We start from the raw sequence: 72089 nt of genomic DNA, 5'->3' as shown, positions 1-72089 counted from the left end.
TACCACACAACTATAAATATGGAAGTGTTGTTGCTCCTAGCCTCTCACAACCTATAAGGTTGAAACCACAACAACTAAAGGAAAAAGGAGAAAAAGGGCTTTGTTGAAATGGTGATAGAAAATTTACTAAAGGTCATAAGTGTGATCAGAATATATTTTTTACATAGATTGTGAAGAGGAGAAAGAAAAGGAAAATAAATAACAAAAGAAGAATATATACACTAGGAACCAATGCTAGGGGTTTACTAAGAAGAAATGAATCTGGCCATATATTGTAATGCATTGGTGGGAATTACCACTCCTCGAACTCTTAAGATAGAAGGATATATCAAGAAGAAAATGGTAATATTCATGATTGATTCAGGTAGTGCTGATAATTTTATTCATTATAACATAGACAAGGATTTGCATTTCTCTCCATATCTAGAAACAATGTGTCAAGTGATGGTCATAAATGGAGGAACTATAAATTTCACAATGAAGTGCCATAATATCAATCTAACCATGGGGAAATATGTGAAATTGAATGTATGGTTGCATAAATTCTAGAGGCGTGTATAATTCAACCTCGACAAAGTTCCTTCTCTTCTCCAATAGTATTTGTGGACAAGAAGGATGGATCATGGCATATGCGCCTAGATTATATAGAGCTTAATAAGCTCAAAATTAAAGATGAATTTCCCATTCATGTAGCTAATGAATTGTTTGATGAACTACACGGAGATTTCTATTTCACCAAGTTAGATCTTCACTCAGGATATAATAAGATTAAAATGAGAACAAGAAATTTACTAAAACAACATTCAAAACTCATGAAGGCCATTATGAATTTTTAGTCATGGCTTTTAGCCTTAATAATGCACCTTCCACATTTCATGGCTTGATGAATTCCATTTTAAAACCCTTCGCTTGAAAACTTATGTTAGTGCCATTTTATGCATGCTCATCTCTTGATGTCTTCACAAGAACAATTTTGAAGATAGGCTAACTGCACTTCATAGTGACAATGTTGCACAACCATTCTCACAATCATTGTGTAATCCTTCCCCAGAGTGACTGCACAATCCTTGCTCACAGTCACTCTGCAATTCTTACTCACAATCATTACAGAATTCTTGCTCAAAATGATTTCATAGTCCTTTCCAATAGTGACTGCATTGTTCATAATGACAGTGGCTTCACAATTCCTAGTGAGAGTGTAAGGGCATCCTTTGCAAATAGTGATTTCACACTCTTTGTTGATAGTGAGAATTTGCTGGTTGAAGTCAATACTATTACACCTCATAATGGTAGCAAATTCACTCTTGAATCTTAGTTTCTAGACATGCACAAAGCACACTCACGATGTGTAACCCTAATTATGTGTCTACTCTCCCTATATAAATATTCCTATCTAGAGATCATTTTAACATTAATTATTTTCTTTAGAGATATGCATATTCTTAGAGCATAAGGAGAATTCTTAGTTGCAAATGTGCCATATTCTATGTGAGTTTCTCAACTATCACTTTTTATTTTGCAAGCACCACTTTTTCTTTTAGTTTCTCTTGCACATGTCATTTTTTCTCACTCTATATTTTGGAAGTGCTCTTTTTTCTTGCATTCATTCTTGCACATGTTGCTTTTGTTTTCTTTTCTTCTCACAAGTCTTACTTTCACTCTTGCATGTGTCACATTTGCTTTCCTTCTCATATCTTGTTAAGAGCACCTTGGAACACCTTCTAAAGGGAAGTCTAATACATTATTTTGCATTAGTTGATTCTATTTAACACAAGAATTTGTGTTGGACAATATCCCATAGCATAGCACACTTTTAGTTTGCAATCGACACTTGTTTTGTAAATATTTTCGCCTTAACTAACACACTTTAAAATTACTCTAGTTATGTTGTGATTTCAATGTATGCTTGTTGGTTTTGGTGACTGCGCACATTATTTTCATGTGTTTTGTTGTTTATTTGTGTGTTGTCATGTTAAGGGCCTTTCGTATACTTTTACTGACTCTCTCTAGTCATATTAATCTAACACATAGTAAATTTTAGATTTTTCTTTGTTCTTTCATCATGTTGAATCATTGTGAACATCTATATTCCAACTAAGGGATTACATATTCCGCACTCCTAAGCCCTAGAGATGAGACTCTTGTCCCTTGAAGATGCACAATGTGCTCATTTAGAGGACAACCTCCTTCAATGCGCATTGTGCATCCTTAGAGCACAGTCACTAATCCCTTGCCACTTACATTTTCCCTTTGCATAATGCCTTGATCAACCTAGCCTTGTTTTTCATATTGTGCATTCCCATTGAGTGGTAGGGTGATATTTTGATTCTTGCAGTTTTGAACTACGCAATCCCCGGAATCTTCTTTGCAAGAATTGCACACTACACATCCACAATGACTTATCCTATCACCCTTTTCACATGGAATTTCCAACTACATAAAGACTTATTCTTCTCCCTCTTCCCATTACGCATTATGTACTCCCAGTTCCCACTCTTCCCCTCCTTTCCTCCTAAACCTACACACTATTGAAAAGAAGGCCTCTTTCTCTCAGTCATTATGAAATGCCCCATCATAGTCAACATATTACATGAGTACAAGGTATATTAAGTGATTTTGGGATTGATATTATCGTTTCATGGGTGGACATCATTTGCAGGTGTTATCATTGTAACCTGACGAGATGATGCTCAAGGAGGTCATCAAGGGGAGATTTTGATAAGATACTTGTGGAGATCAAACACAAAGGTGCTATCATGTTGTAGTAAAGGAATCTTGGACCATGGAAAAGATATGGAAAATTATGTTGGATTAGAAGGTTCCAATGCTTATTTAGACCCTTTCGAGGTTGAGGGTGAAGCACATCACAGATCAAACATGAAGATTTGAAGATATAGAATAAAATATAAGAACTTGACACATCACAATGAAGTCTCATGTCAAAGTCACTAAATTGTAGCTCTGTAAAGTGACAACACAAGGGTTTTGCTTTGTCAAATATTTTTCCACGTTGATGGAATGCAATTGTTGTATTTCCCAAAATAAGAAAATTTAAAAAATGTGTGGAAGCCCAAGGGTCACACAAGGAACATGAAGAGTCATTAGCAATTCTAAGAGTCACGTAATATATCAAAGGTCATGTAGAAGCTCAAAAGTCATGTGGGAGATCAAGAGTCATGAGGGAGTTGAAAAGTCACATGGAAGGTGAATGATCACTTTATTTATTCTAAATCAAACCTCATAACTTAATCAATTGACTTTTCACCTTGGCTTCTATGGCTTGTCATAGGGGAGAAGATCATGCTTTGGAGGATAAAGTGGTGACTTAATGTTCTAATATTGGGGCTAGTGTTGCATCATTGTAATTGTGTAGTTGGAAGTTTTAGTTAATATTTGAAGCTCTTAGAGACGACACACTTTCATGGTATAGGTTTGGTTCAAATGTCTTTGAAAAAATCTGAGTCTAAATCCCCTATTTATGTTACCCTTCTAACTTATGCCGATCATGAGGAACTTCTAGTTTTAGAGGAGGAATATCCTACCACTTTTGTCCCTTCTCATCCTCCTTTCTCATTACCAAATAAGGTGGTCCCCCATATCAGTGTTGACATTGGGAAATATGAAAACAAAATTGTTGATTAAATTATCCCACCTTCATTCCCTTCCCACGATAAATATTTTATCCAGAAGAGCCTTGAATTTTCTGACACATTCTCAGAGCCTAATGTGAAGTTCGATCCATTGATTTCCCAAGGTGATATTAATGAACATAATCTTAATCTTGAATATGAATTGATTGAAATAATTTCCTCTTAAAGGGATACCTTTTAAACTTTATTGGTTACATCTCATAGCTCTCTACACCTTGATTTCTATGATGAAAATGCTCCACCAACAATTGCTTCAAATACCTCAATTTTTAATTTGTTGGTCAAAATAGTAATTAGGTACAAGGTGGTCACATCTCACAAGTGAAGGAGAAAAATAATGAACACACATTCTATATTTATTCTCATTTTCAAATTCCTCCTATCCAGATGATGTTTGCACATTCTTAGTTAATCAATAATCTTGTGATCATGGTGATATTTCAAGGAAAATTTGAGCCCTTGATCAAAATGAAGGCTTAGGAAACCATCACCATGATGACCATGACTACACTAATATACATGGTGATGACTTCCCAAATACATCCATTGACTTCTTTATTTCCCAAATAAACTTCAATATGTCAGGTTTCGATCTGGAATATGATATAATCATAGAAGCGTTTCTCACAAGATTTTATCCTTCAACTCACCAACTCTTATGTCGACATGCATGAGAAATCAAATGATATATTAGGTTCTTCTAATTTACATTCTAATGAAATAGATATCAAGTCCACACAATTTGGTAAGGCATACCATGATGAAGAAGAGGATGTGGTAATCGTTAAACATCTTTCTTACAATTTGGGTAATCTATTTGGTGATGTTGAGACTTCAGATGAAACTATTGATTCCAACAATTTCCATATGATTCATAATGATGTTGTTGAAATAATTGATGGTAGTCATCTTCAAACAAATGCTAGCCTAACCATTCTTTCAAAATTCAATCATCCAACAATTCAAATTTTATGGAATTGTTATAAATTCGAGGAACTTCAGATTCAATTGATGGTTATGTTCCTACAATTCTAATGAGATCTTTGAACTAGGTCAGATTAGAATTTTTTCACGTAATTATTCTCTCAGTATTGTATGATTGCATCTGAACTCACTATTGAAGGATTTTCAGTGTTTTCAAGTTGATTTTCATAGTCCTTAAGAAAAATTTTATGATTAGGTGAAATATTCATATTTGGATAATTATTCCTAATGAAAATCTTGTGTATCAAAACTAGTTTTGCAGTACATATATCTCATGGATGTACTAGCTTTAAAGAATATCCTTCTGATTATGGAGACAAAGATTATCATTGGCTGAGATATTCCTTCCTATCAAACTCTTTGAGGAATGATTGATTTCTTATCTCTCTAATGTATGCTATAAATTTAACCATTTTTATAATACAATCAATCCTCTTGAGTGTAATTCAATGCTTGAATCATTTGACGAAGCAAATCCTGTGTGCTAGAAAACTAAATTATCACATTGATAGGAATGTGGACACGGTTTGACATATGCTTCTAATAGTTTGTCAGCCTGGTATGCTAATTGGTTTCTTAGATTTATGATGCCAAAATATGTTTCTAATACCCCAAGATTTCTTGTTGTTGGTTTACTGCATAACTGTATATGAGGGGAACTAATAGAGAATCGAGAATATATATTCCAATCCACCAATTTGATCATAATACTAGCCTTAAAAACTATCTTTAATCTAATCATATTCCCATCTATGTATCTAATCATAGTTGTTTTACATTTGTTTATCTCATCGAGGGCATAAATTATTATGGTTCAACATTTCATTACTCATATTCTTGTTAAGAAGAAAATGAACTTTAGTTTCCATTGATGGCTATATTAGGTCCTCACGATCTTAACAAACTCTCTAAATGAGGCTACGTCAAATTTCCCTTGCAAGATTCTCTTCATAATTCGATTTTGATGATTGAAAGCTCATTTGCCCAATATTTTCAAGGTTTTCAAAAGGGTTGTTTCAAATATCATGATTGAATTTTTGATTGGCTAGATCAATCTTACTTAGCAAGCTTTTTTGTTAATAATACGTTTCAATCTTACCTAATGTTTGGTAAGAATGAAAATGCAGATGAATGTACATGTATGGGATGCATTCAAGGTTTGTATGTTCATCATATTGTTAGATGAGGTAAGACCATAGATTGGACAAGGCCTTCAAATTTTTCTACAAATTATTTAGGTAGACATCCTTATTTCTACACATTTCTTTATATTGTTCCTAATCACTTATATCTTCTTGATTTCTAGTCGAGAGCAACTCTTGTGGTTTCATTGGAATTTTTTTTTGCATGATGTTAAGCTTCCAATTAAATAGAATAGGGTTTAGGTCTAGTTGCAATCTATTTATTTTTGTATTACATTCAAGCACATTTCCCACATCTACTTTCTCATTTGAGTTATATTCTCTGCTTTCCCTTTACTATCCTTTACTTTTCTTTCTTATTTTGTTCCTTTTATGTTATGTCTCCTTCTTTCATGTCTTTTCTCACGCTTTATTTTTAATTTGAACATGTATGAAAGTCATCATGTTTGGGTCTATGGTAATGTGGTGAAATTGAAAGGGAAACCATGACAACTAGTAATGCTTACCTCACCTTTTCTCTACTTCTTTGTTTGGACCTAAATATATTTTAGGGTAAATGATGCATGTATGGAAAATATGTTTGATCCTAAGAGAAATCTAAAGCGGATCTATGATGCCCGTATCCATTATAGGAACTTCATTCATCAAATCATCCCTTTATAATATTGTTTATAACATGTGGACTTAGTCGAGTAGAGAATGGAATGGAGGAAAAACTTAAGCAAGTATATTTATTTCATAGGTGTATATATAAGGGTCTCTGCAAAATAAGGAACAACATCCCTTTCTCGTAAAATAAGTCGGGATCCCTCTTCCACCTTTGGTGAATTAAATGTTGGTTAAATTCTAATGAAAATAAAGTAATAAAACAAATAAGGGTGAAATAAGAGAAAGGATTTTTGCGCAGAGAGGTGAAGCAAACAACTTCACTGGGCTATGAAACAGGCTCACTGACAATGAAGCCATGCTTGAGATTCCTTGAAGTGACTCCATCAGGATACTAAATAGGCCTGCTGGCAGCAAAAAAACACAAAATATGATACTAAATTTCTAAATATCTTGAGCTCATAGAAATAATATGCTCCTACTCCCTAATAAAAATAGCTAAATTTTGACGAGTCTTATGAATTATGTTAATCTAATAAGAGGAATAAAAGAGACTAAATATTTAAGTAGAATAAGTAAGGAAGTTAGGGTGATCAATAGAATGAGAAAATAATTCTAGAATGTTAGACCTTGTGTTTTATCTTACACCTAAAAATATAAGTTAGGGTTCTTCCAGTGTGTCACCAAGCTTTGTAGCTGCTACAACCCCTCCAAAAATTTTCCTACCAGTAAACTTTGGAGCCTCACTACGATCATGCCATCTTTCAATTCAATCCATTAAGTTAATGCTCAGCCATGGTGTCTAAGTGTTAAAGTATTCTTTTAGGAATCTATTGACAGGCTGAAATGTACTGCAAACAACTAAGCGGGTCTCCCCAGTGCGAAGTCCTAATCAGACCTCACACCATTTGGGATTGGAGCCCCATTGGATATGTAGGCCTGGTTGCCACCATGAACCTTTTTGCTCTTCATTATCAAATGATAATGTGTGAGACTAGTACAAGAATGAAATTCTCAGGGAGTGAAACAAAATTAGCCCAATATTGACAAATTGAAAAAAGAGGTACAAACAAGTCTCAACAACAATAAGAAGAGATATTCCATGAGAGGGATTAGTGAGCTAAAGCCCAATCAGACATACAATAAATGGGAACATGCTAGAATTTAATTGCAAAGTAGTTCATAATAGGTCATGAACATGGAAAGGAACAAGTAAACACAGATTCGAAAGAAAAACATACATGCAACCACTATGTACTTGTCCATAACATATTGTGTATATGAAAGCACACATACAAATATAGTGAAGTATGAGACAGATAATACAACCACCATGAGAAATCATGGGAATTAGAGTCTAATAGAGATAACATCATATTAATTTTGGTGCAATGTCAAGTACATATCTTTCAATTGGTCAAAATCCAATAGTAGAACATGGGTTGTTCATGTCATTACCTAATGCCAAGACCCTAGCACCACTACAAATCCACTCTACTAGCTACCAAGAGTTGAGTGGCTCTAGCTCTCAAGCATAAACCGACTATCTCTAGTCTTAGCTTCAACTCAAGTGCCAAATTCCCCTTCAAATGAGGCACGAGGGCACATTTATAGAGGCCAGGTGACCATTCACCTACTGTGACCTTTGACCTTCCCTCATTCCATTTCAACTACCTTCATGACTCTTGAGCTTCCTCACTACTCTCTCAAGCCTACCACCTAGTAGAGGCTTAAATGATATCAGCCTAAATCCTAACTTCTTATGAGGACATTTAAATTATGATGAAAAAGAAGAGGAAGATGTAAAGGGCTCTTGTAGACCCTAGAAATCTTGTTGCTAAGGAAATTTGCAAAGGACAAGAAAAAATTGTGTGGTTCATTGGCTTTATGGAATGCCCATTTTTTTCCTCTGACATCTTCCATCAGGGTTGACATAGTGCCTCATTCAACTATGTGGAGCCAACTTATTTACTAGTTGGATACCATGATTGCAAGGCTTCCTACAAGTAACCCTAAATCTCTACACAGAGGTTGAAATTCTCCTTCTCTTCTACCCTACAAGAAAATAACAGTAGTTATACATGTTGATAATCGAAGAACCAAACCATAAATGTAAAAATATATAAATAAAAAATAATAATCATGAAGAACTAAAATCAACTTTGGACCCCTAAATAGTTATTTTTCATGCCATGGCATTGTGAGAGTGAGTAGATTTGCAAGGTCTTTCTTGAACTCTATATCATCCTTCATGGGTTTAATCATGGTGAATCCAAACCCTAACTTCTTCATTTCTTTCACAAATCAACTTTGTAAAAAAGGTGCTCTAGGAAAGGGTGTGAGGAGCACGTGGTTAGCCATTGCATTTCATTTCTTCATGTTGCCTCAGCTAGTGCATAGTAGAAAATGCTCCCTTATGCTCACTATAATGCAGATATCTATATTAGGGCTTAGTAGGGAAATCAACAACATCTATGTTCATAATGCATTGACCTCATTCATTCAAGCTCTTAGGCAACGCTTCTTAGATACATATTACCCAACTCCTTGAGGTTCACCCTTGGCTAAGAATTATGCTTCACATATAGGGAAGCATGGCCAATCTGTATTGGAAACCAAAGTGCAAATACATATAATAATATGAGAGGAATCTACTTCTTTTGTTTGTCAACCAACCATCAAATCCAACCATCAAGCCTTCCATTCATTTCCATTTTCGGCTTATGATCAGGCCTGCATTTCTTAACATAGTTTGACAAGAAACATTGGGTCCAATCATCAAAGACAATTTTGTTGGAGCAGTCAGTGCGCAGCTAAAAAACAAGACAGAGACAAACAACATATAAAACACATCACAAAAGAGACACATGAGTTTTACGTGGTTCACCCAACCATTCTGGGCTACGTCCACCAAACATAGGCATCGACAAAATTTTATTATCAAACAGGAGATTACAAGATAATTCAGTTTCTCACAAACTCTCATGCTCACCACCCAATCCGTCTGGACACCTGTTTTATAGCTAAGAGGATCTAAATACCTCATAAATCCTCCTACAGCAAATATAGCATGCATTAACTCACTCCCAACAAAATAGAGCTAATATAGCAACTAAATCAGATTGTTGTCACCTACTGAGATTTTGCCTATTTTAATAAAACCGAAAATCTCAACAATCTCCACCTTGACAACAATTAGCTTGATGCCCTGTTTCTTTATTTTTTATTTTTTTTTCTGCAAGCCAAGAGAAGCCAAACACCAACGCAGCTTCTCCAACAAAACTGGTTTCGTGAACATGTATGTACAGTTTTCCTTTGTATGCACCTTTTCAAGAGAGACTCCCCTTTCAGTGATAACTTGTCTTACAAAATGGTACTTAATTGGAATATGCTTTGATTTACTAGGATAGGCCGGATTCTTAGCCAAATGTATTGCACTTTGACTATCACAAAGTAACTTGATGTTGTCCTGTAACCTACCAAACTCACCAAGCAAACCTTTCAACCAAACCGCTTCTTTGCAAGCATGAGAAGCAGCAATGTATTCTTCTTCAATAGTGGATAAAGCGACAATGTTTTGCAGCTTTGACATCCAGCTAATAGCTCCACCTGCAAGAGTAAAGACATACCCTGAAGTTGATCTTCTCTTATCCAAATCACCTGCAAAATCAGAATCAACAAACCCACAAACAGATTCACCACTCTTATTGTAAGTAATACAATAACTACTTGTGCCTCTCAAATACCGAAGCACCCATTTCACTGTTGACCAGTGTTCTTTACCCAGATTTGACATATACCTGCTGACAACCCCAACTGCATGTGAAATATCTAGTCGAGTACAAACCATCGCATACATCAAACATCCTACTACATTGGCATATGGAATTCGAGACATATAATCCTTTTCTTCATCTGTATTAGGACATAAACTGGAAGAAAGTTTAAAATGGGAAGCTAGAGGGACTGACACAGGCTTCACATTGTTCATACCAAACCTCAAAAGTATTTTCTCAATATACTTTTGTTGTGATAGCCACAGCTTACCCTTGCTCCTATGTCTGAAAATTTCCATGCCCAAATCTGTCTTGCTGCTCCTAGATCTTTCATATCAAATGTCCTTGCCATCTAAGTCTTTAACCTGTGGATTTCTTCAATGCTTTTGCTTGCCAAAAGCATCTCGTCAACATACAACACTAAGATAATGAACATGCCGTTACTTAACTACTTAAAGTAAACACAATGATCATATTCACTTCTTATATATTTTTGACTCAACATGAAAGAATCGAATTTCTTGTACCATTGTCGAGGCGACTGCTTCAGACCATACAATGACTTCTTGAGCCTGCAGACAAATTTCTTATTGCGATGTTGAACAAAACCTTCCGGTTGTTCCATATAAATTTCCTCATCTAAATCTCCATGTGAAAACGCAGTCCTAACATCTAGTTGCTGTAATTATAAATCAAGCAAAGCGACTAATGCTAACACAATTCGAATTGAAACTATTTTAACAACTGGTGAAAATATCTCATGAAAGTCAATGCATGCTTTCTGAGAAAACCCTTTTGCAACCAGCCTTGCTTTGTATCTGTCCTCTGTATCATTCACACCCTGTTTCACCTTGAAAACCCATTTACATCCCACAGTTTTCCTGCCTTTGGGAAGTTCAACCAGATCCCATGTGCCATTCTTACCTAAGGCCACCATTTCTTCCTTCATGGCTGCTTTCCATTTGTCACTCTTTGAACCTTCTACAGCTTCCTGATAACACAAAGGTTCATCATCGTTAGCGGTCAAAGCAACTGAAGTAACATAATCATCATACCTTCTAGGAGGGCGTTTGATTCTTGTAGACCTCCTTAAGGATGTTTCTGGTGCTTCCGCAATTGGCTGACTACCATCTGTAGGAACTTCTTCATGATCACCATCTGAGACCTGTTCATGACCTACATCTAAACCCTGTTCATAATCTGATTCTAAAACCTGTTCATGACTAGAATCTGAACTATGGTCATCATGACTATCATTAGAAGCACTGTCAAACTAAATGTGCTGAAAATCAAATAAATCATCCTGTTTCAATTTATTATCTACATCTAACTGTACAAGAGAGGATTCATCAAACTTTACATCTCTGTTGATGATGATTTTGCGGGTAGTAGGATCCCACAATCTAAATCCCTTTTTTCCATCACCATACCCAACAAAGATATACCTTTTCGATTTCAGATCTAATTTAGTTCGCTGATGTTTAGGCACTAGAGCATATGCATCACAACCAAACACTCTGAGTTTAGAATAATCACAAGGGTGACCTTCCCATACCTCTTGAGGAATCTTGCAACCTATCGCTGTCGATGGCAACCGATTTATCACATAGCAAGCTGTAGCCACCGCTTCTGTCCACAACTCCTTCTGCAAACTAGCGTTACTCAGCATACTCCTTGCTCTCTCCAAAAGAGTCTTGTTCATGCGTTTAGCAACTCCATTTTCCTGACGAGTATAAACAGTAGTCTTATGTCTCTCGATCCCCACATCCTTGCAATAGTTGTCAAACTCCTTGGAAGTAAACTCACCACCATTGTTAGTTCTTAAACATTTTATAGTTCTACTAGTGATGTTTTCTACCAATGCTCTAAACTGCTTGAAAACTGTAAAAACATCAGACTTCCTTTTCAACATGTAGACCCACACTTTCCTAGAAAAGTCATCAATAAACGACACAAAATATGACGAGCCACCATATGAGGTTGTAGGTGCTGAACCCCAAACATCTGAATGGATATAATCAAGTATTCCTTTACTAGTATGTTTGCCTGTTTTAAACTTTTGCGTACTTTGTTTGACAAACAGACAATGTTTACAGAAATCTAACTTTCCAGACCTTAGATTAGGAAGTAACTTGTGATCAGCCAAAATTTTTAACCCCCTTTCGCTCATATGGCCCAACCTTTGATGCCATAGGCGAATGGAACTACTGTCATGTTCAGACACCGTAGACACATGAACTGACCCTGTTCTTCCTTCTAACTGAAACAGATTTCCTACTTTCTTAGCTTTCATTACTAGTAAAATACCTTTGTAAATTTTCATTACTCCACCTTTCCAACCTGTTGAGGGCCCTAAAATCGGGTCAACAACAAGGGGGATACCCACCCGGTCCGGAACCTAGTTGGCGGCTCCTTGCCCGTTTGGTGTAGCGGGTCCGACGGGGGATAATGGGACCAACTTCCCAATCTAAAGGATGTGTGTGTGTGTGTAGATTTTGATGATGCTAAACTAGAGGTAATCTTAAGCTAATTTAATTCTAAACTCTAAACTGACTCTATACTATTGTAATCTAATAAAAACAACACATCTAATCTATACTAACCCGGGGTAGAATTCTTCTATTATGCGATCTAAAAAGATTTCATACAATAACTGGTAATAAAGATCATTCAGCTATCATAAGAATATAAATCAATCAAGATAAACCATTCTGCATAAGAAGTTAGGCAAAACAGTTATGAACAGCATATCGCATAATAAGTTATTCATATGTCAAGCACAAACAAATGACTCCACCGTACAAAAGTGCCAAATGGTAACCCACACATTCATACATTAACATATAAACAACTCAGCTGTATATCACTCTAAGAATATAAGAAGAAATTAATCAAGAGATAAAAGTACCATTTATGACTGATTTCACTTACAAACTTCAAGCAATAATGATTTATGTCTACTTACTTCTAACATCTACTAAGAGTACAGAAGTGCAACATCAGTAGCAGACATTAAAATGCAAACATAAATAAATCTCGATCCATCCATTCATCAAAAACCCCCTCCGAGGGTGCAAAAGTGCATGTTCTGAGGACAAGTTTTTTGACAAATTTCCGGACCCTTCTCCAAATGCCATGAGAAGGGTTAAATACTACTAACTAACTAATCTTAATTACACAAATTTAGGAAACGACTTCAAATGACCGCCCTTTTACTAAAACAAATTTATTTCTAAAAATTGAATCTAATTTCTAACCGTTTCTGTATCTTCTCCTTAGTGCTGTAAGCAATGCAAGGTTCGCCTGGAAAGAGTCGGCTGGTTGTCTTTTTCTTTTGCTCGAGCGATAAAAGTAGAAATAACAAAAGCTGGCACCTCTTTCTGACAAACTAGAAGATATTTTTGAAAATCTTCCTCCGGCTGGGTGTATTTGCTGTGTGTATACTTAGTATAACCCAGATTTCTTTCAAACTAACTGTGTTGTTGCTATTTCGGTTTCCGGCCGTGCGAATGACTCAATGAGTTAGGGATTTTGTTGCCTGAACAATCTTCCGTATTGAAAATTGCTTCCGTTCTTTGTTCCAGGATTTTCTGGAGCGTCCTCCCTCTTTAGCGTTTTTCTTTTTGCTTTACCCAGTCTGAGCTTCAGGATCTTTTGCAAACATGTTGCTTTTGTGCGCCTTTGACTCTGAGTCTTGGATAGTCTATTTTCATCAGTGTCTGTTGAGTGATACTCTGGAATCCGCGGCCCTGCTGCATGCGACATCCATTTGCGAAGGCATCTCCTCTCTGTTCTTCTAGTATTGGCGCTTTCCCCTTTTCCTTAGATGTTTCCTGCATATAGATTTATATTAGTTGTTGCCTTACAGTTTACGCAAAGGAAAAGAGAATTGACGAAAAGATTGACATGAAAGCTTGAAGTTCTAATGAATGCATAATAATGACACTCATAATGACTTGACTCTTTGAGAAACGCAACATGATCATCCTTGGATACTCAGGCGTGTAATCATTAATTTCCCTTAAGGTGCACGCTCAATTTTGGGTTTACAGATCATGCCGAAGAAACTTTGCGATGAGTGGTTTCTGTGATTTGCATCGCAGCAATTAATAGTCTCATTCATCGCAGATCGCAGATCGCAGTTTGTAAGATCGCAGATCGTAAATCGCAAGATCGCATTTTTCATTTGATCACTGTGCACTGTTTATGCAACGTTGCGATGTGCGACGTCGCATATCAGCCGTCGGCGATTCCTTAGGTTTCCTTTTAAGGGCGCTTTCAAAATATGCGATGCAATGAATTTCGCATCGCCTCTTTACAGCTTATTTATGCGCATAGAAAAAAAATGCTTCACTCTCTCTTTGCGATGCGATATAGCTTTTAGGGAGTTAAATACAAGAAAAATGTTTTTGGGATTTTTTGTTAAGGGTCCCCCTTTGCTTGATGTTATTGCTAATAGCAAACAAAGAGCGGGGTTGTTGGTGACCACAACAATGGCGATTCACTGTGAAGAACCAGCTATCTCTGCTTTTCTATTGACATTTCCACTTCCGAAACAGAAAAATTTTCATATGTCTAAATTTTGTTATGGACAGATAGAGTAGATTACCCCTTATCCTGTCAATGATACGTCGTCTCAACCTTTCTTTTATACCAATTGTCTGCTTCCTTAGGCTTAGTTCTTGCATTCACACCAGACATTACTCTGTTCTTTTTTTTTAAAGATAAAATAAGGTCTTCTCTGCGTACTGGCTTTAAATATGCTCATTTGTCGTAGGTAGAGCCTCTGCTGCCCGCAAGCGTCCATAGCCTCGACAGGGTTAACATATTATCCAGCAATGATCCTTTTTCCTGCTTGAGGTTATTTACAGCATTTCAGAGAAAAATCCTTTTTGACACTTTTTCCTTTTTTATTCTCTAAATTACAATGTCTTGGTTTGGTGGCCAAATTATGACACAGTCATTCACTTGATTTACACTTTTGCTGAACAAGCTGGCTCGTGATGAGACCCCTTGTCTTTTGATTGCAACAATCTTGAGTCGTTGCCCTGTTTTGATAGACAATATTGGCAAAGTCAACAAGTTATAATATCTATGATCATGATAAGCCGGCTCGTGATGAGACCTCTTATTCTTTGAGATATAGTGTTCTCTCAGATTGTTTCTCTGAATGCTGCGGTTTCCTTTCGCAGGGCAGAAGTCATTATTTTTCCTTAAGAAAGCTCTGGACGACAATAATAGAGTTTGAAAACAACAGCTTTATAGAGAATATTTATTTTATTATTGATGATACCTTTCATTGTGCTGACATAAAACAATTTTTTACCAAAGGTTGCTTTCATCAAAGTTTTTTGGGAGGTTGAAACTAATATCAAATTCAGGTTAAAGTTAACTCTATTTGTCAATAATAAAAACCAGATTTTTCGAAAAGTTTTGCTATTTGTACAAGTGAAATCAAAATCTGATAGAGAGTTGGTGCGCTCTTTCATGAATCCTTTTCAATGATCATTTACAACCAGTTTTATTTATAAGAAAGAGAAAAACAAAATAATAAATAAAAACTAAAACTATCCTACAAAAATAGAAGAATGATCTTCTATGGAAAATACATTTTAAGAATCTGTCCATTCACAGGCAAAGAATCTCTTCTACCTGCCAAATCCTGCAACACAAACGTCGATGGGCCTATGACTTCTACAATCTGAAAAGGACCAAGCCACAGCTTCTGAAATTTCGTATGCTTGCCCTTTTCTTCATGAGCCTTATCCCATTTCAAAACTAAATCTCCCATCTGAAAGCTTTTTCTAGTCATTATGCTTGAGTCAAAAGAGGATTTTATTAGCGCTTGGTGGTGAGCATGGGTTTTCTTAGCTTGTTCTCATCGTTCTTCTAGTTTGATTATCTCCATTTGTCTCAATTGTAAGGAGGAAGTAGATACTTCATCGATGTGTTGTACTAAAGACAAAGAGGGAATGACTAAGTGAGTTGGAAGAACCACTTCTTTCCCATAAACTAAATTAAAGGGAGAAGAGCCGATTGAAGCTTTCTTCGTAATTCTATCTGCCCATAAAGCATTTACCAGTGCTTTGTGCCAATTCTTTTGGTTTTGGTCGACTGTTCTTTTAATAATCCTCATTAGGTTTTTGTTTGTTGATTCAGCCAAACCATTACCTTGCGGATAGTAGTTGGCAGAATACTTCAGTTTGAACCCTCTTTTAAGTGCAAACTCAGTCATTGCATTTCCAGAAAAGTATGATGCATTATCAAACATTAAGGCCATTGGCAATCCAAACCTAGTGATCATAAATTGATCTATGAATTCAATAATATTTTCAGAATTAACTGTCTTGAGAGGAACTGCTTCTACCCATTTAGTAAAATAATCCGTTGCCGTGAGGATATACCTATGCTTCTTAGAAGAGTGAGGATTGATCTCACCTATTATGTCCAAGCCCCATTGGCTGAATGGTTGCTCGATGTTAACCGGCTGTAGTGGCATGGACGATTTCTTTTGTTTCCCTGCAGCAGTCTGGCAGATTTGGCATTTCCTTACGTAATTGTATGAGTCTTTGAACAGCGTGGGCCAATAATATCCTGCACGTAAGATATTATGCGCAGTAGCTTGTCCAGCATAGTGTCCACCTGCTGGTCCATCGTGGAGTTCCTGCAAAACCTTTTCGGCTTCAGTTTTCTCAAGACACCTAAGAAGTACAGAATCGTAATTCCTTTCAAACAGAACATCATTTATGAGCTGGTATTGTTTAGCTTTCAATCTCAGAGCTCTTTTCTTGGTGTGATCCAGGTGTGATGGAGCATACCCGTTCTTAAGATAATAAATAGTGTCCGCATATAATGATTCTGCGTCGTTTAGGCTTTCCTCATATGTATGTACCTCTTCAGATGAGTTCTCAGTAATTTGCGATGATCCAGCTAAAATCTTGCAGAAGCCTTGACCTCTTACGATGTTTGCTGGTTTGATCTCAAGATCGTATTCTTGTAAAGCGGTAATCCAATTTGCTCTCTTTTCGCCCACATCCTTCTGTACCAATAGGTTTCTTACCGCTGGAAACGATACTACGACTTTGGTATGGGCTTTAAGTAAGAAAGGTCTGAAATATTTGATCGCTTTGAAAAAAGCATACGCCTGTTTCTCCACGTCTGAATAATTGAGCTCAGCACCTTGTAAGTTCGAGCTAAAGAATGCGATTGGAGCTTCCGCTTTCTCCTGATTTGCTTGAGTTAAAATCGCGGCATAAGATTTCTCTGAGGCAAAAGTGTATAAGATAAAAGATTCTGAAAAATTTGGGGTGGCTAAAGATGGAGCGTTGATGATAGCTTGTTTGATCAAGTTGAATGCTTCGTGCTCATCTTGACCCCATTTAAAATTTGAATTCTTTTTTATCATATTTTGTAAAGGAGAAATAATACGTGAAAAATCCGGGACAAACCTTTTTACAAAATTGATTTGTCCAAGGAAAGATTGCATGGCCTTTTTGTTATGGGGCATGGATATTTCGGAAATTTCTTTGATTCTGTCAGGTTCAATGTGAATACCAGATTTTGACACTATGAATCCTAGCAATTTCCCTTCACTTAATGCGAAAAAAGATTTCTTTGGGTTAAGTGAAATTCCATACCTTAAACATCTTTGAAAGATTTGTTTCAAGTCTTTGAGATGGTCGCTTCGCTTCTTGGAGTACACTGTTATATCATCCAGGTAAATCACTACCAATTTATTGACTAAACCTTTAAACGCGATGTCCATGGCTCTCTGAAAGGTAGTGCCGGCATTGATCAGACCAAATGGCATCTTCCGATATGCATATGTGCCCCATTTGGTTCGGAATGTGGTTTTTAATTGATCATCGGGATGTACTAGTACTTGATTGTATCCTGAAAATCCATCCAGGAAAGACATTAATTCGGAGCCCGCTACTGCCTGTAGTATTTGCTCCATAGGTGGGAGGGGAAAATTGTCTTTCTGACAGGCTTTGTTGAGATTCCGGAAATCAATACAGATTCTAATATCTCCGCTGTATTGTTTGTGCAATTGAACTCAAGTCTGCATGTAAGCATGATCTTATTTCCATCTGGGCTAATCAGAACGCATCCTGCTCCTGCTCCCTCGTTAGATTTAGAGCCATCAAAATATAATTTCCAAAACAAAGATGTATTTACAGAATTATCTAAAAATTTAAAACACTTTGAATCATCAGTTTGGGAAAAAATTTCAACTTGGGACAAAACTGAATTTTCTAAGTAAGGTGAGGTGTGAGCATTGAAATTGCCGAGGAAAGAATCTACCGAGTAATTGCCTATGATACTGCTGTTGTATGCTATTGCTTCATTCTCTCCTTCCAATTCAGTCACTATGTACTTTTGATGCAACTCTCGTTCAACTTTTATTTGATTGGGCTTACCGTTGTGGGGTAACCACATGTGCGACCAGTCGGTTGAGAAATATCCGTGGAGCTTTTCGGACCAATCCCTGCTAAGAATTAAACCATAGAATTCAGGGATATCAGCTACTAGAATGTCGATAACCTGGCACACTTTCGGGTTAGACGACAATCTTATGGTCACCTGGTTAAGTTCACCAATCACTTCGACTTGAGATCGATCAAGTTGAACTATGCGCACTGCGGATTTTTGTGGCTGAACATTCAATTTGGCACATATTGATCTGGGTAAAATATTCGTTGAAGCACTAGAATCAACCAAGCAATTGTGCACGTTTTTGTTGAAAATCTCATAAGTGAGAAGAAAAGGAGGAGTATGGGATCTTGATCTTCCTCCAATCAAGGCAATGTCATTCAGATCAATCTTATTGATCATGTTGGTTGGAGGTCTTCCCATGTTGTGGGAAGCTACAGCTGTAGGTAAAGATGTAGTAGGCACGGCATGTAATTCTTTCATCATTATTTTCTGTTGATGTTTCAATTTGCTCAATTCGTAAAGAGTGATATTAGACCTAGTCTTTTTCATGTCATCGATAATGTTATACTCCATTTCATTAGACACTATCAGTGTTCTTGATGGAGGTGTTTGATCTGATTGGACTGGGCTAAATTGGGTCGCTCTAGCGGTTGTTTTCTTTGTTGCGACCTTATCTTTTGTTGCAGGGCTTGCACCCTTCTGTTTAGGGGTAGTTTGGGGAGGATCAAGTTGATTTTTTCTTCGTGTGCTAACCGGAAATACTTCTTGATCTTCTTCTTGTGGGAAGATGAAATCCCACATTCCTTGTAGTTCCACAACTTCTTCATCATCGGTCTGCCCTTCAGTGGTATTCTCTTCTTCTTCTTCTTCTTCAGATTCGACGTTTGAGACAGTATTGGGTGGTTTCACCTCCATGGGAGGATTTCTTTTAAAAGATCTATAGGGATTTTTAGAAGAAGTTTCTGCTACTTGTTTTCTTATGTCAATCATCTCATTGGACATGGCCTTTAACACTTTTTGTAATCCTCCCATATCGAAAGGATCTTTCGTTTGCTTCTTCTTCGTGTCTTCTTTGAAAGAGATTTTCTTAGATTTGCATTCTTCTATTACAGATCTCTTTTCTAGGGCAACTACGTGCTTTTCTACTGCTAGCGCTTCTGTCAAGTTTTCAACTAAGGTCGTCTTGTTTGCCCTATCTACGAAGATATCCAAGTTTGATGGTAAGGCCGTGATGTACCATTCACATCTTACTTCCTCGCTGGGTTGAGAAGCAGCGGGAATTTTGTTGAGGATCTTATTGAACCGTAAATTGAAATCTTTAATGGGTTCTCTAGCCTCAGCTTTAAGATTAGATAGGTCATTGATCAATGTCGCTATTGATCTGTCATCGCCAAACTTGGTGAGGAATTGACTTTGAAAAATGTCCCAACTTGTGATGGACCCGGAAGGTAACGAAAAGTACCATGACCCGGCTGTTCCTTGCATTGTATAAGGGAAAAGCTGGACAACAGCATCCTCGTTGGTAACTCCATTGAGATTAACAGAAAGCATGAAATTATTGATATGCTCTTCAGCTAGCATGCCTATTTCTGGATTGAATTTAGGTAGCCATTTCTCAGGATGGGCCGGTATTGGGCTCAGGGGTGGAGGCATTAAAACCGCCCCAGGATTGTTCCATGGAGACTGGGCCATCGTTGAGCTGCTAGTTAATGAAAGTGCAGAAGATGGTCCCTGATACTGAGAAGATGAAGATATTATGATCTTTGATGATTGAAGAGGAAGGGTTGTGGAAAATGGATGAGTGATTTGCGATGAGGATGTGGGTGGTTGACTTCGTGGTGAGGGGGTTGAAATGGACGAAGTAGATGAAAGAGTCTCACTGTCAGACTCTAGTGGTGTTTTCCTTGCTCTTTTCCTAGTAGGGAGAGGGAGTTCACTTGGTTGAATACCAAATTTTTCACTCTTCAATCTGGTCAGGGGATGAGCAGGATTGTATTGCGAAGTAACGCTGCTGTGAGATTTATCAGACCTTTGAGAAAAAATAGAGAATCCCTGGAGTTTACGAATCAAAGTTTGAATTTCCGGGGGTTCAATGATGAGTTGGTCTGATATATTAGGGTAGGTAGCAGCGATGGATACTCGAGCGACTTCTAACTCCGGGTTTAACCGTACTGGAGAAGTCGTGGGAGTTGATGAGGATGATTTACTCTCAGAATGGTATTTGGATTTTGACTTAGTTGCCATTCATAGTTCATGCCCTCCTTCTAGCGCCAAATATGTTGAGGGCCCTAAAATCGGGTCAACAACAAGGGGGATACCCACCCGGTCCGGAACCTGGTTGGCGGCTCCTTGCTCGTTTGGTGTAGCGGGTCCGACTGGGGATAATGGGACCAGCTTCCCAATCTAAAGGATGTGTGTGTGTGTGTAGATTTTGATGATGCTAAACTAGAGGTAATCTTAAGCTAATTTAATTCTAAACTCTAAACTGACTCTATACTACTGTAATCTAACAAAAACAACACATCTAATCTATACTAACCCGGGGTAGAATTCTTCTATTATGCGATCTAAAAAGATTTCATACAATAACTGGTAATAAAGATCATTCAGCTATCATAAGAATATAAATCAATCAAGATAAACCATTCTGCATAAGAAGTTAGGCAAAACAGTTATGAACAGCATATCGCATAATAAGTTATTCATATGTCAAGCACAAACAAATGACTCCATCATACAAAAGTGCCAAATGGTAACCCACACATTCATACATTAACATATAAACAACGCAGCTGTATATCATGTTGGAAATAATACTGAGAGGGGGGGTGAATCAGTATTATCTAGCAATTTACCAAATCTTCCTTATTTGATCTTTTGAAATATTCTTGCATATCAGTACCATAAAACAATGAGCATGAATAAAGAAAATAGACAGTCACACCAAAGAACACAAGATGTAAGGTGGAAACCCAATGCGGGAGAAAAACCACCTGCTGCAATATGTCTCTATCTTCTTTCAAGAAATTCTTTTTACAATGATTTTGTACTGGTGCAGTCCTTTACCAGCACGCAGGCTGCAACCTGCAGAGAGCTACAACTCTCTCTCGTTTTCCAGTCTCTCCTGGAAGGGAGCTACAACCCCCTACTTCTTTTCATGAAGAATCAAATGATCAACAAGTATACAACAGATACAGTCTACTACAGATATCAGATCAGTAATTACAGAAACAACCCAGAACACCTTATGGACAGAAATATACAGTCAACAGATCATCTTAAGACAGGGACGCATATTTTCTTTCTGTGGCCTGCGACTGGACGCAGTGTACCTTATGCTGTTCTGCGTGCAGACGCACTGTTCCTCTTTGCTTTTCTGCGACCGACGCACACAGAAACACTATCGCGCCGCGTCTTTCGCTTCAGAGACGCACCCAATACCACAGTCGCGCCGCACCCTTTGCCTCAGAGACGCACCTGAGCCTTTACTGTACTGCGTCCCGGCGCACTTTCCCTTCACTGAATCTGCGTCCCTTCAGATATAGAAGATAAGAGGACTTCAGAACCAACCCAAACACTCAGATCCACAGATCTGATCATGCGCCATATAGATCGTAGTCCATTACAAGATTCGCCCTTATAGATTTGGACTAGATCTCACCAAGAGATATTCAACCAAGATGATGCTAAATCCAAATGAACTCCTTTGCTTTATATAGGCAAGCTTCTCCCCAAAGCGTGGAACAATACCACGAGCCGACACCATAGAAACACAAAACCGTCGGCTAGATACCACACAGGAAACCCCCACGTGCTTTTCTCTGCCTTGAAATGTGTGCACTGGGCGGACGCACCTCCTGAACGGCTGGCCTGCGTCCCTGGACGCGGGTTCTGCATGGTCTACCTGCGGGGACGCACTTGCTGAACATATTTTCTGCGTCCTTCTTGATTTATCACCTGAATGAGTTTGCCATCAAGGACAACACCTAAATCATAATGCCAACAAACTCCCCCTTTGGACTTGATGGCAACCACATAATCTTCAGCTTCATCATTCTCCCCCTTTGACATCAAGGGCAAAGGGTATGCTCCCCCTATGCTCATGCTTCTCCAGATCTGTAACCAGAAATCCATCATGAAGGAGACAGAGACATATTGCAGCTATTTCCAAGATCTCCTTCTCCATAATGCCAACAATGCATTATGTGCTCCCCCTGAGCCTATACCATCAATAGGAAGAGGATCAATAGTGAGATGATGCATCAACAACCCCCAGCTTTTGCCTGAGGTATTCAAAAGTGTCCCTGGGCAACGGTTTGGTGAAAATATCAGCAACTTGTTCCTTAGAAGGAACATACTCCAACTTGACCTTCTGTTCAAGTACTTGTTCCCGGAGAAAATGGTACTTGATTGGTATGTGCTTGGTTTTTGAATGCATAACCGGATTCTTTGAGATGCTGATTGCACTTGTGTTGTCACATAAGATAGGAATAGGAGGTGTACAAGTGATTTGATAATCCTGCAAAGTCTGCATCATCCAAAGAAGTTGGGTGCAACAAGATGCAGCAGCAACATATTCCGCTTCAGCTGTAGACAAGGCAATTGAACTCTGTTTCTTGCTGAACCAAGATACCAGTCTGGGACCCATAAAGAATGCACCACCACTTGTGCTTTTCCTGTCATCCACGCTTCCGGCCCAATCTGCATCTGTATAAGCATGAAGAGTGAGATCTGTATCTCTAGGATACCATAGGCCATAATTTTGAGTCCCTTGAAGATATTTGAAGATTCTCTTCACTGCTTGAAGATGAGTCTCCTTTGGATTTGCCTGAAACCTTCCAACTATTCCAACTGCATGCATGATGTCTGGTCGGGTACCTGTCAAATATAGTAAACTTCCAATCATAGATCTGTAGGTTGGTTGATGTACTGCTGCAGATTCATCATTTGCACTGAGACTACATCCTGTGACCATGGGTGTACATACTGGTTTTGCATCTTCCATGCCATATTTCTTCAAAATCTGCTTGAGATACTTGGTTTGAGATAAAAAGATTCCTCCTTTCTTTTGTTGGATTTGCAAACCAAGGAAGTATGTCAGTTCTCCTAGCAAGGACATCTCAAATTCTTTCTGCATGACCGAGGCAAAGCTTTGACTCATAGCTTCTTCATTACTGCCAAAAATAATGTCATCTACATACACAACAAGTATTAGTAATTTGTCATTTTCAACTTTTATATAAAGATTGCTATCTGCTGAACCTTTTGAAAAACCTTGTTGATGAAGATATTTGTCCAACCGGTAGTACCAAGCCCTTGGAGCTTGTTTGAGACCATAGAGAGCCTTTTTTAATCGGCATACAAGATTTGGATCGTTTCCAAGAATGAAACCATCTGGTTGTTCAATGTACACTTCTTCATCCAAGTCTCCATTTAGAAAGGCTGATTTCACATCCATTTGAAATACTTTGAAGTTCTGACAACTTGAGAGAGCAAGAAACATTCGGATGGCCTCAAGTCTTGCAACAGGAGCAAAAGTTTCTTCAAAGTCTATTCCTTCTTGCTGTGCATACCCTTTACAAACAAGTCTGGCTTTGTTTCTAATTACTTCTCCATTTTCATTCAATTTATTTTTGAAAACCCATTTTGTTCCGATAACATTCTTATCCTTTGGTCTAGGAACCAGCTCCCAAGTGTTGTTCTTTTCGATTTGCTCAAGTTCTTCATCCATTGCTTTCACCCAACATTCATCTTTGCATGCCTCTTTCACATTTTGTGGTTCAGTAGAGGAGAGTAATGCCAAATAACTTGAAGCTTCTGCAACTGTTCTTCTAGTTTGTATACCTGCTTCTTTTTGTCCCATGATCTGAGATTCTGGATGGTTCTTTTGAACATATCTGGATGGAGTCTTTTCTTCTATTCTTGTTCTTTCTTCTGCTTCTTCGTGAGGTCCTTCTTGAGATTGTTCTTGCGGTTCTTCTTCTTCATCATTCTGTCTTTGAGGGTAGCTTTCATCTTCTTCAATGTCTTCACGATGTATTTGCCTAGGAATGTATCCCTTCTCATCAACCACTACATCAATGCTGTCAACAATTCTGCCAATTCTTTTATTGTAGCATTTGTATGCTTTGCTATGTGGAGAGTAGCCAAGAAGAATTCCTTCATCTGCTCTAGGATCAAGTTTGCCAAGCTGCTCCTCAGTATTCTTGATATAGCATTTGCTCCCAAAGATTTTGAAGTGCTTTACCGAAGGAGTTTTACCACTCCAGAGCTCATGAGGAGTTTGAGTGCTGTTCACTCGGACATTTGTCTTGTTGAGAATAATAACTGCCGCATGTGCAGCTTCACCCCAGAAGGTTGCAGGAGTTCCTGATTCATCAAGCATAGCACGAGCCATTTGCTGGATTGTTCTGTTCATTCTTTCCACTACTCCATTTTGCTGAGGAGTTCTAGCTGTAGAAAATTCTCTCCTTATCCCATGTTCATCACAGAAATCGAAAAATTCATTTGAAGTAAATTCTCCACCTCTGTCGGATCTGAGGCACTTAATTTTGTGACCTGATTCATTTTCAACCAAAGCTTTGAAGGATTTGAATTTTTCGAAAGCTTCATCTTTGTGCTTCATAAGTCCTAACCAAACAAACCTGGAGAAATCGTCAATAAATAATATCAAGTATTCCTCTCCTCTAGGTGTTCTTTTTCTGAATGGTCCACATACATCTGTATGTACTAGCTCAAGAGGCATGCTGGCTGATCCTTCTTTCTCTGGAAAGTTAGTTCTGGTCTGTTTTCCAAACTGACATGATCTGCATATGGTGTTGTCAGGAATTTTGATATCTGGAAGATCGCGAACTGCCTGATATTTGCAAGCTTTCCTTATTTGTGAGAAGCTTAGATGTCCCAACCTTCGATGCCATAACCAGTGCTCTTCCTCCTTGCTTAGATAGCATTGTTTTTGTCCTTCATCAAATATGTATAGATTATTTGGAGTTCTTTTTCCTTTGAGAACTGTTTTACCTGTATCAAGATCACGAACAAGACATCCATTTGATCTGAATATAACCTCGGTTCTTTGATCACACATCTGGCTTACACTTAGAAGATTATGCTTTAGTCCATCAACAAACAAAACATTTCCAGCCTTAACATCTTCTTTTAAAGGAGCAATACCTTTTCCTTTTATAGTTGCAGGAGTATCATTTCCAAAAGAGACTTTCTTTCCCTTTTCTAAATTAGAATAAGATTCAAGTTTTTCTTTATCACCTGTCATATGCTTTGAACATCCACTGTCAATGTACCATAGATTTTCTTGTCCTTCTGCATAGAATGCTATCCCACATCTTTCTGTTTGAGGTTCCTTTATTTTCCATGTTTTGGTGCCTGAGGCTTGTTCCTTTTTTTTTGTTCTTGTACCTTTCTTTCCGGAAACCTGCTTCTGCATTCAAAGTCTTCATGTCCAAAATTATTGCAAATAGAGCATTCAACTTCATTTTCAAGAGCTGAAAAGTTGTTATAGGTCCTTTTTGTAATCCCTGTCATACTTCTTTGTTTTTGAGCTTCCCTAGTCATGATTGTTTTATACGCAACACATTGAGCTGCTTTGTGACCAAAGTTATGGCAAGAAAAGCATTGTCCATTGAAGAAGTTTCTGCGATTATTGAATCTACCAGCCAACTGATTGTAATTTCTATTTTCATCTATTCTTGAACCAAATTGGGAAGATTTTACCTGTGGCTGGTTGTGGCTTTTGTTCACCCTTAAGCTGGATTGCCCCTGATAGTTTCTGTTTGACGTTTGTCCCTGCTTTACCTGATGATCTTCCTTGTGCTCTTGCTCATTTCTTCTTGCTGCATCAAGATAACTTTTTGAAGTGGATGCTTGAGAAGTTTCTCCATTATAGCCCAGACCTGTCTTATTTAGTGGAGACCGCTGCACACTGATAATCTCATTCAAAGTTTCAGATCCTTTGACAAACTTGAGATTAATAGTTTTTGTTTTCTCAATTTCTTTTCTAAGACCAACAATTTCACCTTCTAATTTTTCAAGATGTTTTTCCTTTTCATCAATTTGAAATTGTAGAGTATCAATAATCATGTTCTTTTCTTCTATACATCTCTTGAGTCTAGTAATTTCATCATAAAGGTTATCCACATCTACAGCATCCTCATAATCATCATCTTCAAATGCCATTAACAATCTATATTTGTTACCTTGTTCATCTTCATCACTGTTTGATAAGCCATCACTATCTTCATGGGTGTAGTAGCTTTTCTTATTTGCACTCTGTTTCTTGTTCCATCTAACTGGTTCCTTTCCTTTATCCTTATAAGAGCATTTTGCAGCATAATGACCTACTCTTCCACAAGCAAAACATTTGAAAGGTAGCTTACCTCTGAACCTTCCAGAACCCCTTTGAAGATTTCTGACAAAATTTGATTCTTCTTCCTCTTCTTCTGGAACATGACTTGCTTCATAGTGATCTTCTTTGCCTGATGCTTTAAAAGCAGCTTCCCTTCTGTCTGATGGACCTCCCTTTCTCATTTCATAAGCAGTTAGAATTCCATGCAGCTGAGACATAGTGAGAACACGGAGATTTTCCTTTTCTTCTACTGCAGATACTTTAGATTCAAACTTGGGGGATAAAGATCTTAGAATCTTTTGAACTACTATAGTCTCTTTTATTTCTTCACCCAAATTTTTCATACAATTAACAATCTCATCTACCCAAAGAAAATAATTAGCCACACTTTCATCATTATACATCTTGAGAGTCTCATATTGAATCCTGAGAGTTTGAAGTTTAGCTTCTTTTACCTGTTCATCTCCTTCATAGCTAGTGATCATTTTGTCCCATATCTCTTTTGCTGATTTGAAGTGCATGACCTTCATGAACTCTGTTTGAGATATACTTCCTAATAGAGTACTGACTGCTTTTGCATTTGTTTCATACTGCTTTTTCTCAGCTGGATCTGTAGGAGTAGCTGAAGGAAAGGCATAGCCTGATTCTACAATGTTCCAAACTTCTGTACCAAGAGATTGAAGATATGCAGTAACTCTTACCTTCCAATAATTGAAGTTTGTCCCATCGAAGACGGGTGGCCTGATTGATGCTTCTCTCTCGTAGTTGCTCATGATGAACGATCTACCTTCAAGCGATCAAGATTTTCTGAAGGACCTGCTCTGATACCAATTGTTGGAAATAATACTGAGAGGGGGGGTGAATCAGTATTATCTAGCAATTTACCAAATCTTCCTTATTTGATCTTTTGAAATATTCTTGCATATCAGTACCATAAAACAATGAGCATGAATAAAGAAAATAGACAGTCACACCAAAGAACACAAGATGTAAGGTGGAAACCCAATGCGGGAGAAAAACCACCTGCTGCAATATGTCTCTATCTTCTTTCAAGAAATTCTTTTTACAATGATTTTGTACTGGTGCAGTCCTTTACCAGCATGCAGGCTGCAACCTGCAGAGAGCTACAACTCTCTCTCGTTTTCCAGTCTCTCCTGGAAGGGAGCTACAACCCCCTACTTTTTTTCATGAAGAATCAAATGATCAACAAGTATACAACAGATACAGTCTACTACAGATATCAGATCAGTAATTACAGAAACAACCCAGAACACCTTATGGACAGAAATATACAGTCAACAGATCATCTTAAGACAGGGACGCATATTTTCTTTCGGTGGCCTGCGACTGGACGCAGTGTACCTTATGCTGTTCTGCGTGCAGACGCACTGTTCCTCTTTGCTTTTCTGCGACCGACGCACACAGAAACACTATCGCGCCGCGTCTTTCGCTTCAGAGACGCACCCAATACCACAGTCGCGCCGCGCACTTTGCCTCAGAGACGCACCTGAGCCTTTACTGTACTGCGTCCCGGCGCACTTTCCCTTCACTGAATCTGCGTCCCTTCAGATATAGAAGATAAGAGGACTTCAGAACCAACCCAAACACTCAGATCCACAGATCTGATCATGCGCCATATAGATCGTAGTCCATTAGAAGATTCGCCCTTATAGATTTGGACTAGATCTCACCAAGAGATATTCAACCAAGATGATGCTAAATCCAAATGAACTCCTTTGCTTTATATAGGCAAGCTTCTCCCCAAAGCGTGGAACAATACCACGAGCCGACACCATAGAAACACAAAACCGTCGGCTAGATACCACACAAGAAACCCCCACGTGCTTTTCTCTGCCTTGAAATGTGTGCACTGGGCGGACGCACCTCCTGAACGGCTGGCCTGCGTCCCTGGACGCGGGTTCTGCATGGTCTACCTGCGGGGATGCACTTGCTGAACATATTTTCTGCGTCCTTCTTGATTTATCACCTGAATGAGTTTGCCATCAAGGACAACACCTGAATCATAATGCCAACATATCACTCTAAGAATATAAGTAGAAATTAATCAAGAGATAAAAGTACCATTTATGACTGATTTCACTTACAAACTTCAAGCAATAACGATTTATCTCTACTTACTTCTAACATCTACTAAGAGTACAGAAGTGCAACATCAGTAGCAGACATTAAAATGCAAACATAAATAAATCTCGATCCATCCATTCATCAAAAACCCCCTCCGAGGGTGTAAAAGTGCATGTTCTGAGGACAAGTTTTTTGACAAATTTCCGGACCCTTCTCCAAATGCCATGAGAAGGGTTAAATACTACTAACTAACTAATCTTAATTACACAAATTTAGGAAACGGCTTCAAATGACCGCCCTTTTACTAAAACAAATTTATTTCTAAAAATTGAATCTAATTTCTAACCGTTTCTGTATCTGCTCCTTAGTGCTGTAAGCAATGCAAGGTTCGCCTGGAAAGAGTCGGCTGGTTGTCTTTTTCTTTTGCTCGAGCGATAAAAGTAGAAATAACAAAAGCTGGCACCTCTTTCTGACAAACTAGAAGATATTTTTGAAAATCTTCCTCCGGCTGGGTGTATTTGCTGTGTGTATACTTACTATAACCCAGATTTCTTTCAAACTGACTGTGTTGTTGCTATTTCGGTTTCCAGTCGTGCGAATGACTCAATGAGTTAGGGATTTCGTTGCCTGAAGAATCTTCCGTATTGAAAATTGCTTCCGTTCTTTGTTCCAGGCTTTTCTGGAGCATCCTCCCTCTTTAGCGTTTTTCTTTTTGCTTTACCCAGTCTGAGCGTCGGGATCTTTTGCAAACATGCTGCTTTTGTGCGCCTTTGACTCTGAGTCTTGGATAGTCTGTTTTCATCAGTGTCTGTTGAGTGATACTCTGGAATCTGTGGCCCTGCTGCATGCGGCATCCATTTGCGAAGGCATCTCCTCTCTGTTCTTCTAGTATTGGCGCTTTCCCCTTTTCCTTAGATGTTTCTTGCATATAGATTTATATTAGTTGCTGCCTTACAGTTTACGCAAAGGAAAAGAGAATTGACGAAAAGATTGACATGAAAGCTTGAAGTTCTAATGAATGCATAATCATGACACTCATAATGACTTGACTCTTCGAGAAACGCAACATGATCATCCTTGGATACTCAGGCGTGTAATCATTAATTTCCCTTAAGGTGAGCGCTCAATTTTGGGTTTACAGATCATGCCGAAGAAACTTTGCGATGAGTGGTTTCTGCGATTCGCTTCGCAGCAATTAATAGTCTCATTCATCGCAGATCGGAGATTGTAGTTTGTAAGATTGCAGATCGCAAATCGCAAGATCGCATTTTTCATTTGATCATTGTGCGCTGTTTATGCAACATTGCGATGTGCGACGTCGCATATCGGCCGTCGGCGATTCCTTAGGTTTCCTTTTAAGGGCGCTTTCAAAATATGCGATGCGATGAATTTCGCATCGCTTCTTTGCAGCTTATTTATGCGCATAGAAAAAAAACGCTTCACTCTCTCTTTGCGATGCGATATAGCTTTTAGGGAGTTAAATACAAGAAAAATGTTTTTGGGATTTTTTGTTAAGGATCCCCCTTTGCTTGATGTTATTGCTAATACCAAACAAAGAGGGGGGTTGTTGGTGACCACAACACAACCCAAGTGGAATTTTTCAATTTTCCCTCCATTCGCCCCTCCAAAAGTCCATTCTCCCAACACTACTTCCTGTGTGTCAAAATAGGGGCAGTGAGGTCATTTTTTTAGTGTTTTTGACCTTTTTGAGGGCTCAAAACCTGCCCAAATTTCTTGGCCATAGGTAGGCAAGTGTAGTTTTGCATGACAAATCCAAAAAAGCTAAGTTTTGTGATTTGGAGGCACCTAGAAAAAGTGAGCGCCACGTGGCGCGGTGCATAGGGCAGAAAAACCTGTTTTTTGTGCCAAAAATTTGCAAAATGCAAAGATTGCTCAAAATTTCTTGAAATTTGGGCTAAGTATTCTCTATCAAGCATTATTTTGGGCCAAGGAAGCCTCAACCAATATCTAAAGTCCTTCATCCTCCTTTTGCCTCCTTGATGCTCTCTTCAACTTTGCTTTCAAACACCTGATTCTTGCTTGGCACACCAAGTTCCAGGACAAGTAATGATAGGACAGGCTTCTAAGAATATTCTTTTCATTGATGGCCTTCTCTAGCTTCCTGTCTAAGTGGACATTAACTCCTTCAAGCCATGACTTCCTATTGGCATTGATCTCTTGCTCCAATGAAGTGAATTCCACCCTCCTCCTTTCGGCAACTTGGCGATTCTCCCGAATGTTTTGCAACTCCATAATCACTTGTTGGTCCTCAAGCTGCTTGTTCATCTACTCCAGGTACTGTATAGTCCATTGGGCTTTATCCAAGTTAGTAGACAAGGCATCAATGTCCACCTGCTGCTCCTTAATGATTTCTCTAAGATTTTCTCCCATATCGGTATCATCACCCTCAAGGAGGATGAAATCAGTCTCCCGCTCACGTGATGGTCCTTCCTCCTATAGTGACCTCTTGCCTCGGTCCTGAACCTGCTATGCTGATGATGGAAGTGAGGCCCCTTCCACCCTGGGTGGAGATAACACTCGCTTTGCTACTGCAAACAATTGTCTAGTGCCCTTCTGATAGGTGATGAACACCGACACACTAGCGGTCTCATGGTCCTCATGCTGATAGGAAGGTCCACATGTCTCATGCCTAGCCTCTAAAGGTCCTTGTGAAGCTCTGAAAAACTCACGAGAGATGAAGTCATCCCAAGTGATGCCCTGTAACCCAAGCTGATGAACGACCACAATTTTGATGAGAGAAAAATGATAAATATTGTTGAACTGCTACTGAGGGGTCTTGTGCTAAACAAGAGTGGTCATCTTCTCTATGTTTCGACACATGAAGTAAGGAATGTTCATCATCTGTACTTGGGTAAAATGCATCAGCAGTCTAATATAATAAGCATATAAGCGAGAGAACCGGCCCTCACAGCTAAAATACTTCATGATGAGTTTCACTAGAGGAGCATATTCATCTTTGAGGTATCGAAAAGGAAATATTCTCTTGAGCTGTCTCAAAAAGCCGGGCTTGATATATGGTTCATAATGTTGCCGGTCAATTTTCTACCTTTTGTTCCATGGCTCTCCAATGTTAGGTATGTCAGTTTCTATTGAAATGGATTCTGGTGTTAATGTGAAAGTGACACTAGCATGAGTGGCTTGATCATCATGTAAATGCAACACAAATAAGCGGGCCAACTCATGATGAAACTGAATGCTAGCAACCTTCTCACAAAATTCATAACATGACTGATGCTGGAAACAAAAGATGGCAAGAGGGCAGGCCTGTAACTCAGCAAGAGTGGTTGGTTCTTCTCTGATATGTTTACCACCTCTAAGAGGCCTTCTGGGTGCATTTCCCTCTGTGGGTGAGTCACTTTGGATCTCCTCTTCATAATCATTTGAAGGATCAGATGCCATGGCTGCTGGTAGATAAACTGCCTTGGAGAAACAGGTGTTGATGTGTCAAAATATCTTAGATTGCTTTTGGTGATGTGTTTGACCTCTGCCACCAAGGGAAAATAGTGAAATGAGGGACTGTAAGGGGAGGGGAAAATAGTGGAGAGTTTAGGGACTGTTGGGATAGATTTCAGTTAGGGAAATATGGGATGTTTTGGGAGTTTTTGTATAGGATTAGGGTTTGGGGATTTACATTTGAGAGTTTGGAAAAGGGAATTTAGGATAGGGGATTAGTGAATTTAGGGAGTTGGGGAACTTAGGGAATAAGGGAATCAATGAAAAAAGGGGTAAGGGAGTGAACTTGGTGGCAAAATAGTCAATCAAAACCCTAGGTAGCAGCTTTCTTTGAGGAATTTCAAATGGTAGGGTTTGACTTCTCTAAACAATCACCATGTAACACACACCATCAAACAATCATCAAACTTGGATAGAAAACAACATTGGAGGCTCTACCTACTTGTATCAAGATCGATCCAAGCGATTTGGGGCAAGTTCTAGCAGTTTCGGGCTCTCTGGCTATGTGCGCCATGCATCCACCCCAATGCACCGCGCCCCATGTATGCACCGCGCCCGTGCTTTTTTACACTATAAAATGAGGCCCAATGTGCCGCACCAGGTGAGTGCGCCGCACCTCCTGCCCAGTGCGCCGCACCGACAACTTACAACGATTTTCACCCAAACTTTACACTCACTCACCAAAATAGTTTTGCCTTGCTTCTCTTTGCTCTTGGAGTACAAATGAACTTCAGACATTTGGAGAAATGATTTATACATGGAGCTTTTAAATTTTATTTTTGCCAAACCCACTTTCATAATGTTTTGCAAATGACTTTATTTCAAACTCTGTTTTTTGGACTTTTTCACTTCTTTTGAGTTTTATGATGAACTAAATGACCTGATCTTTGCTTGTTTTGCAGGTGTTGGAGTTTCTAGGCTAAGGAAAGAAACCAGGGTGCAGATGAAGGAATTTACAATGAGGAAAACAAAATTTTTCATGATTTTGTACAATAAATGCTAAATACTCTGTTTTTTCCTCATACTCTGTTTTTTCCTCAAAACAGAGTTTTGAGGAAAAACACAATTTCGAACACTTGGCGATGAAATTTATTGATATTGAAACCTCCTCATGGCCCGCTGGTAATTATTGGACACTTTGAAACATCTTTTGACGAATCCCTAATGAAACCCTAAAGACAACCTTTGCAATTTTAAGATAAAATAAGACTGTATATGTTTTTTAAATGAACAAAAATGAGCCAGCAGGTAGATAACATGAGGGAAACTAGAGGAATGCCATTACTGTCATATGATCTATGTGCCTAATGGAATGCAGATGACTAGGTGGTACACCTAATATGAAATGCAACAAGAGTATTTCATCTCTGACAGAGGGATGAAAATACCGACTCTAACATTGGCTCCAATGGGGATGGTAGCTACTTGGAGGTGCCAAGAACTACAGATCTCTAGGAAAGCAGGTAGTGCCTTCGTCCATTGGGCTATGGAGTCAATAACTTTGACACAACAAAACTAAACTCTTGACTGAAAGACTCAATTTTAGGACTGAACGTGACTCAAATTGACTCATTTTCAAGACTGAAATTGAATGAAAGACCTGAATCTAACAGACCAAACCAAGACTGAAATCAAACCTCAGCTTTATAGCCTTCACCTTGGGCCCCAAGCTGAAGAATGAAAACAACACACTCTTGCAATGGAATTTAAAAAAACCGGTATATACAATGATGAATAAGACAGCAGAAAACAGTTCACACAATATACTGTTTGAGGAGCTGACCATTAACCAGCCCGCCAAGATAGTCTTCGCCATTCAACTCTTGCAAAAGGAAAGCATTCTGGCCCCGATGTGCAGCAATCTTGTACGGTCCTTTCCAAAGATTTTCAATTTTTCCATGCTTACCTTTATCTTCATTGCTTGCATCCCATTTCAGCACTATGTCTTCGATTTCAAACCTATCTACCTTTGCTTTCTGGTCATATATCCTCTTAATTCTTTCCTACAGCTTGGAAGCATTCTAAGATACCTCCTCTCTAGTTTCCTACAAATGTATCATTTGATTTATCCTTTGTTGCAAACCATCGTCCTCGCTGCCAGCTTCTTGCAATAGTTTTACCATCGGGACTGCCAAAGAGGTTGGGAAGACTGTGTCCACACCATACACAAGCTCAAAAGGAGACATGCCGATAGATTTCTTTTGAATTACCCTATTTGCCCAATGTGAATTGACCATCTTTTTGTGCCAACTCTTCTTGTTAGTTTCCAGCAGCTTTTTGATGATGTTGATAAGAGATTTGTTTGAGGATTCTGCCAAACCATTTCCTTGTGGTTAATAGGTAGTCCAATTCCCCAAAGTTATTTGATACTTATGACAAAATTCAATCATTCTTTTCGATTTAAAAGCTGCTGCATTGTCAGTGATCAACTTATTTGGACATCCAAAACGAGACAAAATGTTGTTTTCAAGAAATGAGATAATTACTGAATTGGTGGCCTGCCTTGTAGGAATTGCCTCAATCCATTTGGTGAAATAATCCGTCGTCGTGAGGATCCATTTATGCTGCACTGAAGAAGAAGGATGAATCTCACCAATAAAATCCAAGCCCCACTACTAAAATGGAGCTCTTACTTCAATGGGCTTGAGTGGTAAAGGCTGCAACTTCTGCTTACCTTGAAAAATTTGACATTTGTGATAGCTGGCCATGGTTTTGTACACATCAGCACATAGACTTGGCCAATAATACCCCACTCTCAAGATTTTATTGGCTCTTATTTTCTAGAAAAGATGGCCTCCGCAATCTCCCTTGTGAAAATATTCCATCAGTTGTTTTTCCTCTTCTTCTACTAAACAATTCAGTAGAACACCACCGGGATCTTTCCAATAAAGTGCACCATTCATGATACAAAATTTTGCAGCCTTCAACTTCAGTGTCCTACTTTTTTTCTTAGCCATTCTGGGAGGTGCTGACAGATTTTGAAGTACATAAACAATGTTTGAATACCAAGGAGAAAGGAGAAAAATTTCTGATACCTGAGTGGGTAGATTTTCTTCATCTTCCTCGGACATAGTAGCAATTAGATTAATGTCCAAGGTGTACAGATTTGACTCAGCCATTAGTTTAGCCAGCCCCTTTCCTTTAATGAGCTTCGTCAGTTTGATTTCCACATCATATTCCAGCAAGGCAGTGATCCATTTGCCTCTCCTTCCCTCTGGATCTGTTCGCACTAGGACATCCTTAACAACAGCATTAGGAACATAAGCAAGGATGTGAGAATGCAAAATATAAACCTGAAAATCTTTCAATGCTTTTACCAATTCAAGGGCCTATTTTTCAATAATATTATACTTCAGTGCTGCATCCCTTATGGTTCTGCTGAAGAATGCAATTGGTTTCTCGAGCTGGTCTCTTTTCTGCATCAAGACAGCTGCCATAGTATGATCCGAGGCAAAGGAAAACAAAATAAAATCCTGAGTATAGTGCAGGCTGATCAAAACTGGAGCTGAAGAAAGAGCTAATTTTACCAAATTAAAAGACTTAATTGCTTCCTCAGTCCACCTTACTGCACCATCCTTTTTCAGCATGTTTGTGATTTCTTTTAAGTGTTCTGCAAGATTGGGCACAAAGCGATGTAAGAAATTGATCTTACCATTGAAAGATTGGATTTATTTCTTACTTCGTGGGGAGCCAATATTTTGAATGGCGTCCACCCAAGCTAGATCGATGCAGATTCCCTCCTTTGAGATAATATGCCCGAGAAGCTTGCCTTCATCCACGGCAAACAAGCTCTTCTTTGGATTCAGCGAGATGCCATACTTCCTACACTGCTGAAAAACAATCTTCAAATGATAAATGTGCTCTTCATCTGTATTAGAGAAAACTGTTAAGTCATCAAGATAAACAACTAGAAAAACATCTTTTTCATTGGAAAATGCTATATCCATCACCCACTGAAAGGTTGCACCAGCATTTTTCAATCCAAAAGGCATCTTTGCATAATGAAAAGTTCCCCATGGAGTGGTGAACGTTGTTTTGTCATGATCATCCTCATGGACCAGAATTTGGTTATAACCCAAATAGCCATCGAGTAGTGACATCCGTGACGCCCCAACTACTCGTTGAAGTATGTGATCCATCTTGGACAATGGATAGTTGTCTTTCAAGGAAACTTTGTTCAGATTTCTAAAATCAATGCATAATCGAATCTCACTTGTTTTCTTGCGGATCGGCACCAAGTTTGAAATTCAATCTGAAAATCTTATGGGACTATGATACCAGCTTTATACAACCTATTTACCTCCTTATCATTTGAGGGTAGCAACTTTGGATTTATTCTTCTTAGCTTTTGACGAAAAGGCTTTTGATTTGGCTTGATCGAAATCACATGCTGGATTATGCTTGTGTCATAAGCCTTCAAATCTAAATAATCCCAAGCGAATACATTAGTAAAAGAGGACAACAAACTGATATACTTTGGTTTTACCTGTGGGGCAGCGCTTTTGATAATTTCACCATATTGGGATTTTTAGCTAATCCAATGTTCACATCTTCAACTCCCTTTTCAGTTGGCAGCAAGGTCAGTTTTTTAGCCACATCGTCCTGATCGAGGAGCTCCTACAAAGGTATTATACCTTTAAGAATGATGTTTTCTTTGAGCTGCAAAAATTCCATGATTGACTTCTATATTCTCATCACCATCATCATACTCCATATAAATAGAAATGTCCTTGAATTTACCTTTATTTTGCAGAAATTCATCAATCTCATCATCATCTTGGAACACTTGCCAATACCTTTGATTGTCGGGGACAGCTGGATGATGCTTCATGTGAATCTCAAACTTGTTGTTTGAGTTCATAGGAATCTTTAAATTGCTTGTTGTTGCTGCAAGTGAATCTGCAATGACATTCTAAGCATGGGGCACACAAGTTATAGTGTAATCAAAAAATACGTTCAAGATATCCAACACCGCATTGTGGTAGGCTCGCATTTGAGGATGCTTAGCTTGGTATTTGCCTTTCACCTGCTTGATAACTAACTCAGATTCACCATACACTGAAATCCTTTTAGCATTCAATTTTCTAAGAACTTTCAAACCAACAATCAAAGCTTCATATTCAACCTCATTGTTTGAACAGTCAAAAGCTAGTTTATAAGAGTAGACCCTTACATTTCTTGGCACTTTGTTTGGAGTGAAAATAGGGCTGCGTATCCAAATACCAATTCCAGCACCTTCCCTTCCTACCGCGCCATCAAATTCCATGCTCCATAGGCCTGTTTCATCCTCTTCCACAATTTGAAATTCTTCTTCCTTTCCTTGTTGTCCATCAATATGTTGCTACTGTTGGACTGCTGATTACTCAACGGTATCTTCAAGTCTTTGCCGTTCTTGTCTTAAGACTTCTCTGAAGTTTTCAGTTATCTCGGGAATGTCTTCTACTTCCACTAGTTGACTATTTACATCGTTAAAACTATCTGAATACAAAACAAATGACTCTACATCAGTATGTACATAGTTCATCGGATGATTTACCGGTTTCTCCTTGCTAGTGATCATGTACTTCATTTTCTGTTCCCGGTATAGTTTCGTCATCTAACCGAACACGGGAATTGTAGCATAAGAGAAGTCAAGTTGCATTGTCCCTTTGATCTTTGCTCCTCAAGATCTGGAAAGAAGCATGCCAAATCTAGGAGGTATATCCACCACCACCACGTCCATCAAAACATTTTTGGCTGGAATATGATCCAAACTGACCACCAAATCCTTGATAAGACCAATGCACCTTACTCTACCAGAATCGAAAGAGTAAAGGTCATGATATTTTCTAGTGATATCTAATCCCAATTTCTCCATGATGGCTTTCGGCATGAGATTATGAGAAGCTCCAAAATCAAGCATAGCATTATGTAAAACAAAGTCATGCACCCTGAGACTGATATAGAAAGGAGCGACATCACTATCTTGGGACTGACCTTCCAATACTGACCCAAAGATCAGCTCGGGACTGTCATCTTCCACATTTACCATGTCAGATGATGGATCTAAACTCAAAATTTTGGACACCTGACTTTTATAATTGTTGTTCTTCATCAACTCAGTCAAAGGAATGGATATTTTCAACTTAGCAATTTCATTTTCTAAGTTAAAAACTAAAACTTTTTCTACCTCTTTTGCTGGAACATCCTTCTTTTCCGTTTTCTCCTTTGACACATTTGGCTGATTTGGTCTTTCACTTGCTAATGTCATTTTGCTGGTGCTAGGATAAGCTATCTCTTTTCCATTTTTCTACACATTAGGCGGATCATTCTTTGACGCTGCTGCCTCCTTCCTTTTCTGAATTGAATTTACAGGCACATCTCTATTCCAAAGTGAATATTGCCGCTGATGGGCTGACAAAGCATTCATGTATCCTCTTTGGTATTCATCGGACTCTTATGCAAGCATTGTCTCATTTGCCAAAATAAAATTTTCATCCCCTCATTCAGTTGGATTCTCGAAGTACTCCTCATCTTCAGTGATGTAAATTGTCATGTCATCCGGTGTAAAGAAATGATTTTCTTCTCCAATCACATTCTCCTCCTCTTCTGATTCTAGACCAAGTACAACATTCTGTTGCAAAGGTGTCTGCACTAGCTGTTGAGCTGCTTGATCTTGGGCTCGCTGCTCTCTTTGTTTGATCCTATATTGGGGCTGCTACTGGCCATGGAAATTAGGATTTTTGATTTTTGGTTCAGACTCATCAAGCTTCATCCTATCAAGCATCTGCTCCACCTTTCGAAGCACCTGATCTGATGAAGAAGAATCTTTTTTATTGTGACTTTCTTTTCAGCTCTTGATCTAGCTCTCTTGGCCAACAGATTTGCTTCAACGCTGACCGAAATCTTCTGCATATCTTCCAAAGTAGCCAGATCTCTCTCTCTTAATTGATAAGCCATATCAGTATCAAAACCATCCGGAAAATCAATCAAGGCTATCCCCATGGGTGGCTTTATATGATCAGGGATTGCATTGTAAATTGAATTGAATCTAATACAATAATCTTGAATAGATTCACCAACATTTTGCTTGATGTGCTCATACTCGGAAAGAATCTGAAGGGGATTTTTCTTCACTTCCCATTGGTCTAAGAATTGTCTTTGTAGATTGGCCAATGTAGTGATGCTTGTAGCCGGCAAGGCCCTGAACCATTTCCTTACTTCACCACCAAATGTTTGTACAAAGAGTCTCATGGTTACATTTTCTGCATCAATCTCATGGAGATCAAAGAAATCCGTCATTCTGTCCACATGTCGATGAGCTGTAACACTATGAGGAGTGCCATCAAACAAAGGAATTTTTCTTTGATAATTAGTGGGCATATCATACAAATTTTGAGGCAGTACAAGAGGTGCAAAATGGGCAGCCATTTCTCTTTGTGGATTTGCAATCGATCGTGGGGATGTTGGGGGAGTGGGTGGAGCTGATGTATGGGGGGTATGAGGAGGTCTACGCAGAGGGGAAGCAATCTTGGATGTTTTAGGAGTAGAAGGAGTAGATGGAGGCGATACTACTACAGATTTTTGATCAGAAATAGTAGGTTGCACAGGAATGGTAGGAATGAAAGGAGGTTCGGTGGGAATTCTTGAGCTAGATGCAATTGCAGATGACCCAAGAGTTGCAGAAGTAATCTCTAAGAAATCAGCAATATTAGAAGCCACAATTGTAGTCTGGAGCTGCTTCAAAATATAATCATCAATGGATTTATTGGCCCTTTTAGTTTTAAGATTTCTAACAAACTTAGGATTTAAGGCAGTTGAAGCAACAACACTTTCAGATTTGGTTTCAAACAAAGACAACTCAAACTGCTCATCAAACTTAAGATCCTTAACATACTCAAAACCAACAGGACACGATTGAGCTTTGAACACGGGAATCATAGAACTTCCTTGGCGAAGGATTCTTGGAATAAGATTGGGATTTTCATAGACAGGAGGAGGATCAGGATCCAGATTTGGTCTAGTATGTCTTCTGGAAGCTAGTGTGTTATTATTTCTAAGAAATCAAATGGAAATTAACAACTTGTTCAGCCTAACAAATCCTAAACTTATCCAAAAGCTTAGAATTATTAGATGTACTGGGGTGATCTGTAAGTTAGATACTCCATTTATAAGACTAGATTGAAGATTGACAGAAGTAGCGTTTATCTACTTGCGCTAATGCAAAGAAAAAGCGTTTCGAAGGCTACCTGGCTAATCTTCAGGCTCTGTCTATAGTTTATAAAACGAAGAATACCAAAAAACAAATATTTTAGCTCCCCAGTATGGTCGCCACTATGTTAGTGCCTAGATTTACCTCAGGTTGAAAAGGTAGGATCTAGGGCCAACATCAAACCACGCTCAACCTGGTAGCTAGCCCTACCAGGTCAGGAGAGGGCTCTCTCCAGGTCAATCTCAGCAAATTATGATCAATGAGGGCTTGAGATGACTAAAATATCTTATGATCTTAGGCTAGGTATATGTGCAACAGAGTTTGATTGAATAAAATAGTGTTATGTTAGCTCAGAGGAAAAGGCACATTTTGGGGTGTGGGGATTGAGTCTCAGTTCTACAGAGATCTCAATGGGGCAAGGTAGGCAATTGTTTTGGCACTTAAATTTGAGTGGGATGGAAGGAATAGACAGGTGAGGTGTTGAATAGGGCAAGAGAAATCGTGAATCCTCCCCAAACAGCTGAAAACATCAAATAACTAAAGCAAACTTCAAGTAGAGCGCTGCACTTTCAATGAATTCTACTTACACTCTTGTTTGTTTAGTTTAGAATAAATAAGATAGATAATGGCACGCAATCACATAAACAAATTCAAAATTACAAAGAGAATCATTGTACCAAGACAAATTGCCACATGAACCCCAAAGAGTGCTGCAAATCCTGGTCTCAATTCCTTAGCCAAAATGAAAATATGAGTGTACAATGAAGCTCAATGCTTTCTGAAGAGTCCAACCATGCTAATGACTGAAAAATAACATAATATAGACAAACATAGCTCATCCTTGCCTCTAGGGGTCGAGCTCACATGTTTAGGAGTTGATCCAACTGATTCTAAACTGAGAACTAGAAACTAGGCAACATAACAACATGCCTCTAGAAACAAAGCCACTGATTCCTTCAGTTTCAAACAACCTCTAAACTGATGAATCTACCTCTACAAGTGAAAATCTAACATATTTAAATCATGATCCATCACTTTTCATCAAATTACATCATAAATTTACCATTAGGAAAGTGAAAAAGTCAAACTAGTCAAAAATGGGTGAAAAACAAAGCAAAACTTGGTCAAATTAGCAATTTTTCCTCTATGCGTCGCCCCTGATTCTCTATGCATTGTGCCTGTTTGGACCCACTTTTGGAGGCCTTGATGATGTCCAAATGAGCTCCAAGTGTGCTTGCTGGAAATTTCTGCCTGTCTAATTTCCAACCCAAGTGGAATTTTTCAATTTGGTGTCCATTTGCCCCTCCAAAAGTCCATTCTCCCGACACAGCTTCCTGTGTGTCAAAATAGGGGCAGTGAGGACATTTTTTGAGTGTTTTTTACCTTTTCGAGGGCTCAAAACTTGCCCAAATTTCTTGGCCATAGGTAGGAAAGTGTAATTTTGCATGAAAAATCCAAAAATGCTGAGTTTTGTTATTTGGAGGCCCCTAGAAAAAGCGAGTGCCACGTGGCGTGACGCATAGGGCAGAAAAACTGTTTTTGTGCCAAAAATTTACAAAATGCAAAAATTGCTCCAAATTTCTTGAAATTTTGGTTGAGTCTTCTCTATCAAGAATTATGTTGGGCCAAGGAAGTCTCAGCCAATATCTGAATTCCTTCATCCTCTTTTTTCCTCCTTGATGCTCTCTTCAACTTTGCTTTCAAACCCCTGATTCTTGCTTGGCACACCAAGTTCCGGGACAAGTAATGATAGGACATGTTTCTAAGCATATTATTTTCATTGATGGCCTTCTCCAGCTTCCTCTCTAAGTGAACATTGACTCTTTCAAGCCATGACTCCCTATCGGCATTGATCTCTTGCTCCAATGAAGTGAATTCCACCCTCCTCCTTTGGCCAGCTTAACAATTCTCTCCAATGTTTTGCGACTCCATAATCACCTGCTCATCCTCAAGCTGCTTGTTCCTCTACTCCAGGTACTGTATAGTCCATCGGGCTCTATCTAGGTTGGTAGAAAAGGCATCAATGTCTGCCTGCTGCTCCTTAATGATTTCTCTAAGATATGCGCCCATATCGGTATCATCACCCTCAAGGAGGATGAAATCAGTCTCCTGCTCACCTGATGGTCCTTCCTCTTGTAGTGGCCTCTTGTGTCGGTCCTGAACCTGTTGTGCTGATGATGGAAGTGAGACCCCTTCCACCCCGGGATGGTAGTCCCTTGGAGGTGCCAAGAACTACAAATCTCTGGCAAAGTAGGCAGTGCCTTCATCCATTGGGCTATGGAGTCAATAACTTTGACACAACAAAACTGAACTCTTGACTGAAAGACTCAATTTCAGGACTGAACGTGACTCAAATTAACTCATTTTCAATACTGAACCGACTGAAAGACCTGACTCTAACAAACCAAACCAAGACTGAAATCAAACCTCAACTTTATAGCCTTCACCTCAGGCCCTAAGCTGAAGAATGAAAACAACACACTCTTGCGATGGAATTTAAACAAACTGGTATATACAATGATGAATAAGACAACAGAAAATAGTTCACACAATATACTGTTTGAGGAGTCGAGTCAAAGGTTGTCTTTAGGGTTTCATTGTCAATTAGGTCTAGGGTTTCATTAGGGTTTCGTCAAAAAATGTTTCAAAGTGTCCAATAATTACCAACGGGCCATGAGGAGGTTTCAATATCAATAAATTTCTTCGCCAAGTGTTCGAAAATGTGTTTTTCCTCAAAACTCTGTTTTGAGAAAAAATAGAGTATTTAGCATTTATTGTACAAAATCATGAAAATTTTGTTTTCCTCATTGTAAATTCCTTTATCTGCACCCTAGTTTCTTTCCTTAGCCCAAAAGCTCCAACACCTACAAAACAAGCAAAGCTCGGGTCATTTAGTTCATCGTAAAACTCAAAAGAAGTGAAAAAGTCCAAAAAACAAAGTTTGAAATAAAGTCATTTGCAAAACATTATGAAAGTGGGTTTGGCAAAAATAAAATTTAAAATCTCCATGTATAAATCATTTCTCCAAATGTTTGAAGTTCATTTGTACTCCAAGAGCAAAGAGAAACAAGGCAAAACTATTTTGGTGAGTGAGTGTAAAGTTTGGGTGAAAATCGTTATAAGTTGTCGGCGCGGCGCACTGGGCAAGAGGCGCAGCGCACTCACCCGGTGCAGTGCATTGGGCCTCATTCTACATTATAAAAAAGCATGGGCACAACGCATACGTGGGGCGCAGCGCATTGCGCTGGATGCGTGGCGCACACAGCCAGAGAGCCTAAAACTGCTAGAACTTGCCCCAAATCACTTGGATCAGTCTTGATACAAGTAGGTAGAGCCTCCAATGTTGTTTTCTATCTAAGTTTGATGATTGTTTGATGGTGTGTGTTACATGGTGACTGTTTAAAGAAGTCAAACCCTACCATTTGAAATTCCTCAAAGAAAGTTGCTGCCTAGGGTTTTGATTGATTGTTTTGCCACCAAGTTCACTCCCTTACCCCTTTTTTTTCATTGATTCCCTTATTCCCTAAGCTCCCCAACTCCCTAAATTCACTAATCCCCTATCCTAAATTCCCTTTTCCAAACTCTCAAATGTAAATCCCCAAACCCTAATCCTATACAAAAACTCCCAAAACATCCCATATTTCCCTAACTAAAATCTATCCCAACAGTCCCTAAACTCTCCAAAATTTTTCCCTCCCCTTATAGTCCCTCATTTCACTGTTTTCCCTTGGTGGCATAGGTCAAACACATCACCAAAAGTAGTCCAAGATAGTTTGATACATCAGCACCTATTTCTCCAAGGCAGTTTATGTACCAGCAGCCATGGCATCTGATCCTTCATATGATTATGAGGAGGAGACCCAAAGTGACTCAACCACAGAGGGAAATGCACCAAGAAGGCCTGATAGAGGTGGCAAACATATCAGAGAAGAACCAACCACTCTTGCCGAGTTACAGGCCTGCCCTCTTGCCATCTTTTGTTTCTAGCATCAGTCATGTTATGAATTTTGTGAGAAGGTTGCTAGCATTCAGTTTCATCATGAGTTGGCTCACTTATTTGTGTTGCATTTACATGATGATCAAGCCACTCCTGCAGGTGTCACTTTCACATTAACACCAGAATCCATTTCATTAGCAACCGGAATACCTAACATTGGAGAGCCATGGAGCAAAAGGCAAAAAATTGACCAGCAACATTATGAACCATATATCAAGCCCGGCTGTTTGAGACAGCTCAAGAGAGTATTTCCTTTTCGATACCTCAAAGATGAATATGCTCCTCTAATGAAACTCATCATGAAGTGTTTCAGCTGTGAGGGCCGGTTCTCTCGCTTATATGCTTATCATATCAGACTGCTAATGCATTTTACCTGGGTATGGATGATGAACATTCCTTACTTCATGTGCCGAAACATAGAGAAGATGACCACTCTTGTTCAGCACAAGACCCCTTAGCAACAGTTCAATAGTATTTATCATTTTTCTCTCATAAAAATTGTGGCCGTTCATCAGCTTGGGTTACAAGGCATCACCTGGGATGACTTCATCTCTCATGAGTTTTTCGAAGCTTCACAGGGACCTTCAAAGGCTAGGCATGAGATAGGTGGACCTTCCTATCAACATGAGGGCCATGAGACCGCTAGTGTGCCGGTGTTCATCACCTATCAGAAGGGCACTAGACGGTTGTTTGCAGCAGCAAAGCGAGTGTTATCTCCACCCGGGGTGGAAGGGGCCTCACTTCAATCGTCAGCACAGCAGGTTCAGGACCGAGGCAAGAGGCCACTACAGGAGGAAGGACCATCAAGTGAGCAGGAGATACATTTCATCCTCCTTGAGGGTGATGATACCGATATGGGTGGAAATCTTAGAGAAATCATTAAGGAGCAGCAGGTGGACATTGATGCCTTGTCTACCAACTTGGATAGATCCGAATGGACTATACAGTACCTAGAGCAGAGGAACAAGCAGCTTGAGGACGAGCAGGTGATTATGGAGTTGCAAAACATTCGGGAGAATCGCCAAGCTGCCCAAAGGAGGAGGGTGGAATTCACTTCATTGGAGCAAGAGATCAATGCCGATAGGGAGTCATGGCTTGAAAGAGTCAATGTACACATAGAGAGGAAGCTGGACAAGGCCATCAATGAAAATAATATGCTTAGAAGCCTATCCTATCATTACTTGTCCCAGAACTTGGTGTGCCAAGCAAGAATCAGGAGTTTGAAAGCAAAGTTGAAGAGAGCATCAAGGAGGCAAAAAGAGGACAAAGGACTTCAGATATTGGCTGAGGCTTCCTTGGCCCAACATCGTGCTTGATAGAGAGGACTCAGCCCAAATTTCAAGAATTTGGAGCAATTTTTTCATTTTGCAAATTTTTGGCACAAAAAACAGTTTTTTCTACCCTATGCGTCGTGCCACATAGCGCTCGCTTTTGCTAGGGGCCTCCAAATCAAAAAAACTCAGCATTTTTGGATTTTTCATGCAAAATTACACTTGGCTACTTATCGCCAAGAAATTTGGGTAGGTTTTGAGCCCTCAAGGTTAAAAACACTCAAAAAATGACCTCACTACCCCTATTTTGACACATAGGACGCAGTGTTGGGAGAATGGACTTTTGGAGGGGTAAATGGAGACCAAATTAAAAAATTCCACTTGGGTTGGAAAGTAGACAGGCATCCCTTTCTAGCAAGCACACCTAAAGATCATTTTGACATCGGGAAGGCCTCCAAAAGTGGGTCCAAACAGGCCCGATACATAGAGAATCAGGCGCAATGCATAGAGGAAAAATTGTCAGTTTGACCAAGTTTTGCTCTGTTTTTCGCCCAGTTTTGCCTAGTTTGACTTTTTCACTTTCCTAATGGAAAATTTATAATGTAATTTGATGAACGTTGATGGATCATGATGTAAATATGTTATATTTTCACTTTTAGAGGTAGATTCATCAGTTTAGAGGTTGTTTGAAACTTAATGAATCAGTTCCATTGTTTCTAGAGGCATGCTTTTATGTTGCCTAGTTTCTAGTTCTCAGCTTAGAATCAGTTGGATCAGCTCCTAAACATGTGAGCTCGACCCCTAGAGGCAAGGATGAGCTATATTTGTCTATATTCTGTTATTTTTTAGTCATTAGCATGGTTGGACTCTTGAGAAAGCATTGAGCTTTATTGTACACTCATATTTTCATTTTGGCTAAGGAATTGAGACCAGGATTTGCAGCACTCTTTGGGATTCATGTGGAAATTTGTCTTGGTACAATTCTTCTCTTTGTAATTGTGAATTTGTTTATGTGATTGCATGCCATTATCTATCTTGTTTCTTCTAAACTAAACAAACAAGAGTGTAAGTAGAATTCATTGAAAGTGCAGTGCTCTACTGGAAGTTTGCTTTAGTTATTTGATGTTTTTAGCTATTTGGGGAGGATCCATGATTTCTCTTTCCATATTTAGCACCTCACATTTCTATTCCTTCCATCTCATTCAATTTTAAGTGCCAAAAACAATTGCCTACCTTGCCCCATTGAGATCCCTGCAGGACTGAGCCTCAATCCCCGCACCCAAAATCCATCTTTCCATCTGAGCCAACAAAATCATCATTTTATCAAATAAAACTCTCTTGCACATATACCTAGCCTAAGATCAGAAGATATTTCAGTCATCTCAAGCCCTCATCGATCATAATTTGCTGAGATTGACTCAGAGAGAGCCCTCTCCTAACCTGGTAGGGCTAGTTACCAGGCTGAGCGTGGTTTGATGTTGGCCCTGGATCCTGCCTTTTTAGCCTGAGGTAAATCTAGGCACTAACACGAAGGTTGCATAGTTGCACTCCAACAAAGTTGCATCTCTGGCAGCTTTCACTAAGGCATGAAAATGCAACCTCATGAGCTAGGTGGGAGCATGACTTATTGAAGGTCGCATGGTCACAACATATGGCTGATCTGACTTCCGAGTAGCTCGCTTGAGGGATTGTAATTTCACACAGTGACTTGGGTGAAAGTACGACCCCTTGGAGGTTGCCAGGTCACAACATAACATAGGTCGTATGATTTTGTTGCTTCGAGAGCTCTCTAACTTGTGATTAGTCATAGTTGAATAAGATCACACATTGGTCTCTGCTTGCCTGATACCCTATGGTGCAACTATACGACCTCAGGAAGATTATGACCTTTGGAGGTTACATAGCCTCAATTCTCAGATAGATATGCTTTCAGTTGAAAGTCGAGGCCCTGACTCTGCTACCTTTGTGTAAAACTACACAGGTTGGGTGAGTTACGAGTAGCAGCTATCACTTACACCATTCTCGTCATTTAAAAACACCATGCATTCACCTGTTAGCAAGGATTTTTTGTTTCAAACTTTCACATTCATCATAATTGCTGCGAATATCACCATATAGGATCTATTGGTTGCATAACATATGCTTCAACCAAGCTGAAAGTACTATGAGAAGGTCAATATTGTCATAGAAGTTTTGTCTATTAAAATTATAGTGTGACACAAGAGACTCTATGTCTTGACCTTGGATTTCATGATAATTGTAATGTCTTGATATTTGACATTTGTGACCATCATGTGTACATATATTGCCTAGATGGAGCGAATGCATATCATTTCGATGGGTGTTAGTAGACTTATTATACAACCTTGAGACATCATGCATTTGTTTGACACATCACTTATGTGATGTGAACATACAATCATTCACACAACCCTTTACATGGCACTTTTGTTTACCAATTCAAATGGAATATAGTGCTACTTTTGGCAAAAGGACCATGTGAATCTATTATTGTCATCCAATAATGGTGAGTAAAACTGCTAATTGCATCTAGCATGGCTTTTGCATTTCCCTTCCGTGCATTTTTGTAGACATGGCTCATCACATCTTGCTCTCTGCAATCGGTAGAATGTCCTTTCAACCCTTCTTGTTTTTCAAAGTAAAACACGCAGTTTAACACTACCTTCGATGTAATCTTAGATGTCAAGGAATTAATTATTGGGCACCATATGACAAAAGACTTCTGACCTTTAATAGTGGGTGATGTTGAGCGCAGGTGTAGGTTTGAAGATATATATATAGAGAGAGGAGAACATAAAAGGACATGATTCTAGGCTTTGTGCACATGTTACTTATCTCCATTATGTATCAAAGGAGTCTTTGCTTAAATCATAATGGGACCTCGTAGCATTCTGACATGAGATCATTCATGGTCCATTTATGCCCTGTGCATAATTTGAGTGTGGGAAGGCCCTTACAATGGCACCATGTGTACGTTGAGAGGGTTTTGAATAAAGGTGATGCCTACAGCATAATACTACCATAAATAATGAAAGGTGATGTTACCATAGTGTGACTGCGAAGGGGTACCACTCCTTTGTACAAGGGTTGTGTCCCCTTGGCTATGCCTTGGTATAAAATAGAAGGTGTTGTCTCCCTTGCCTTGCATAGCACAATAATACATGTGTTAATTGCATGATATATATAATAATAATGCTTCACCACTCACAAGAAACAATAGCCTATGGTGAATCAATGCATGCTCAATTTTCTTTTGAAAATTTCATGCTTTGGATTTCGATCCTTTTATACAAGTTCATTTAATACCGAAAAGAGGAAGTAACCCAACATCGAGGGTAGTGTTAAGATTTCAAGGGGTCCCTGTAATGATGCAAAGCTAATGGGATGCAATTCTAATGGGAGTCCACACATGGGACCATAAGGGTGAGGTTGAAATATGAAGTTTACTCTCATATTGACTAGTTATGGCTTCAAGGATGCACATGATGAGGACAAGAACTCATCAACCCTAATGAATTTGAAAGGGATGAGGGTGATGTCGAGACAACGTCATTGACAAAAGTATCCCCATAAACCCTAATTCTTATTTATGTGGTCGTGCTTAAAGATGAGATGATAAGGGTGAAGTTGATAAGCATCCTAGAGAGTGAGGATTAATTTAAATTAGGGTTGGGCCGGCAATCACATACCTTTAGGGTTACGAGGATGAAAGGTGAATACATAATTCTTGCAAACCCTAATGCACATGCTAAGGTGAAGGATCTGCCAAGAACTTGGGGCAAATAATTTGAAATGGTTCTTACCATGATTCCATGTGATCTTGATGAGTATTCACCCCTAGAGGCATGCAAATTATGTAGCAATAGGGAGGGTATCACTCCTTTTCTAATATAGGGTTTCTCCCAAACCCTAATATTGTCAGTGGTAAGGAAAGCCAAATTCAATATATATTTTTTCGAAATATAGGGAATCTACTGATCGTGATGCATATCATGCAAAGATGAGTTTAAAAACCATGGGAGACTATTAACACTTCAATGTAGCTATTGACCTTCAAAACCCTAAGGCGATCCTAAGGCCTATGTCAGAGATAAAACATGATGTGTAGATGAAATGTATGGAGCATGAGAGCGTGCATCAGTAGGGTTTGCTAGGAAGGGTCATGGGGAGAGTAACTAGTTGAATGCCTTATCGAAACCTTAGTAGACTGGGGCAAGTAGTGGGGTACCCAAAATTTTTGATATGCCCAAAAAAATTGGGTGGTGTTATAGCGGCTACAACAATTGGTGAATAGCTGGTCGAATCCAGCATCTCTGCCAACATTTCTATAATAGGTCGATTCTGGATAAAGATGCAAGGGAATATTGAATAGTTACTATGGGTTCCTTTTACCTTGAACATTATAGGTATGCCTTCCCTTTGTGTCTCAGCCAAGTCCACCTAGTTAGTAAACATCCAATTAGAGGTTCACACATGCCAGTAGTTGATGATGATGAAAAGAATGAGGCAAACAACTTATTATATTCATAATTTTAAAATAAGTTTCTAGTGTTGCTCCACTTCCAGCAGGCCTGGACAGTACCCTGGTGGAGTCACTCCAAGAAATCACAAACATTGTTCTATTTCTAGCGAGCCTGGTTAGTACCCTGATGGAGTTGTTGCAATACCTCTCTGCGTAAGAAGCCTTTCTTAATCCTTTACCTTTTATTGGAATTCATTTTATTTTATGTGTGTATTTTCACTTATTACTAGGTGTTCATTGTGCCAGAGTAGATGAGGGAACCTGACTTATTTTACGAGCAAGAGACATTGTTTCTTGTTTGACAGAAACTAAGAGATATCCTCATTTAGGTTTACCTTCATGCTAAGCTTTCACATCTCATCTCCAGTTAACAAGTGAACAAAGAAAATAAGTAGTTGAAATGGTCGAGACCATGTTGAGCATTATGTTCAGGTTATGGGTATAGGTCATTCAAACTAATTAGGGTTCCCCATGAGCAATCTATTCTTATCTTCCTAGAGATATCCAGGATTCATCTTTGATGACATGTTCTAAGAGAAGCTACCTATTGGAGTAACCATTCGAATTGCATGCAATCATTAGGGCTATGGTTTTGCGACAAGGTAACCAGTGAATCTCTTCTAGGGTTTTAATACATGCGATGAGGCCAAGAACTCTTCCTTTAGGTTCGAGTATGTGCAAACTAGTGTGAGAAAGCTAGTCACAACACCAAAGGTTTGAAAACTTCAGGTTCATGAAGGCTCATGCAATGGTATGCAACATAGAGGGAATTTCTAAGCTAGATCAAAGGCAAGTGTATGCCAAGCAAGAAGAAATATGCATGATGTAATGCATCAGATAGGGCTTATGAGGTAATGTAATGTTATGCGCAAAAGAGATAAACTAATTTTTAATTAAAAAAACCAATGCAATGCCTATGCAGAGATTTCATGAATGTCATGCAACAATGAGCAAATGCAACGATATGAGTGCATTCTAGTAGAAAATCATAATGCAGGAATCTAAAATACCTACAGTAAGGAAAATAAAACAAAAAAATTTAAACCATAAAGAAAATTCTAAGGAAAAAACGTCAACCAATAAAATAATAAGAAAAACCTAAAACCTAAATAGTCTAAACTCTAAACCCTAATTTAACCAGAGAGGAGGTCAAGTCATGTGAAATCAAACTTCCAATGTAGTCATCACAACAGTTATCAACCTACAAAAACAAATATGAAAATGATTAGAATATGTAAAAAGAATTGTGGAAAAGCCAAAATCCTCACTTGTAAAAAATGCATAATGGTAAGAAAGTCACATCTACTTACTAGGAAACATAGCAGAAAATACCATTCAAGGAAAAATGCAATCCAATCCTAGTAAAAGAGTCGTAAACTTGAAATTAAAATCATCCAACCATGAAATACATTCATTCATGATTATCGCTAAATCTAATGTAAGTGAGGCAAGATGTTGCATACTAGTAGAGAAATCTGCCAGAAAAGATCCTTCAATCTAATCAACAACCCTATCGTGAAATGGAGGATTTTCAACTTGATGACTTTGAAAAGAGTGGTTTTCACTTGGTGTATCTGAGGTACCTGATGATTCAAACATAGAAATCCTAATATCAGAAGCCCTAGTTTGAAATTTTCCATGGATTTCATCTAGGATGTGATGACCTGACATAACCATTAGTAGAACCTGAAGTTCCTCACCATCTTGAGAAGTCTCTGAACCTTTAAATGGCAAGCCATCAAATATGAATATTTTCACAAGATTGGCATATGAACGCATATTGTCATCATTAGCTGTGAAAAGATGACTATGAGTGAAAATATTTTCAATTATATCAAATGTTTGAATATTGATAGATGGGAAATTCAATAGATAAGATTGTTTAGATTCCCAAGGATGAATTGAATCAACCGGAAGAGTCTAAGGTAGACGAGAGGTTAGGCGACTAGAACCTTCCCATATAATGGATTGTACTACATCATCTAAATGTATATGTTCACAAACTGTACTAGCTAGGCAATAATCAAAAGGATTTGAGACAATGGCCAGAGTGCTCCCTTCAAAAAATAAGTTAGGGTATAGAGGTTGATGCATATCATTTGATAGGCGACAAAAATATGTGTTTAGAGAAAAATCACTCGAATAATGAGAATTTTGAGATGAGCTTGCATCCAACAAGATGATTCGAAGAGGAGAGTGATGTGCAGAAACCCTAATTTGAATTGGTTCAAGGGTCTCATCAAGAACGTGAGAACCTAAAAGAACCATCAGCATAAGTTGAAGTGTCTCAACTTCGTAATGAGTCCCCAAACATTGAAAAGGTGCATCATATAATTATGGTAGCTTTGTAATATTAGTCAGTGGAAATGAATGACAATCATTAGAGGTAGGGGTGAATATGTCTTCGATAGAATAATAATCGTTGAAGCCACTAGTTCGATCAGGCTAGGTATCTATCATATAAGGCTTTTCTTTGATTGAGACTGAAGAAGAATTAATCAGAGAACCATATTGATCTATCCGATATGTGAGGATTTATTCTTCATTTACTAAGGAATATGGGTGTTAGAGATCAAAAACAAGAGATTCAAGATCCTCATACTATGACTGTGGAACAACACCCCCATCTACATGATTTCCATCAACATGAGCAAGAAAAAAATGTGAGTGATTTGTAGAAACCACTTGTGTAGAAGATGCATGAAACAAATCAAGGTACCCTAGATGAAAATGGTCAGATGAAGGGGCACCAATCAAACCAAGACTCACATCCTGCACAAAAGGATTTGTATATGTGTCATAGTTTGTGGATTTAATAGGAAAATCAACTTTACTTGAGACAAGACCCGAGTCATTGCCGACAGGTGAATGAAATCCAGGAATAGAGGAAGACATGTGTTCAATGGAATCAATATTAGTTTCATCCATAGGGTGAGATGTTATAATGAATTGACCTTCAGGTTCAAATTTAGTAGGATGTATGAGATATTTAGAGGTGATACAAGTTGCTTCATCTCCCTGTAAGAAATTTTCATCATATAAACTATTTGTGACCAAAACTTTGTTCGGTAACAAAGGAGGAGGAGGATGAGAAATTTTGTGAGTGGTGGTTTCCTTCTCGGATTCCTGAGGTTGTTCATGATTTACAAGGATAGGAAAAACAATATTAGGTGTAAACTCTAGACACATTGTAATCTGCAAACCATCATGATACTCATGGGAATCAAGAACTGTTTTGAATTGAGGATGTTGCAAAGAGATGAAAACCAACCTTTGAAAAATTTCATCCAAATACATTGAGTCAACATATATTTTCAAAAATTCAAAACACAGATGCACAAATTTAAGAGAAAACTACTCTAAATATTCTTCAGGTTTCATCCTAAGCTCATTTATCCTCATTAACACATCTTTAAAATCTTACCTATAAAACACTTGTCGGAGCTTACTGATGAGTTCTTGGAATGAATGAATGGAAGCTACTAGCAACATGTGACACCATTCCTTGACGTGACCTTCAAGGGTGAGGGAGAAGAGGACATAAGAAAACTCTTCATCGTCAATCTCATAAGATTCACAATACTCAAGGAAATAAAAAATTGTGCTCGTTTATGGATGTTCCATCCTCACCATCAAACTTTAACTTAGACAAGTGATAGAGTTGCTCCACAGGGATTTAGCACTAAAAAATGGACAAGTCAGAAAAACACCTCAGGAGCTTGATTCGGGATGGATCCATTTACAAATATGAGACTGAACTGCAGGATGAAAGGGCTCAGCTTGGCATTTGGCCATCCTTCTAGTGCCAATTTTTTGATGGGTTGAAATGTACCATCAACAACTAAGGGGGTCTGCCCGGTGTGAAGTCCCAATTAGCCTTCACATCGTTTGTGATAGGAACCCCATTTGCTATGGGGGCCTGACTGCCACCATGAATGTTTGCTCTCTTGGTTATCAACTGAGAATGTCTAAGAGTGGGACAAGAATGAAATGCTTAGGCAGTGAAACAAAATAAGCTCAAGATTGACAAATTTCAGAAAGAGGTACAAACAAGTCTCAACAACAATAAGAAGAGATCTGCCATGAGAGGGATTAGTGAGCTAAAACACAATAAAAAATATAATAAACGGGAAGATTCCATAAGTTAATTACAAAGAAGTTCAAAATAGGGCACTCACATGGGAAGGAACAAGTAAACATAGATTGGAAAGAAAAACATACATGCAACCACTATGTACCAGTCCATAACATATTATGTATACGAAAGCGCACATACAAATATATTGAAGTATCAGACAACTAATACAACCACCATGAGTAAGCATGGGAATCAATGTCAAATAGAGAGAACATATTATTAATTCTTCTCCAACTTCAAGTACATATATTGCAATTGGTCGAAACCATATAGTGGAACATGGGTTTCTCATATGATTTCCTAAGGCAAAAACCATAGCCCCACTACAAATCCACTCTACTAGATGCAAGAGTTGAGTGGCTCTAGCTCTCAAGCATAAACTGGCTATCTTAAGTCTAACCATCAACTCAAGTGCCAAATTAACCTTCCAATTAGGCATGTGGGAACATTTGTAGAGGTCAGGGGACCGTTCACCTACCATGACCTTTGACCTTCTGTCACGCCCTTTTAGCTAACTTCATTACTCTTGATCTTCCTCATTGTTCTCTCATGCCTACCACCTAGTACATGCTTGATTGATCTCAGTATAACTGTTGACATCATATGAGAACATTTACATTATGATGAAAGAGAAGAGGAAGATGTAGAGGGCTCTTGTAAACCCTACAACGCTTGTCGCCATAGAAATTGGTAGACTACAAGACCAAATTGTGTGGTTCATTGACTATAAGGAATGACCATTTATTTGCTATGACATTTTCCATCGTAGTTGACATAGTGCCTCGATCAGCTATGCAGATCCAACTTGTTTATTATTTGGACACACTGGCTGCAAAGCTTCTTGCAAGTAATCCTAGGTCTCTCCACATAGGTTGAAATTCTTGTTCTCCTATAGGCTGCAAGAAAATAATAATAGTTAGACATGTTGATAATCAAAGAAGCATACCACAAATGTAAAAATAGATAAATAAACAATAATAATCACAAGAACCAAAATCAACTTTGAACCCCTAGATAATCCTTTCTCATGCTACGTCACTGTCAGAGAGAGTGGATTTGCAGGATCTTCTTGGACTTCCATATCATCCTTCATGGGTTTAATCATGGCGAATCCAAACGTAACTTCTTCCTTTCTTTCACAAATCAACATTGCACAACAGGTGCTCTGGGGAAGGGTGTGAGGAGTGCATGGTTAGTTGTTGCATTTTAATGCTTCATGTCCCCTCAGCTGGTGCACAAAAGAAAAATGTCCCTTATGCTCTTTTAACGATAAATATCTAGATTAGGGCTTGGTAGGGAAAATAGGAAGACCTATGTTCATCAGGCATTGACCTCCTTCCACCAAGCTCTTGTGAAGTTTTTCTTAGATACAAATTACTCAACTCCTTCAGGTTCGCCCTTGGGTGAGAATTATGCTTCATATATAGGGAAGAATGACCAATCCATATTGGAAGCCAAAGTGCATATAGATGGACCATAATGTCCTATTCTTGAGTGTGAAATATGATCACCGAATAAAGGAAGGCATATCCAATATGAGAGGCATTGACTTCTTTTGTTCTTCAAGCAACCATCGACTCCAACCATCGGGCCTTGCATGCATTCCCATTTTCGGCTTATGATCAAGTCTGAATTTCTTGACATAGCTTGACAAGCAATGTTGGGTCCAATAATCAAAGGAACTTCATGTAGTTTCTTTATAACAATGTAAAGTTTCACTTTAACATTCTCTTCTATCCCCTGTTAAATGTGGTATATCCAAAGCAAGGTTCATATCCATGTGATCTAGACACCCTAAATATAATATTCATGTTCCTTTGTATATATCGTAAACCCAAGAATTATGTGGAGGCCCGTGAAGTGATTTAATTTTTTCTAAAGGTCGCATGTTTGCACTCCCACAAAGTTGCATCTCTATTTTCTTTCACTGAGGCATGAAAATGCGACCTTGTGACCTAAGTGGGAGCGTGACTTACTAAATGTAATGTGGTCATAGTAGATGGGTGGTCTCATTCCCAGGGAGCTCGCCTAAGGAGTTGTAATGCGACCCAACAACTTGGGTGTAAGTACAACCCCTTCAAGGTCACTAGGTCACGTCATTTGGTTGCTTCCATAGCACTGTGCCCTATCACTAGTCAAACCTCAATGAGATTGCACATCTTCCTCTGCTTGCTCGATTACCTATGGTGTGGTTGTGCGACCTAGGAGGGATTGAGACCTCTAGAGATTACATATCCTCAATTCTTAGATAGGTAATGCTTTTAGTTGGAAGTTGAGGTCATGGATCTGCTACCTGTGCATAAAACTACACTGGGTGAGTGACTTATGATTAAGAGCTATCACTTACACCATTATCAACCTTTTAAAACACCATGCATTCGACTCTCAGAAGAGGTTTTTCGTTTCAACCTTTCACATCCATTATAACCACCACTAAGACCCCTATATCAGATTTGTTGGTTAAATAATGTATGCTTCAACAAAGCTGCCAGTGCTATGAGCAAGTCAATATTGTCATAGTGGTTCAGTCTTTTAAACTTATAGTGCGACATAAGAGACTGTGTCTTGACATTGGCATTCATGACAATCATACTGTCTCGATATTTCACATCCATGACCATATTTTGTACATATATTGCCTGGATGGAGTGAATATGTATCAATTCAATGAGTTTAACAGACTTATTATACAACCATGACAAATTATGAATTTTTTTGACACATCAGTTATGTGATGTGAACATACAATCATTCACACAACCCTTTACATGACACTTCCATTTACCAGTTCAAATGGAATATAGCGCTACTTTTGGTGAAAGGACCACAATAATATGCTATTTTTATACGAGATTGGTTAGTAAAACTACTAATTACATCTAGCATGGCTTTTACATTTCCCTTCTATGCATTTTGTTAGACATATTTTATCAGAGCTCACTCTTTGCAATTGTAGAATCGCCTTTCAGCCTTGCTTATTTTTCAGTGTAAAACGAACAATGTGACATTACCTTCAATGCAAGCTAAGATATCATGGCGTTAATTATTGGGCACCATATGACAAAAGACTTGTAACCTTTAATAGTGGGTGATGTTAAGGACATGTACATATTTGAAGGTATATATAGAGAGGGGAATGAAAAAGGATGTGATTCTAGGATTGCTACACATGTTAGTTATCTACATCATGTATCCAGTGAGGCTTTGTTTAAATAAAAATGGGACCTGGTATCATTCTAACATCAAACCACTCGTGGTGCCATGTAAGCCATGCACATAGTTTGAGTATGGGATGGCCCTTACGATGGAACCATATGCGATTTAAGAGGATTTTTGATAAAGGTGATGCTTGCAGCATAAGACTACCATAAAGAATGAAACGTGATGTTCCCATAGTGTGACTGCAAAGGGGTAGAACACCTTTGTATAGGGGTTATGGCCGCTTGGCTATGGCTTGGAATAAAATAGGTGTCATCTCCCTTACCCTACATAGCATAATAATATGCTTGTTAATTGCATGATATATATAATAATAATTCTTCACCACTCACGAGAAACGAAAGCCTATGGTGCATCAATGCATGCTTAATGCTCTTTCAAAAATATCATGCTTTGGATTTCAGTCCTTGTACACAAGTTTGTTTAATACCAAACAAAACGCATTAACCTAACATCTAGGGTGGTGTTAATATATCAAGGGGTCCCTATAATGATGCAAAGTGAGTGGGATATGATGCTTATGGGATTGCACACATGGGGCCATAAGGGCAAGGCTGAAATATGAAGGTGACTATCATCCTGACTAGTTAGGCATTCAAGGATGTGCATGATGAGGTCAACTGCTCATTAACCCTAATGAATTTTGAATGGATGCAGGCGACGTTGAGGCAAAGTCATCAAAAGAGGTATTCCCATACCCCCTAACACTATTGATGTGTTCATTATTGAAGATACTATGATAAGGGTGAAAATTATTAGCATTATGGAGAGTGAGGATTAATCTAAAACAAGGTTGGGCCCACAATCACATACCTTTAAGGTTACTAGGATGACAGACAAATACATAATTCTCGCAAAACCTAATGCACATTTTGAGGTGAAGGATCCAATAATAACTTGGTGAAAATGTTCTGAAATGACTCTCACCATGATGCCATGTGATGTTGATGAGGATGCACCCCTAGAGGCATGCAAATTATGTAACAAAATGGAGGGGATCACTCCTTTGACAATCTAGGGTTTCCCCCAAACCCTAATATTGTCAATCATAAGGAAAAATGAATTGAATGCATTCTTTTCCAAATATAGGGCATCTACTTATCACGATGCATATCATGCAAAGATGAGTATCAAAATCATGGGAGACTCTTAACACCTCAATGGAGTTATTGACCTTCAAAACCCTAAGGCAATCCTAAGGCCTATGTCTGAGATAAAACATGATGTGTGAATGCAATGTATGAAGCATGAGAGAGGGAATCAACAAATATTTCTAGGAAGGGTTGTGGGCAGAGTAACCAGTTGAAGGCCTTATCGAAACTCGAGTAGCCTTGGGAAAGTAGTGGGGTACCCAAAATTTTAGATATGCTCTAAAAATTTGGGTGGTGTTGTAGCAGCTACAAAATAATCCTAAGTGTCGAACTACTTTCTTTCATATGCTCAACTCTTGATGTCTTCACAAGAACACTTTCAAAATAAGCTAAGTACACCTCATAGTGACAATGTTGCACAACCATTGCTCACAATCATTGTGAAATCCTTGTCCATAGTGACTACACAATCCTTGCTCATTATCATTGTGTGATCCTTGCTGATAGTGATTGCGCAATCCTTGATCAGAGTGACTGTGCAATCCTTACCAATAGTGATTTTGTCATTCCCACTGAAAGTGATTAGACAGTTCCCAATGATGGTGTAAGGGCATCTACTATAGATGGTGATTGTGCACTCTTTGTTGGTAGTGACAGTGTACTTCTTCAAGCCACTCATGTCACACCTCTTAGTGGTAGTCAATTCACTCTTGACGCCTAGTTTCCTGCCACATACTAAGCCCACTCACAAAGATTAACCCTAATTTCATGTCTTCTCTCCCTTTATAAAGAGTGCAGTCTAGAGTTCATTTTAAAATTCATTATTTACGTTGGAGCTTTGTGCATTCTTAGAGGATAGGGAGAATCCTTGGTTGCGAATGCGCCATCTTCCAGGTGAGTTTCTCAACTGTAACATTTGCATTTGCAAGTGTCACTTTTCTTTTAGTTTATCATACATGTGTTATTTTTGTTTTCTCTATCATTTTCAAGTGTTTATTTTGATTTCTTTCATTCATACATGTTCCTCTAGTGTTTTCTTTTATTCTCGCATGTGTCGCTTTCCATCTTGCATGTGTCACTTTCAATTTCCTTCCAACCATATATTGTTAAGATCACCTTGGCACCCCTTCTAAAGGAATTTCCAACACACTCTTATTCATTAGTTAATTCTATTTAACACATGAGTATGCATTCGACACTTTCCAATGGCATATCACACTTTTGATTTTCAATTGACACTTGTGTCTAAAGAATTGTGCCTTAACTAACGCACTTTAAAATTAGTGTCGTTTTGTTGTCATTTCAATGTATTCTTGTTGGCTTTCAGTACTTTTCAAATTACTTTTCAGTACATTGTGCACTCCTAAGGCCTAGAGATGAGACCTTTGTCACCTAAAACTACACACTGTGCTGATTTAGATGAAACCGTATTTCATTGCGCTTTGTGCATAGTCACTTATCCCATGTTGCTTGCATTTTCTCTTTGTGCAATGCCTTGATCAATCAGGAATCCAGTTGGACATTGTACATTACCAATGGGTAGAAGGTGTCTTTTTCCATGGCATTGGAATCTAGGTTGGGTTCTTAGAATCACTAAGAATACTAATACAAATACCATAACAAACTACTTTTCATAATAGAACAAAATACAACAGAAAATATAGACAACTTTTTACAATTTTGAATAACCAAACTTCGTTATATTGATAAAGACTAATACAACTATCTAGGGCTCCCATACCAAGAATAATGAACCTCATACATCCACTTATATAAGAATGTAAACTAGGTCTTTGTTGTCAACAACTATGAAAACCGAACTTTCTTGAACAAGATACATTGACCGTCTAGCTGATGTGGTCGACTTCATGACTATCTTGATCATACTATAAACACAAGTTTTTGTTCTATATACTCACAATACGCATCTCTAACTCTATCAATTGTCCCTCTCCTTTAGGTCACTGAACACAACTTCTCCAACTACTCTATAGCTAATCATTAGCCCTTTAACACATCAACACATAAAGACTCTTGTTGAGTTGTTCACAAATCTATTTCTCAACAACTCTCAAGCACCCATTGCTTCTCCGCAACTCCTTTGGGTATTTTCCCACAAAATTCCTTCATGTGTTTCTCTAATGAAGATAAAAAAAAAAATCGAAGGGTTGCCACTTATCACTACAAGAAGTCCTTCTAAAATAATGAACTTATGCTAACTCACTTAGTTGTCCTTTGTCCTTCAAGTTGTCAACACTAGAGCCTGTAATCTTCATTCTCCTTATAGTTCTTAATGTACCTTTTGGAAATATAATATAGGGAAACTTTAAGGACCTACTTGTTTCCCTCCAACAACCTAAATATTCCCAATACAAATTTTTCCAACTTATACAACTAAAAAATTCAACTTTAATACATTAACAAGATATCTTTTTTCCACCTTATATCCTTTTTCCTACTACTATAGCTTAAAATCTAGCTAGGGAACCAAATTAGTACTATTTTTCCCTCTGTTTCTGCTCCAACAGTCCTCCAAAAGATTGCAACATTCCTCAAACTCGAGCCTACTCCCACTCGTTGCTTCCTTGGGTAGTATGCTCCTAATTTTAGAGCTTTCATCTCCATCAAATAATCAACCTAAGACCTTGGACCTAGTCTATAATGATCTTAAGGATTGTGCCCTATCAAATATAGAATAATAAGACATATACCATGCACAAATAATCTAGAGTTAACCCTTGTACTAGTAGGCCCTCCTCATCATCTCTGTGGCCCTCAAGATAGTCTGAAAAGAAACCAAACAATCCTCCTTTTCCTTTGGCTAAGCTACTCCAAATCTGTGGAAAATTTCAGAGATATATTACCTATGAAATGTTTCTCTTTGGATGTGTTATTCTAGCCTCAACATCACTCTTATTTATATGTTCTCCTTTCGGCTCCAATGAACTACCATGAGGGCTTATCCTAACCTAGCCAACTTGTCTTTTCTTGTGCAAGACCAAATTTCATAACAATGGATTATTATTATATCACAAATTACTAATGCTTTCTTGGTTTCCTTTATGGCCCCTAGTCCTTTTTAGGGTCCTCTAAAATCTCCAAAGGTTGGGTCATCAAAAATCCTTATGGTTTAACATCCATAAGCTTTGGTGTAAAGCCCACACCTTGGATTCTAATCGTACAAGGCACTTTTGTGGTGATGATTCCTCCCAAATGTCAAACCCTAGGGCTTGAAGTACCTCACAAGCTACCAATCTCAACACTCCCTCTTAGTGAGTTAGGTACTCCAAAGACTAGGAGGTAACTTGTTATCACTATCACTATTGGTGACACTAGCCCAACTCCCAACACCCACAAATCTAGAAAACCTTGAAGCATGAACTAAACCTTTCTCGAAAGTGTCACTACCACTAGAATCCTCCTCTTCCTTCTTCTCCTAAAATGATTTCAGGACATTCCATGATTCCTTCTTACAAATTTTAGAATTACCCTTACTCCCCACTAACCACGAATTCTTTTTGGGCTACACATTCTCCCTCTGAACCTATATTCCTCTACCATAACTTGGCTCCCTATGAAACTTACAAACCTAGACCTTTTATTCCTTCTTCTTGTCATGGTCTATAGGATTCCCTATTTGCCTAAATAGACCATCCTCTCTAACTCCAATCATGACAACTAAGGATCTAGAGCCTTTAGGGTTGAGTCTCTCCTTTTGACCAAGCAAAAAAACCTCAAACCCCTTCTTCTCAATTATTGAGACAAACAAAAGATTATATCTGAGCTATGGTACAAAAATTACATCCTAAACTCACATCAACTACCCTAAATCTATCCTGTGTGGCACAATACCTAATCCCTTTGATATCTTTCTTACTCTTGTTTCCCAGCTACATGTGTAACTTCGAGTCCCACTCAGTTACAGTGAAGAACACATAATGTGAACCTTTCATGTGCTTCGATGCAACATTGTCCACATACCATGTAGTGTCATCGATTATACCCTACTAGAAAAAATATATCAAAGAAAAGTACTCAGTCTCCAATCTCTTGGAGATATCATCAATCTCAGTAGAAGTGGCGACACATGCAACCTGCTTCCCCTTATTCTTCTCATAATCTCTCTGCTTCTTCCTTGGACAATTCATTGAATAATTAACAAAATCTCCATAGTTAAAACACTGAATATTACTCGAGTCCTTCTTTTTATTTCCCTTCATTTTCGCTACAAGAGCAACATCACTATCAATTGACTTCTTGTTCAGGTGAAGCCTTCTTCCTAAATGAACTCATCCCATATCTTGTTTCAGTTGGGAAGCTTGTCCCTGGCAATAATCCCCTAGATGAATGACTTTCTCTTTTGAGTAATCACATTCAAGGAAATCCTCACCACTTTAGAATGAAAAACATTCTCATTAATGGCAGCCAACTCATCTTCAACCTGAGACAACCTCATTAAATACAAATTCACCCCTTCACCCTATATCATCTTGGTGGCCTTCAACTTATATTGTAATAACAATACTTGGTTCTCATTGTTATTTTGGAACTGATTCTAAAGAGCTTCCCACATTTCATGGGTAGTGTTATTGCCACACATATGAGGTACTAAATAATCCTTGACATCATCTACGATGATCAAATTTCCCTTCATATCTAACGCTTCATATACTTCCAACTCCTTAGGGTTAGTCGACTTCTTGATCGATTTCTCACAAAAGTCCCAGATCTTGTTCACCATCATAACCAAATTTATCCTGTCCTTCCATGAACTATTATTGGAAAACCATTCCAACCTTTCCTCATACCATAGACCAAACAACAACTTTGACATTATTGTGAGTCCTTCAACAACAATTTAACCAATTACTACCTCTTAAGTTGTAATTCGTTGTGCACACTCTAATTCACTGGACCTTCAAAGTGACTTTGATACCATGTTGTTTTTCCAAAACACTAGAATATAGGTTAGGCTATTAGAACCATAAAAAATACCAATCCAAATACCACAAAAAAACTACTTTGCACTATGAAACAAAATACAATAGTAGATCTACTAGTGCACAAAATATAGACAATTTTTTACAATTTTCATTAACACTACATTGTTATATTAATAAATTGTAATCCAAATATCTAGGGTTCTGGTAGTATAGATAATTACCCTCATACACCAATGGATACAAGAAGACAAACTAGGTTATTGTTTTCAACAATTATGACAACCAAACTACCCTGAACAACATACACTAACCATTTAACTGATCTAGTCAACCTTAGAGTTTCTTTGATTTTACTTGAACACAATTGTTAGTGTTCCCACTTTGAATCTGTAGATATACCTCTATCAATTGTCCTCCTCATTTAGGTCACTCAACACAGTTTCTCAAACTACTCTTTCGCTGATCGTTATTCCTTCAACGCATCAACACATAAAGACTCATATTGATTTGTTCACAACTATGTTTGTGAACAATGCTCAACTACTCATTGTTGCTCATCATCTCATTTGGGACTTCTTCCCCCTAATGCCTTCTCATGCTGCTTGAATCAAGAAAACATTTGGGTCAGAGGTCTGCCACCTATCACTACAAGATGTCCTTCTCCAACAATGAAATTGGGTTGACTCACTTAATTTTCCTTTTTCCTTCAAGGTGTGAACACTAGAGCCTCTAACCTTCACCCTCCTTATATTTGTTAATATCTTTCCTGGAAATTTGATTTAGTGCTACTTTGATCACCTACTTGTCACCCTGCAACAAATTCAAGATGCCAAATACAAATTTATCCAACCTAGATAACTATACACTAACAACAATTCAAATTGAATACATTAACACCATACCTTTGTTCCACCTTCTAGGCTTGTGTATATTGTTGTAGCAATTAGTCTTGTTTTTCCCTCCTTTCTTACTTGAGCAAGCCTCCTAAATGTTGTATCCTTCCTCAAACTCTAGCCTTCTCCCATTTACTGCTTCCTTGGGTAGTCTTCTCCTAATTTTAGGGCTTTCAAAACCCTCAAGTAATCAGCCTCATACCTCAGCCTACTTTGCAATGATCTCAATGATAGATTCCAGCTAAGAAAAGAAGAATGCCGCCTAAACCATGCATAGATAGCCAAGAATTAACCCTCCTCCTACTCAGCCCTGCTACCGATATCTATAGCTCTCCAAATAGTCACAAAAGATGCCAAACAATCCTCCTTTTCCTTTGCTAGAGCTAATTTAGATCTGTGGCCATGCTTAGAGATGTTATACATATGAAATGTTCCACCTCGGATGTGTTTCTCTAGCCCCATTGTCACTCAATTTATATTTTATCCTTTGGGCTCCAACAAATTGTTACGTGGGCTTATCCTAACCCATCCAAATTCTTTCTTCTTATGCAATCTCAACTGTCATACAAATAAATTATTATCTCACAAACTATTAACCCTTTCTTGGCATTTTTTGTGGCCCCTTGTTCCTTTTAAGGTCTTTTATAATCTCCAAGGGTTAGGTCATAAAAGCTACTTGTGGTTTCACACCCACAAGCTTGGGTGAAAAGGACACACCTTCAGTTCTAAGCCTACAAAGAAATTTTATGGTGCTCATTCCTCCAAAACCCCAAAAGCTAGGGCTTGGAGTGCCTCCTAAGCTACTCATCAAAAGTGTCATATATTGACCCTTGCAGTGTCGTATTTTGACCCTTGGAGTGCCGACCTGTGCAATCCCTAGACTCTCCTCTACAACCATTTTACACTATGCATATATAGCGACTAACATTATCATCCTTGTCTCCTATAATTTCCCATTGTGAAATCCTTGTTTCTCCCCCTCTTCTCAATGTGCATTGTACAGTCCCAATGCCAATTCCTCCCATCCCTACCTCTTGATCCTACACAATATGCAAAATAAGGCATCTTTATCTCATTCATTGAACGATGTCACATCACAGCCAGTATATTACATGAGCATAAGGGAGAATATGTGATTTTGGGAATGATGTCGTCTTTTCATGAGTGAACTTCATTTGTAGTTGGTATCATTATAACATGACAATATGATTCTCAAGGAGGTAATTAAGGAGAGGTTTCACGAAGATACTTGTGGAAATGAAAGTCAAAGGTTCTATCATGCAGGAGTAAAGGAATCTTGGACCATGAGAAAGAGATGGCAACTCATGTTGGATCAAAAAGTTTCAATAGTTATTCAGACCCTTTAGAGGGTGAATATGAAGAAAATATTAGATCAATCATGAAGAGTTAAAGACATAATAACAAATATATGAACTCGACATTCACACATCACAATGAGGTCTCATGTCAAATTCGCCAAATTATAGCTGTTCAAAGTGTTGACACAAGAAGTGTTGTTTTTTCCATTATATTTTGCTACATTGGTGGAATGTAATTTTTGTATTTTACAAAATAATAAAATGTAGAAAATGTGTGGAAGCCCAAGAGGCACACATGTAAAATGAAGATTCACTAGGAATTCTAAGAGTAATGTAAGAGCTCAAAAGTCATTTGGGAGCTCAAGAGTCATGAGGGAGACCAAGAGTCACATGGGAGATTAAGAGTCACCCTATTGTTATAAATAGGGCTTCATGCCTCAAGTAAAGGGACTTTTCACCTTGGCTTCTCTAGCTTAGCATAGGAGAGAAGATCATTCTTTGGACAAGGAAATGGTGACTTAATGTTCTACTATTGGGGCTAGTCTCACATCATTTATAATTGTGTACCTAGAACTTTCATTTAATATCTTGAAGTTATTATCTTGGAAATACAGATCATTACTAAGAGAGTGGTGAATTAGTAGTGAGAGGACTTATAAATTTTTTCTTCAATTAATTAACTCTTTAAACCATGCACAAATTGAAACACATAAGTATATTTTAAAGAATAAAAAATAAACTAGAAACTATGAAAAAATTCAACACAAGGGACAAAAGTATTTCTGGTGGAAAACCGTCCTCTAGGCAAAAACCACCCTTGTTGTTGTTGTGCTACTAAAAATATTTTATTATGTCAATAAAATTCTTTACATAGAGATTTGGTTGGCTACTATGAAATGGATATCAAGCCACTCACTCTAATTAATGATGGATATTCCCAAGTTTAACCACTTCCTAGAAGCTCCTTGACATTTTCTCACCATTACATGAAAAGCTTCAAATAAGACAAGCTAGAAAAACACATAATACACCTGATGTGCACGAGGAAGGTGGAGGAAATATCACTTTAGTCCTTAGCCACACCAACATTACAGCTATACTTCAACTGCAATCACATGAACAAGCCTGCAAAATTTTTGCTAGAGCCTTCTAACCATATGCATGAGCTTTTCTCCATGCAACTGGGGAAGACGAAAGAGAAAAATCACTCTACTTAGCTAAGAACTCTGCCAAACTTCTTCAACAGTTTCATTACCTCCTAGACACACCTCCAAAACTCTATGACATGATATGAAACTAATGACATAGCCCAATAACCTCTCCAATAACTCAATGACATTCAAACCTTAGTATGCCAAGCTCCTCAACAATAATGACACCTATAACTCCTTTAGTAGCAGTAACAAATTATCCAAACACCTCTAGCACCTATAACATCTTCTTAATCCTATAACAAACCAACATAACATGCCCTACAACCATCTCTACTCAGCCTCTAGTTTCTGCACTAGGTAATATTACACTAGGGCATGTCATAACCATGTTGATATCAATGCCAACTAATAAGACCAATAAGCTTATCACTGCAGCAAACCAACACTCATCACACAAATTACTGCAACAACCCAATACTCATCACACATCATGAGGAGGTCTACAAACATCAATAATTTGACATAAGACATATGAGAAGAAGCACCATGGCCCTTTTGACATAAATTCCAACACTACAATGCCAATAATCTCACATTTTGGCATTGATGTCAACATCAACCTATTCTCCAACATCTGAGGCTAATCTCTATACGATCAAAATTTTGTCCCCCTTTGACAGTGATGGCAAAGAGCCATACCAACACTGAAGAACAATTTGAATAATGTGTTGGATGAGAGAAGTACCCATTACAACATAAGCATGAAAAACAAGGAAATCAACTACTAACATGTCTCTATCCAGTGCCATGTAATATCTAATAGTGAACATGCCCCCCTTAAGCATGTATTGAAGTTTCATCCACACTCTCTTTCATGTTGTAGCAACATATTTTTTGTGTCACTCTGAACTACAATGATGTACAATGAAGTACCAAACATATACAATGCTTCATCATGCATATACATGGTTTTGGTAAGTACATAAGACTGACATATGACTCCCCTATACTTACCATCAACCAAACACTCTAAGGACCAAAGATTACATCACTCACCGAATTTAATGGGGCTACATAAATGGTATACAAAACAAGACATGACACCCATTAGAGTATACATATCTACTTGACACATTTTACAATACATACTAGATATCACGGGTCTCTCGATGAGAAATATACCCAAAATATGAAACAATGATAATACATGGCTTTTACAAATGCACAAAAAAGTTCTCTCCTCTATGCATACCAAAAATAATGATATAACATAAGTGGATGACATCAATGAGCATCAATCTATGTGTCATATAGCAGCAACAATGATAATACAATCCATGGCATATGTATCAAGTAGAAGGCATCCTTGAGCAATGACATAAGTTCTCTATATGTAGCAACATCAATACAGGTACTACCCAAAACTTGTGTTAGTGCTTCTCTCAACTTCTCGACCATGAAAAAATATATTTCCATCAACAAGAGAAAATCTTATCAGTAAAATATCTAAAACAACATTATGATAACCACTAGCAACCACCATGCTCCACAAAGGAATCGAAAACAAAATCAACTGACGACAGCAACATGGAAATATGACATAGAAGCAACAACAAATACACATCCTTATCATAAAAAATCATCCGTGAGGCTCATCAACCAACAGTATACTATATCATCAACCCAAGCCATGAGCAACACATCAACAAGCAACAACAATAACACTAGGAGCATATGAACCAATACAAGTAATCTCTCTTATATCACCAATGTGTATCCAAGTAAGTAATGCATCAAAGAAACACTAGGTAGCAGAAAAAATATCATAAGCTTTGGAATCATAGATCTAATTGTAGTACAAAACTGATCATCTCTTCAACCTCAAGCCATCAACTCATTCACTCTCCCCATGAGAGAAAAAGCCAAATAGTATTAACATAAAACCATCACATTGTCAAAAATAACATATATACTCCATGCAATACCAACATAATGATTTATCCATATAAATGGACAATATCTCATCAGCAATATGCATGATATCAAAACATCATGAGCAACAACATACTCTTTCTCTATGTAATAACAATATATGATTCAACCATCAAAATATATATCAATAACATGCATGATTCACCTAGAATCGAAAACATGAGTAATACAATGTATACTCCAGATGAGCCAAATTTAACACATCATTTAATATCCATAGTAGAAACACATCTATCACAAGACATGAGATTTTTCTGTTAATATCAATATACAAATTATGTCGTGCAAGCACAAGGTCCTGCAATATATGGAAACAAGACCAAAACTCTTTCCTGCATCAAATCAATTTCAAATACATGCAAAACATGCTCCTCAACGCTAATGTTCTACAAGCCCATTTGGAAGCAAACATTCTCTCCTTGAATGTGTGATCCTCCATCACATCATAATCATGCACATAAAAATAACCAAGTGATGAGCACTAGTATTGCAGCAAGAATGCTGCAACTCCTAGGATACCAACTTTACTTTGTGAACCCAGGGTTCATACAAATTTGGAGGTGACAGTGTTGTATACACAAGTATAAGTGATGGTTCTGCCTTTTTTCACTATTCAGTTGGCGAGAGACCACTAGGGTTTTCAAGCCAAACTTATATGGATTCAAAAGAAGCTTGGTTCCTTGATGAAAGAAATAGAAATCTACTCTACAAGAGAGCTAATCTATTGTAAGAATGAAAAAGACTGAAATTCAATGCTAAGGCACACCATTTCATAATTAATTCCTAATAGCTATGCTTTTCAATAATGCAGAATTAACATGAAAAAAATACTACTATCCTAAGCATGGAATTTAAAAACATCAAAAATCACTATTATGCATGTAAAGGACTTTAATAAATATGTTTTGTCTTTTTATGCTTTTCATGAAAAATCAAGTGTGCAAGATAATCTCTTTTGGTGATGTGGCAGGTGGCTTAGGGATGCTGGTGGATGGATGGAAGGTTTAGGAGATGGTTGGAAGGTTTGGGATACCCTCGGGTGACCTTGGGTGGCTTCCTAGAGGTTTTACCTCAATTCGGCCTCAAAACAAGCCACTACAGGAAAACCTATAGGATGTACTAGAAAGCTACAGGATTCCTTGTATTTCTACAAGATACAGCCAAGAGAAAAACGATGGGTGTTGGGGCTGATGGAAGGCTAAGGGAATGTGGTTTATGGGTGGAATGGAGTGAGAAAAGGACTAGGATCCCTCAGAACCCAAAACCAAGTTTAGGAGATGGTTGGATTTGCTCAACATGCTTGGGGGAATTTTTATGTAAAACGATGAAATTGGTGAAGATCTTAATGAAAACAAGGAATGCCTATGGGTGGATGAAGCTAGAAGGTGGTTTTTTGCTATGAGATCTCTTTCTACTTTTGAAGCACCTGCTCTGCATCGAACATGTGTAATTTCCAAAAAGTCATGTAAATAAGAAGAATTCTCATGAGCTAGAAAAGAAGAATTTAAAGAACTAACTCTCTACCCTATGCATGAAGAAATTGTTGAATAAAATGGAATCATGGATGAGATCTACTACAACAATGAAGATAGAAGATATGGAAATGAAATCCTACACTTGAAAAACTGATGAAATGCTGGTCCAAGTATAGTGAACTCTAAATCTTATGAAAGAAATGGAAATTTGTCTTTTTGGGGCTGCATAAGGGTATTTTCGTAAACCAAGATCCTAGAAGGAAGAAGTGAGGCTAGGACACCTACTGAAAGCTTTGTGTTTCTTATTTTATCTCTTCTAACCTACTACCTAAGTAAGACACAAATGGAAGAAAAACAATAAATAATTAATCAAATCTACACTACTTGCAATCAAATACTTCTAAATATAGTTTAACCATAAATCTATGAAACTAAGCTAAGCATACAAATACAAGAAGAGGAGCCTTTGCTGCTAGTGTTGGGCCCTAACCTAATAGCTTCAGCCCTCTGAGTTAACTCAGTGCTAGATCAAGAAAAATCTCATTCTTATTACGAAAATAGAAAATTACATCAAAGACTTCCACAAGTTTGAAGATCAAAAATAACTAGAGATTTTACCACAAACATTCTAACCCTAGTGAGGCTCTAGGCCTCTCTACTTATACAAATGAAGTCCCAAACGCATTCCTTAAATTTAGGGAGGCTCGGCTCCCAAAATCGAGATGAACTAACTCTTTTTCTATCACTTGCTCGATTGCCTTTTGTTCTTCATGACTTGGATGCTTGCACTTTGAGCTGCTGGGATCAATGGAGGAATATTTGAATGGGGGAGGAGTAAATGAGAAGGATTTAACTCCCACAATCTCTCTCCCTTGTCACATTCAATTTTCAAACCTTAGTCTTGCCAAAATTCCTTGATTTTCTCTTCCAAACCTGCAGTCAATGCATATTAGTTCACTAGGCATAATAGCTCATTTTAACTCATCTCATTAAACAAAATATAATCAAAACATGTAATAAGTTGTGAGAAGAGTTGGTTTGACTAATCTAGGAGGTGAATTAAGGCCCATATTATTACCCAATGATGAGGCTTATCATCACCCCCTACTGAAAGTGTTTCTCATCCTCTAAGCAACTCAATCAATATCCATGTCTTTCATAGCTCTAGTGGCCTCCCTGACATCCCATGGCTCTGTTGTGGTTTTCTCATCTTTCATAAAAACCCTCCTTCTTTTCTACCTCCTCCAAATGCCTCCTTTCTTCTTCTTCCTTCCTTCCTTCTAGCATCCCTAATAGCAGTGGTGGATTGAGTCTCAAGCCAATCCAATTGACTTTGAACCTTTGAATAGAT

This window comes from Pinus tabuliformis, chromosome Q (assembly GCF_031772625.1).
Source record: "Pinus tabuliformis cultivar Carrire ecotype Pingquan chromosome Q, CPIR1, whole genome shotgun sequence".
NCBI lineage: Eukaryota > Viridiplantae > Streptophyta > Pinopsida > Pinales > Pinaceae > Pinus > Pinus tabuliformis.
Note: the sequence above shows the minus strand (reverse complement) of the source record.